Here is a 71,400-nt window from a genome sequence, read left to right on the forward strand (position 1 = left end):
ATGACTGAATGTAGTTTAAAGCACTTTGGGGTCCATAGGGACTAAGTAACGCGCTATACAAATACAGGCCATTTACTATTATAAATATATATGATGTAAAAATGATTAATTTTTCTGCTACAAAAACTCATATAAGTAGACATAAAATATACAATAATGTACAAACATTATGTACTTCAACTAAGAGTCAACAAAACTTATTGTTAGTGAGCTGCTGAAACTGGTTGACTGTGTGTAAAGACTGCTGTAATTAACAGTTACTGCAATACTTCAGCTGAATTAAAGTAATATTCTGCACTTCAGATCTTGATTGTTTAGTTTAAAGTTAACTGTTGTGGTGCAGTGAGGCAAAACTACAAAGAGTAAAAAAATAATGTGTAATTCTGCATGACATGCTATAAAAACACTGTGTATATTATTTGCTCCCTTTCATATTATATAAATAATCAGTGACACTGACATTAGATGCATAATTTAATGTGCACAATACAATAGTACTATGTTTTGTACACATTCATGTTGTTATCTTTGTTTGTTTTAAAACATACTTGAAGAAGTTAGTGGAATAAGATTCAGATAAGAGTAGCGTGCAGATTTTTGTAGCGCAATCACTCAGTTCCTCCTAATTACTTTCAGAAATATGATACCAAACAGATGGTTGCATCAAAGATGGGATCCGAAACTTGTCAGACCTGCTTTTTGTGCCATTCTCTTCAAAGATAACAGCAGGGTCAGGTGTTCTCACACAAATGCCAAATGATCTGGTCACTGGTCTGTGAACACACTGATGGACTTCATGCCATCCTCATAGAGTGCTTTTCTTATAGTTTTGTCAGAGACATGAACATCAAACATGCTCACTGGTGGTACTTCTGTAAGCAGTGCTCCTCAGATTCATATCCCTGTAGTAACAATTAGGAGTTCCTATTTCTTTTCAACAGTGTGCTATAATTTACAATTCATTTATGATGGTTATTGGGAAGTCTTACTAAAGTGATATTAAGAAACCTTACAATATGATTTTTTGTGGTTTATTGAGTGCTTTCACTCACAAAAATAACCAGTTGGCCCCTATTCCTATAAAGTGATCTAGAAAAAGACTTTAGTGAAAATGAAAGCTGAAAGAAAGTGAAAGGACAACAGAGTATAGAGAGCATTTCAAACACACCACCTCATCATGTTGTCATTCTTCATCAGTACAGCACAACGGTTCTTCCTCTATAAACAAAAAGGGGAAGATGAGTAAAGTATGATGGTTGCAAAGATTAAAAATTGTGTGTGTGTGTGTGTGTTTGAGTTCCTTATTTATTTCCCTGACATGTTGTTGTTTAAACCTGATAGATTGTTTTAATTCTAACAGTGATGACAGAAGCACCAGAACAAGAGAGCGAGCTTGTGTCAGCTCTGTTCATCTTATCTCTCCTGTTCCTTATTTACATTACAAGCTGGACAGCTGGTGAATTCATCTTTGATAAAATCTCTTTATATAATAATAACAATAGGATTATTTGCACATACATGTAAACACTGCCAGTAATTAGGAGCTCATTAACTTTGGAATTTTTCCTTATTTACGATGGGTTATATGAGCTTCTGTTGTTCTCTCAAGTTTTAGTTTACAACGTCTAATTACCAGAAATCAAATGTGCTGGCTGCTTCACTCCCTTTGATGAACAACATGGGTTCTTTTTCTCACTAAAGCAAAGATGCTGGCAGGTCAAAGCTTGGAGTGTCCCTTACACAGGAACAAATATCACTGTATAGAGAAGAGCTATCTATCTATCACTTAATCTTAGTTCAATGAATTTAGAACTGATCAAGTATTTTTGCTGTATTTCCCTTTCTTTTCTGTTTGTTATTGAGATGTTCTTTGCAGATGTGCCTGTATTATTGACTGCTTTGAATATTTCATTGAAAACCTAAAGACCTGAAAGCGAGGTCAGAAACATACTCTGATTACAAACATTGTTATACAATGAAACATTCAACTGGTGTCACACCAGGGAGAGTTTCCTTTATATCAAATGGTTGGGGTGGCAGAATATCCGAAAAACACTTGATTGATCAAAGTGGGATTTTTGGACTGCCTCAGCCCAGGTGATGTAAACGGCAGCGAGACAGAGCGAGTGATCGAGTGAGAGAGAGAGAGAGCGAACGAGTTTTGAGATGTTCGAGATTTGTGACGTTTAGCGTACATTTGGTGTGTTAGTTAGTGTGTTGTGTAGTCGTTTTGTTTTGTGTATCAGTGAGGTTCAAGGTTCAAGGTGCAAGGTTCTTTATTTGGGGTGGGGTGGGGGGGGTATATAGGAAGAACATTATATATATAATATATACATTAGGTGAATGTACAGTAGTAGCATGTATGCAGCGAGCAGGCCAGACCTCAACCTGACTGAAATGCTGTGTATAAAGGAATGCTTGCAAATGTCAATGAATTGAAGGTATTGCTGCTAATCTGGAATTCTTGGCTGAACAACCGTGAGGATCACCAGCCCGAGGAAAACACAAAATACACATGACTCCGTAACAAAGACAATTCATTCTTGAATGAAGACGTTGATCAGACACATTTAAAATGCAGCCAATTGTGTTTATTATTAAATTGTTGAGGAAATAGAAGGGTGGGAGGGTGGGTGTAAAGTAGAGGGTAAAAGAAAGGGATAGAAAGGAGGAAAGAGATAGAGGAGAGAAAACCCCAACAATCCCCTCTGAGCAAGCACTAGGCGACAGTGGATAGGAAAAACTCCCTTGAAAGGAAGAAACCTATGACAGAACCAGGCTCTAGAGGGGGCAGTCAACTGTCGGGACTGGTTGGGGGGTGAGGGTGAAAAGAGAGGGAGAGGGAGATGGGACAGGTGTTAGGAGTTCAAGGGAGCTAGGGGAGGGAGAGGTGTCAAGGTGTCAGGAGAGAGGGAGAGGGCAGGAGAGGGGAGGTCAAAATTACGATGGAACAGAGGTGGAGGAAGACGAGGTGACATCAGCAGTGGAAAAAGTAGAAAGAGTAGAAAAAGCAGGAGTGTCCTTCCTCCAGAAGAAGCGGAAGCGTTTCTTCTTCTTTTCCAGGAGCTTTTCCACGAGAACCTTTTTCTCTAGGATCAGCGTTCTCAGCTGATCGATTGTTTCGCTATTCTCCTTCTCAAGTCTCCTGCATGTTTTCTCCACTTCTTCTAATTCGGCTTGTTTGTCTTCAAGCCTTCCTTTCAACTCTTTAGATGTTTCCTCCTGCATTACCTTTGCCTCCTGCATCTCTGTATAACACTCTTGTAATTTGTTGTGAGTGTCTTCTAACTGCTGACTTTTCCTCTCGGTTTCTTGAAGTTTGCACTGCAGGTCTTCATTTGTTTTCTCGAGCTGCTGCTTTAGCAGCTGCACCTCAGTGTTTTTGCACTTCAAGGTGTTGGAAAGTTCCTCGAGTTTGGTGTTTTTTGTCAGCATGTCATTGAGCTGACTCTGCATCGCTGAGCACTGTTTTTGCAGTTTCTCCTTCTCTCCTTCCATCTCAGTTGCTTTGTAGTTCATTTTCTTGTAAAGTCCTTGCAGCTTTTGGTTTTCTCTCTCAAAGCCCAGGAGTAAACGTTTGTCTTCTTTCTGCTTTATGTCCTGTTGTTCTTTCTCTTGAAGCAGCTCTTGATATTTCTGCTTGTGCACTGCAGTTTTATCAAGTTTTACTTCCAGGACTCTGCATTTTTCCTCCATGCTTTGGAGTTTGCACCGCATGTCTCTCTGGTTTATTTCCAGTTGTTCTTTTTCTTGAAGAATCTGGTCATTTCTTTGCAGTGCTTTATCAAGCTTTGTTTTCAGCTCGCTTTCAAGCTTGCTTTCTTTCTGTTTGATCGGTTGTTGCTTTTTCTCTTGAAGCAATGCTTTGTATTTTATCCCCAAGTTTTGGAGTTCTATTTCCTGCCGTTTCTTCTCTTGGAGGATTTCGGTATTTTTTAGCAGAGCTTCATCAAGCTTTAATTGCAGCTCCCGATCCTTTTTGTCCTTGTCTTTCTCATCTTTCTTCTGCTGGAGGATTTCTTTGAGTTTTTCTATTGCTTTATCAAGCTTTGCTTTGAGCTCAAAGTTCCTTCCACGCATGTCTAGGAGTTCCATTTCTTTCTCCTTCTGAATATCTTCCTTTTCAAGAAGCTGGCTGAGCAATTTATCTACTTCAGCAGTCTTTCTCTCATTTTCTTCTCTGAGGAAGATAATCTCCTTTTGTTGCTTAAAAGAACTCTCTGCCTGGGCCGGGTGTTGCTTGTTCATGAGATTTTCCTCATGCATTTTTTCCAAGCACATCTTCTGAACTCGAATGTTGTCTTCTTGAGCCAGAAGAGAAGAGCTGGGCTGTACTTTTTCTTGTCTTGTGTGTTTTTTCAGAGACATGCTGGAAAGTGTAAAAAGTCGCTCTGAAAAGGATCCTATTGTTTTGAAAGGTTTCTCTCTCGAATGTTTCAATGCTGCGAACGTAAATGCTGCGAACAACGAACTAAAAGTTGTTGCGTCTCACCCCTACTTATAGGTTTTAGGATCAAAGGATCAAAGGACCAAAGTGGTGGTAAGATTCTAAATGGGTGTGATGTCACGATTCTGGGAGCCAAACTGGTTGTCACATGACATCCCCCCCAGCTCCCACATGACTTATGATGTGTTGCTAACATTTTGGTTGTTGTGATGATTCAAATTTGCTCACTAAACTTCATCAAAATGAACATGTGTTGACATAAGCATATATTTGGATCTCATATCTTCTCGTTAAATGTAGCTAATGTCCAATAAACTGAACTCTGGGACTTACCTAACACTAATATTTCACATATTACTTTAACTCACTAATTTAATTAAAGGGTTTTGTATTAAATTATAACGGGATAAAAAACCACAATGCACATGTGCAAATAACAGTAGCCAGCTGCTGCCACAAGAGGGTGATGAATTAAAGGTTCACAGAGAGATCTCTTTACTTTGGGACATTTAAACAATGTGTATTATTACATTTGATTAAACAAGCACTGCTTTTCCTCCAGGTTTCTAAAACTCTTTCAAAGTTTCTCTTTTCAGTCATTTTCAGTCCAGTCCTTGTACCAAAAAGTTATCTCATGAAACTGGATGAATGGAGGACAAAAGAAGATGTTTCAGACCTAAACCCCCACTATCTACACCAGCTGAATAGCATCTGAAAACCACATCTTTAACAGACAGACAAAGTCCAGCAAAGTCTCCACACAGGACCTGAGAGATGCATCTGAACCTTCAGTTCACTCCAAGATCACACATGTGCAGGAGAACTGAGTGCTGCTGTCAGATTTAAAAGTGCTTTAAACATGATGATACTGTCTTTGTTAAACAGCAGAATAGGTTTATAAAGTATCATTAACTAAAAGTGGTGAAATAAATATCTCTAAATCTACTAAATGTAGACTTTTAAATTTTGGACAGTTTAGTATTACAGCTGCTGATTAAACAATAGAGACAGATGTGTAGTAAAACTTTTATTTAGTGTTTCAAGTCAAAAACAAACAGAGCAGAGATACAGAGAAAGTCTTTTGATGAAAAAAGAAGATACTGAACGTTGAGTTTCCCCTAATCATGTGTGTGCAGCTGTGTGAATGAGGCTGTGTCGAGTGTTCAGACTGAGTAGAAATGCACTGTGCTTCTCCATTTACATCCTTTAGATCCAATCTTGACTCTTTTGCCCACTAAAATAATAAACCAGTACTTTTTTCTGTATGTAATATAATCTAAAGCAGGGGTCTCAAACTCAAATGAGCCACGGGCCACTTCTGGCACCATCATCTCATTGAAGGGCCACTTTAGTGTCCAAGTAGTACAAAAAAACAAACACAAAAACACCCATTAATATTTCCTAAAATGTGGTGTTTTGTTTGTTCCATTTAATTCAAAATATTGTGTAACAAGACAAAATTGCAAACATGAACGCAATTTTTTTTCCCACTCTTAACTATCTGAATTCTGTACATTAAGTGAATTAAATAAGAATAGACAATCTGACTATTTTACAGAATAGAAAATATAAACATATTTAAAATTAAAGGAATTTGAAATGTACATTGTGCCGGTGGGTTTAGAGTGTCTGGAAGAGAGTCCTGTCTCAAGTCACTTATGGATGATGTTGCCAGGATGGGACGGGTCCTTCAGTATCTGCGCTGCTCTAGTCCGGCATCTCCTGGTGTAGGTGTCCTGAAGCGGGGGAGAGCAATCCTGCAGCAGCGTGAGGATGCAGTGTGAACACTGTCTCCAGGTGGAAAACAGAAGGAGTGATACACCTCCTGCTGTCAGGCCTGCAGGGTTTCTCCCTGTGATGTTCTTCTCTGTCTTGTGGTAGACAGTTTTTGTTCTTTTCTTTTTTTGGCAGAAAAAATTTGTGGGGCGTCTTATTGTGACACATGATTGTTCTCTCACTTTAATTAAGCAGTATTTTTAAATGGCTTTACAAAAAAACCAACGCCGGTGCATTGGCTGCATTTTTAGATGAATAGTTGCATATAATTTTATTATTTACAAAATGTTTACATAATTTTTTTTTTTTACAAATTTACAATTTATATTTGCATTTCAAGTTATGAAAAATAATTTACTAAACATGTCTGTGGTTTTTACAGTAAAAAGAAAACATAAATATTACTAGGATTTAGTTAGACTTAAGTTTGCCCAATGTTGTGTAGCTTTCTGGATTTTATACTTATTGGGTACATATTTATTTATTATACAGTACATAAAATAAAAATTAAATTTTTTTAATGTAACTGAAATATTTAATTGTGGGCTATAGAAAATAATTAAGTTATAGACCATATTTATATGAAACATGTGTATACTTACTGCATATTAACCCTTTTAACCATATGTAACACCTGCATATGTGTTTTTAAAAAGACTACCAGATTCTGCCTCCCCATTTGATTTCCATGCCACCCTAGGAAAATTTCTCTAGATCCGCCCCTGGACCTGTCCTGGACCAGCAAAAACCAAATCAGTGACAAAAAGAGCTCAGCAGCGACTGCATTTCAAGAGGCGACTGAAGAAGGTGCACATCCCCAAACCCATCTTTAACACCTTCTACAGAGGTACCATACAGAGCATCCTAACCCGCTATTTACACCTCACGCCGCACTGGGAAAGCCACAAGCATCATAGCTGACCCGCATCACCTTTTCCACCAACTGCTTACCACCCCTCAATCCAGAAGACGACTCTGCGTCATCAGGAGCAGGTCGGCAAGATTGTGCAATGGGATTTTCCCCCAAACCAGTCCGGCTCCTGAACACCATGCTGCGCTCCTCCACACTGAACTCTCTTCTCCACACACTTCTTGGACTACATAACACTCTCCTTTCACAACCAATTCTTGCACTACCCTGTATTGTACTGATCGACTCTGTCTATTGTATTTATTCTGTGTACTATTGTATTTATTTATTCTCATTGATTTCAATTCTTACTCTCTCTGTATTCAAGTACAATACTGTTGTACTTACTCTTAGATGATCTTATTTCTGAATAGTTGTAAGTATGTATGTATATTTGAATTTTCCCATTTTATTTTTACAGTTTGCACCTTTGATCCAGGACGATGATATTTCGTCGCACTGTATACTTGAGTGCATGTTGTTGGGTTGACAATAAAACTCTGCTTACCTTGAATTAAACTTGTGCATTAGCCAATGAGGCAACGAGCCTCTACAGGCCTCAGACAGCATGTTAAATGTTAACGTTCATGACAGTTTAATTAGAAAAAGACCAAACAAGTATGACTTGTTTGGAAGGGCCAGACCTCAACCTGACTGAAATGCTGTGTATAAAGGAATGCTTGCAAATGTCAATGAATTGAAGGTATTGCTGCTAATCTGGAATTCTTGGCTGAACAACCGTGAGGATCACCAGCCCGAGGAAAACACAAAATACACATGACTCCGTAACAAAGACAATTCATTCTTGAATGAAGACATTGATCAGACACATTTAAAATGCAGCCAATTGTGTTTATTATTAAATTGTTGAGGAAATAGAAGGGTGGGAGGGTGGGTGTAAAGTAGAGGGTAAAAGAAAGGGATAGAAAGGAGGAAAGAGATAGAGGAGAGAAAACCCCAACAATCCCCTCTGAGCAAGCACTAGGCGACAGTGGATAGGAAAAACTCCCTTTAAAGGAAGAAACCTATGACAGAACCAGGCTCTAGAGGGGGCAGTCAACTGTCGGGACTGGTTGGGGGGTGAGGGTGAAAAGAGAGGGAGAGGGGGGAGGGAGATGGGACAGGTGTTAGGAGTTCAAGGGAGCTAGGGGAGGGAGCGGTGTCAAGGTGTCAGGAGAGAGGGAGAGGGCAGGAGAGGAGAGGTCAAAATTACGATGGAACAGAGGTGGAGGAAGACGAGGTGACATCAGCAGTGGAAAAAGTAGAAAGAGTAGAAAAAGCAGGAGTGTCCTTCCTCCAGAAGAAGCGGAAGCGTTTCTTCTTCTTTTCCAGGAGCTTTTCCACGAGAACCTTTTTCTCTAGGATCAGCGTTCTCAGCTGATCGATTGTTTCGCTATTCTCCTTCTCAAGTCTCCTGCATGTTTTCTCCACTTCTTCTAATTCGGCTTGTTTGTCTACAAGCCTTCCTTTCAACTCTTTAGATGTTTCCTCCTGCATTACCTTTGCCTCCTGCATCTCTGTATAACACTCTTGTAATTTGTTGTGAGTGTCTTCTAACTGCTGACTTTTCCTCTCGGTTTCTTGAAGTTTGCACTGCAGGTCTTCATTTGTTTTCTCGAGCTGCTGCTTTAGCAGCTGCACCTCAGTGTTTTTGCACTTCAAGGTGTTGGAAAGTTCCTCGAGTTCGGTGTTTTTTGTCAGCATGTCATTGAGCTGACTCTGCATTGCTGAGCACTGTTTTTGCAGTTTCTCCTTCTCTCCTTCCATCTCAGTTGCTTTGTAGTTCATTTTCTTGTAAAGTTCTTGCAGCTTTTGGTTTTCTCTCTCAAAGCCCAGGAGTAAACGTTTGTCTTCTTTCTGCTTTATGTCCTGTTGTTCTTTCTCTTGAAGCAGCTCTTGACATTTCTGCTTGTGCACTGCAGTTTTATCAAGTTTTACTTCCAGGACTCTGCATTTTTTCTCCATGCTTTGGAGTTGGCACCACATGTCTCTCTGGTTTATTTCCAGTTGTTCTTTTTCTTGAAGAATCTGGTCATTTCTTTGCAGTGCTTTATCAAGCTTTGTTTTCAGCTCGCTTTCAAGCTTGCTTTCTTTCTGTTTGATCGGTTGTTGCTTTTTCTCTTGAAGCAATGCTTTGTATTTTATCCCCAAGTTTTGGAGTTCTATTTCCTGCCGTTTCTTCTCTTGGAGGATTTCGGTATTTTTTAGCAGAGCTTCATCAAGCTTTAATTGCAGCTCCCGATCCTTTTTGTCCTTGTCGTTCTCATTTTTCTTCTGCTGGAGGATTTCTTTGAGTTTTTCTATTGCTTTATCAAGTTTTGCTTTGAGCTCAAAGTTCCTTCCACGCATGTCTAGGAGTTCCATTTCTTTCTCCTTCTGAATATCTTCCTTTTCAAGAAGCTGGCTGAGCAATTTATCTACTTCAGCAGTCTTTCTCTCATTTTCTTCTCTGAGGAAGATAATCTCCTTTTGTTGCTTAAAAGAACTCTCTGCCTGGGCCGGGTGTTGCTTGTTCATGAGATTTTCCTCATGCATTTCTTCCAAGCACATCTTCTGAACTCGAATGTTGTCTTCTTGAGCCAGAAGAGAAGAGCTGGGCTGTACTTTTTCTTGTCTTGTGTGTTTTTTCAGAGACATGCTGGAAAGTGTAAAAAGTCACTCTGAAAAGGATCCTATTGTTTTGAAAGGTTTCTCTCTCGAACGTTTCAATGCTGCGAACGTAAATGCTGCGAACAACGAACTAAAAGTTGTTGCGTCTCACCCCTACTTATAGGTTTTAGGATCAAAGGATCAAAGGACCAAAGTGGTGGTAAGATTCTAAATGGGTGTGATGTCACGATTCTGGAAGCCAAACTGGTTGTCACATGACATCCCCCCCCAGCTCCCACATGACTTATGATGTGTTGCTAACATTTTGGTTGTTGTGATGATTCAAATTTGCTCACTAAACTTCATCAAAATGAACATGTGTTGACATAAGCATATATTTGGATCTCATATCTTCTCGTTAAATGTAGCTAATGTCCAATAAACTGAACTCTGGGACTTACCTAACACTAATATTTCACATATTACTTTAACTCACTAATTTAATTAAAGGGTTTTGTATTAAATTATAACGGGATAAAAAACCACAATGCACATGTGCAAATAACAGTAGCCAGCTGCTGCCACAAGAGGGTGATGAATTAAAGGTTCACAGAGAGATCTCTTTACTTTGGGACATTTAAACAATGTGTATTATTACATTTGATTAAACAAGCACTGCTTTTCCTCCAGGCTTCTAAAACTCTTTCAAAGTTTCTCTTTTCAGTCATTTTCAGTCCAGTCCTTGTACCAAAACGTTATCTCATGAAACTGGATGAATGGAGGACAAAAGAAGATGTTTCAGACCTAAACCCCCACTATCTACACCAGCTGAATAGCATCTGAAAACCACATCTTTAACAGACAGACAAAGTCCAGCAAAGTCTCCACACAGGACCTGAGAGATGCATCTGAACCTTCAGTTCACTCCAAGATCACACATGTGCAGGAGAACTGAGTGCTGCTGTCAGAGTTAAAAGTGCTTTAAACATGATGATACTGTCTTTGTTAAACAGCAGAATAGGTTTATAAAGTATCATTAACTAAAAGTGGTGAAATAAATATCTCTAAATCTACTAAATGTAGACTTTTAAATTTTGGACAGTTTAGTATTACAGCTGCTGATTAAACAATAGAGACAGATGTGTAGTAAAACTTTTATTTAGTGTTTCAAGTCAAAAACAAACAGAGCAGAGATACAGAGAAAGTCTTTTGATGAAAAAAGAAGATACTGAACGTTGAGTTTCCCCTAATCATGTGTGTGCAGCTGTGTGAATGAGGCTGTGTCGAGTGTTCAGACTGAGTAGAAATGCACTGTGCTTCTCCATTTACATCCTTTAGATCCAATCTTGACTCTTTTGCCCACTAAAATAATAAACCAGTACTTTTTTCTGTATGTAATATAATCTAAAGCAGGGGTCTCAAACTCAAACGAGCCACGGGCCACTTCTGGCACCATCATCTCATTGAAGGGCCACTTTAGTGTCCAAGTAGTACAAAAAAACAAACACAAAAACACCCATTAATATTTCCTAAAATGTAGTGTTTTGTTTGTTCCATTTAATTCAAAATATTGTGTAACAAGACAAAATTGCAAACATGAACGCAATTTTTTCCCCCACTCTTAACTATCTGAAGCCTTTCAGTTTCATTTGTCATATGCAAGTTAGCACAGGGTCAACATTGCAATGAAATGTATTTGACAAGCAGAAGGCAGTCACTCAGCAGTGTAGTACAGTAGTTTCATTGAACTACCAAATAAACAGCTCTTTCTGGCCAGACACGTGGCAGCACTTTTGCTACAATGTTGTTTGTATTTAACAAAATAAAAATGCAGGTATAAGCGTACACATTAGTTTTCAACTCCAAGTGAAAATTGTTTTCTTTCTCTCACTGAACGAACACAGCCAATCCCTCAACATGTTTGCACTATCTTGTTACCTCGGCCAGGTCCGCGGCTCCAAACCGTGGTAAGGAGACCTCCGGCTAATACTTTGGGTTCCGTGTCGGGCTCGTAGCCGAGAACTAGCTTTACTGTCTGGGTCAACTTTGCTAGCGAGAGACAGAAAGAGGCGTTGAAAGGCTGCTCCAGCTTTAACTTTATTGTTTCGGAGGAAAACACGAACACTGTGTACAGTCAAGTCTTAATAGCTTACTTACAACTGGGCACTCTTTTTGGCTGCAGTGGTTACTTTTCTATTTACATGCTTCCATCTCCCGTTTCTGCTTGGTAGCACCTCGCACTTTTCGACTTTTTCTCGCTCCCTCACGCTCACATACACACAGTGGGAGGGGCGGTCCCACACGTTCTCCCTGCAGCATGGACTACACCGCCCATGAGGCTACAGTCTGAAAGGGCCATGCCTGTAACACTCTGCCGTCATTTTCCGTTTAATAATTAAAAAAAAAAACGTCTTCACATCAATATGCGGGCCGCAAGTAGAGGTGACGTGGGCCGCAAATGGCCCGCGGGCCGCAAATGGCCCATGGGCCGCGAGTTTGAGAGCCCTGATCTAAAGCATCCACAGTAACATTTTCCACCATACGACTGCACTCTGAGGTCAGCACGGTGGTGCAGTGGTTGGTACTGCTGCCTCACAGCAAGAAGGTCGTGCATGTGAATCTGCTGGCTGCTGTTTGCATGTTGTGTTCTCTGAGGGTGCTCCGGCTCCCTCTCACAGTCCAACAACTCGCTTTTTTAGGTTAATTGTTGATTCTTTTGGGAATTACAATCATCTATTGGGAATGTGATCATGAGTGGTGAACTGTAGTGTGTACCCTGAGTTTTACATTGTGACAGCTGGGATAGTCTTCAAGCCATCTCCAGCAACCCTTAAGTGCTTAAGAGGAAGGAAGAAGGAAAGGAAGGAAGGATAACTACAGTTTATGATCTCAGCTGTGATTATTAGAGGTTTGTGCTTTCTAGACATTCCCTGTAATAGAAAGAGCAGAGGGGTGTGATACTTCATCATGGCCAGAGGGAGGCACTGTGGAACCATCAAACAAAAGACCCCAGTGCTGATAAGGCAACATGCTGTCCATTACCACCAGGTATGAGGACACAAGGTAGGTGGCAAACTCAATGATCCATCCTCAGGCGCCCCAAATGAGGGTAAATGTGTTACTTTCCTTCAAGACCTGTCATATTATTTTGTATCCACAAAACTATTAGAACAGAAATATTTTAACTTAAAAAGATAAATCCAAATAGATTAAATCATATTTTACTTTTTTATCACTTTCATCAATGCCAGCCATATTTTCTGTAGAATAGAAGTAGTACTTGTATAATGGTTGTGCCTGTTGCCTGAGATCCCATGATTGTAAGGTGACTGAGAAATATTTCTAATTTAAGAAAACTATTAATTCAACAGTTCCTAAAGTCAAGAAGAGGAAAGACAATCCTGAGCTAAATAAACAAGTGAAAAAGAAGAAATAATTTCAATGGTGGTAACTGAATTGCCCCTCGGGTCGGGGATAAATAAAGTCTTCTGAATCTGAATCTGAATAAAAACTCTGTCAACAGATGAGAACCAAAAAAAAAAAAAAAAAAAAAAGAGATCAGTATTTTAATACAATATTAAAGAAAGTAATAATCCCCTTAAAATGTGACCAATACACTAAATCTGTATGAAATCTTACATAATAGATGTTAGAATTAATTATGAAACAAATACTGGAGAAGGTCTAATGGGCATAGACACAAATCTTCTTTTACAATAATGGCATTAAATGTCATTAGATATGTTACCTTTTATAACACACTGTTATGGAAAAATAAGATAAAAATTGCAATTAAATAAAAATGAAAAACATATTACATTTAAAGTGTAGTTTATATTTTAGTTCTCAGACCTTTAAAGTGCAAAATAACAAAAACAAAAGAAAATAGGCCTCACTTCTTACTTTGTATTGTGGTGAAAAGATTTAACATTCAAGAAAAAACCATGAAGGGACACGTCCTACAGTCATAGTTTTACAGATTTATTTACACAGAAAGAATCAATCTACAGTTTACTTTGTATTTTGCTTTAGAAAACATGATGAGAAACAAAATAAGAAATCATGTTTCTTAAATATGTGTAATGTATATTTTTTGCAAATTTACAATACCATTCGCTAGAAAAAAAAACCCCTGCATGGTTTAAATCTCAAAATCGTAATATTTGCTAATTCCACTTGTGGTTCTTAACATTAAGTACAAAGATTTGCTCAATTACTATGTGACATACATGTTTGTACAGTTTGAATCTGTCATAGGCCCGAGGACATTTCCACAAAACAAAATGCATGTCCAACGTATTTATTCTGTTTACAATCAGAAAGGGAAGTACTTACTTTTAACATTAACCTGTCCCTCACAGGCACTCCCCCATCTCATGGAAGCACTATCACAGTATGGTTCTTTATCGGGATATAAGGTCAATATAAATAAAACGCAGGTATTAACTTTAAACTATGAACCACCAGTCGAAATTAAGAATCGTTATAAATGGAAATGGGATGCAGATAGCATTAGGTATTTAGGGGTGGTAATACATCGTGACTTCACCAAAATGTTCAATGCCAACTATGCCCCTCTAAATGAATCTATAAAATCAGATATACAAAGATGGAACACTATTCCATTTCTGGACCTACACTCCAGGATTGAATCAATCAGATTAAATATTCTTCCACGACTGCTGTATTTGTTTCAGTCTCTACCGATTGCCATACCACAAAAACAGTTTGCGGCATGGGATAGAACACTGTCAAAATATATCTGGAATGGGAAAAAAGCTAGAGTTAAATATAAAATGCTCCAATTAAAGAAAGAAAAGGGAGGTCGTGGGCTTCCCTGTCTACGAGAATATTATTGTGCAGCTCAGTTAAGACCACTGATTTGTCTCTGTTGTCCAGGCTACACCGCCGGATGGAAAGATGTTGAAGGAACAATAGTAAAAGAAATACCAGTTTCAGCTTTAATATCGGACATAAAATTGCAGAATAAAATACATATGGCAGATAAACCTATACTACAAATAATGATATCTTCTTGGAAAGAAGTAATAAACATTGGTGGTTTGGAAAATGCCTCTAAGGTTTTAAGATGGTGTGCATATGATTCAGATTTTACCCCAAATCAATATGATAATAGATTCAAAAACTGGATTTCAAAAGGTATAACTAATTATTATTCATTTGTCTATAAGGGTGCATTTCAAAGCTTTGAATTTTTAAGGAGTAAATATGACTTGGGATCAGATGATTTTTTTAGATATCTACAGATCAGAAATTATTTTAATCAAAACTTAAAAGTGAACCTAAACGAATTACAATTTGTAGAAACATTCTTATTATTAACCAAATCTGAAGTGCAAAGTAAAATTATTTCTAAATTATATAACAGCATCCGGCGGTGTAAAAACGACAGCACTCTGTATATTAAAGCGAAGTGGGAAAAGGAGGGTAATTACAGAGAAGTGTTGGGATCACGCATGCAAGATACAGTGGGCTACCACTGGGTCTAATGTTTGGCGTGAATTTTGCTGGAAAAGCATTATGAGATTTTTCATTACCCCTGCTCAACAAAGATATCGAGGAATTGGTGATAAATGTTGGAGATGTGGGGGAGACGGAGCTAACCATTTTCACATCTTTTGGGACTGTAAAGTTATTCGCCAGTATTTGTCTCTAATCCATGATCATTTACAAAATGTTTTTTCATTTGTTTTTCCTTCAACTTTTGAGACCATATTTTTGTGCAATGCACCAACGGATAAACTGAATTTCAATGACAGAAGACTCCTGTATATCCTTCTGGCCGCAAGTAAAAAGCCTCTTACGAGAAGATGGCTTAAGCCTGAACCACCAACGATAGAAGACTGGATACATTCTGTACAAGAGATCTATACGATGGAAAAAGTGTCATTTTCTCTTAAACTTCAGAGGGATACCTTCTACGGAATATGGTCTAAATGGACAGACTATGTTAAGCATATGAGGTGTGATTTTGTATATGATGTTACAACCCTGAGTACTACGTAAACCTTCCTGCCCTGCTGCCTCCTAACCCTAGTTTTGGTTTTTTTTTTGTTTTGTTTGTTTTGTTTTGTTTTTTTTAGTTTTTTAGTTTTTTTTTCTCTTCTTTTTTTTGTTTTCTTTATTTTTCAATTATAAGTTAAAATGTGACAGCAAAGAAAGTGTAAAAAGGTAAACTACTGTTATGTTCAACAGCTGTCCCAATAAAAGAGATAATAATAAAAAAAAGAAAGGGAAGTATTTAAAACTATAATTGTGAAAAAAAAGAAGAAACAAATAGATTTTTTTTAACTTTTGTATTTGTTGAAGACGTCAACAAAATGTCTCTATATCTGTTCCTCATACCCCGCCATATAATGTAGAATTAAACCTGAAGATTAACTGAATAAAAATATAATGTTGTACTACTGTAGTAGTAGTTTCTACTACTGTAGAAAAAGAATTGAGTACAAATAAAGTGTAGCAATAAGCAACCACAAAAAAAACAGAAAAACAAAAGCAGCGTAATTGTGTATAAATACAGTACACACCCTCACAAAAATAAAAAAAATTAAAATAATAGAGTAAAGAGACTCAAACAATTGTAATTCTAATCTATTTCTCTCATACTTTTAAAAATCAATAGTTTCTTTTTCAAAACATCAGGCACTTATTTCACACAAGTATAAATCATACATCGTGTCTAAAATCCATTTAGCTGGTTCAGTCTAAGGGTCTTGGTAGTGGCTCCATTAAGGAGCAGACCTAGCTTGAAGTTACTGCAATGTTAGTGCTGGTAAAATGGAGTGTTGTGTAAGGAAGGACAACTATGTGCAAACATGTGGATCACCACAGCAGATCAGTGTCTTCTGTCGTGATCCCTTAAGAACTAACAGAGCAGCAGGAGGCACACCGACATGACATCTCTGCTACTACTAGCAGTTATTATTTTATTTTTTATGGCTGGTGACAACTTTCACTTGACTGGGTTGAGACTCTTGAACGGGGACACCCAGGGACTCCTCCGTGCTTTTAGATGGCACCATCAAAACTGTGCTACTATCCTCGCTGTCTTCTCTTTGAAACATTTCCTTTAATGGTATCTTTAAATTCCAGCCCTGGTTTTTTGCAAATGTGTAAATACTCCCAAAGAGATCAGGAAACAATGCCAGAACATCAATTTGGGCTGCTTCCTTGGCACTGTGAACAAGGAAGGTTTTATTACTGTATGGTACATAAGAGAGAGAGAGAGAGAGAGAGAGAGAGAGATAGAGAGATAGAGAGATAGATAGATAGATAGGTAGATAGATAGATAGATAGTTTAACTCACTAATGCACATGGAGATTGCGTATAAAGCGCAGTAATGCCAGCATGTTTTCAGGGTACGGCTTTCTGCCATCCATATCCCGAACCAGCTCTTGTGGAAACTGCAACAAACACATTAGTCATGAAGTGGATTTTAGGAACATAGACATTTGATCTGTGATCTTGCAGTCACCTTATTTTTCCACTGTTTAAAGGATTCGTCCACAGCACATTTTTCAAGAAAATCAATCAGCTCCTGGTCAGCCTCTCTATATTTTGCAACCTCACCCCTGTTACCGATCTTTCTCAGGTATTCAGTTTTCCTGGAAATTTCAAATTATGCTTTATATATGAAAAAAGTACAAATGAAACATAAACAAAAGAAGAATTAATGAACATTTATAAATATAATAACAAAAGTGTAGGAAAAGGATTTAGCAGAAAATGTTAGCATGCATGCTTAACTAGGTTCGTCCTGGATGATCAACTGTGGCTCAGGTTTTTCCAACATTAACATCTCTATCGCCATTTTACAGTGAAACCAGGAATCATACATCTTGTTCCAGTAATCAGGAAAAATGATTTATCAGTCATCAATCAGCATGACTTCCTTACTTTTCAGAAGTCCAGAAGAAGGGATGGTTTAAGCATTCTTCTACTTTGGGTCTGTCCTTTGGCTCTTTGTTGATCATCCACTCGATGAGATCTTTTGCCACCACATCTTGAACATGATCCAAACTGTACTTCCCATCATAAATGTTAGACTCACATTTACAGGATATGTCACCAAATGGATGGTGGCCTCTGGACAGGATATAATAGGTCAGCATGCCTGCAACCTTAATAACAACACATATTATCAGTTTAGGTATGTTTACCAAGTCATCTTTCAGTTAATCAAGTTTGTGTTCAGACTTTACCTGGATGTCTGTGCTTGACTTGTATGATATGACAGATTCTTCTGCTAAAGTCTCTCGGGCCATCCAGCATTTGGTTCCTGCACTGCGTGTACGTAAAGTTGTTTGGCCTTTGAGTAAGCGTCTGCTTATGCCAAAATCAGCTAATCTTGCCCTCCCAGTAACATCTGCAGGAAGAATCATGTGAAATAAAATCATATCTGGTAAATATGAATTAAAATGTTTGTTTTCTTGAATTTCAAACACGTCTTACCAATCAGAACGTTCTGGGGTTTGAGATCTCGGTGAAGAATTTTTGGATTTTGAGAGTGAAGTACCTTTAGGCTTTCTAGAAATTCTTCGACGAGTTTCCTTAAAACCTTATCTTTCTTATTGTTGTTACAGTCATCAATAATATATTCTTCCAAAGTGCATTCACAAAGTTGCAGACAGAGATACCCAAAGTTCTCGTCCTCCTGAAAATCAACATATCGTACGATATAAGGATGATCGAGTTCAGGAAGTCGTAGGATTCCTTCTTCGTTCTTCAGCACGTCGTAGTTGCTCTTAGACATTCTCTTAATGGCAACTTCTGTGCCGTCCTCTCTCAGCCCCAAGAAGACTTCAGTACCATCACTTCCATTCGCTATTCTGAATTCTTCATCACTCACATAAATAATGCTTCTGATTCTGGATATTTTACTGTCATCTGAGTCAACAAGCGTCTCCAGTTTGTCCTTCCACCTCTCGCTGATTGAAAGCCATTTTAGTTTTTCTGATTTTTCATTGGTCTTGTAGTCAAAAGGCTTTAGATTTGAAGTTGATTCTACAACAGAAACTTTGGTTATTGGATCAGTTGCTGCTGTTGAAACTTCATCATTTGGGTTTTCTTGCTTTTTCTTCTTCTTTTTCTTCTTCCTGCCTGATGTTGAGGCTGTGTTTCCCTCACATTCTGAGTTTGGTTTGTTCAGATATTCTTTCAGACTTCTCAGCACCTCTTTCAGCTTGTCATTCATTTCCATTTCTACAGATGTCAGTATGTCCTCAGGTACTGAGGTTATCCCCACTGATTTTAAAATATTTGCTTTCTGTTCAACTGACAGAAGGTTTGCGAATATAGCGTACGTGTAGATCCTGATCTTAGTGGAGTGCTGCTCATTTACAAAAGGGGCAACTGTTCTGCATAAGTTCTCTAAAAAGTTGACGTGCCAGTCCTTTGTGCCTTTTGTTTTCTGTGTTATCACATACAGTGTTTGTAGCACTGATGCACAGATGTCAGGTCTCTCTTTTAAGCAAAGCAGTTTCAGTAGTTGTTGAACTATAGCTACTGCATGCTCATTTGTTATTTCATCCATTGTGCAGAAGACTGGATTTAAACTTTCAACTGCCCTCCCTACATGTGTCTTAGGGATGTTTGTATCTTTGTAAGATATGCAACAAAAAAGTTCCTGCTAAATGTGGAAACTACAAACATGTTTCACTATTCCATCAATCGTCAGTGTCACTGGAGCACTCCCTATGACAGGAAAAGTGAACAGTGGATGGAAATTACTGATGGAGTTATATGTCAGAAAACAGGACTTTAAGCATCTGGTTAAACAGCTCAAACCAAGCTCCACCATCCCACATATAAAATGCTTTTATTTGTATTATTTGACAGTACTGTGCAACTGCTAATATGTTACAAAGTGATCTTAGGATTTTAACAATAATTAACATCCTAGGTAGTGATTTAGACTTTTTTTAAAAACACTCTTTCTTTTGGATTAAATTTGTACATGACATGTCCCTGGACGGAGTTCCCTCCTTTTCCTTAATCCTGTAGCAACATCCTAATGAATATTCCACAAAAGAAGAAATGGACCTGAAAATGGAGGATTAATTGCCAACCGTATCAAAGTGCTTTAAGGTAAGAAATACATCCACCTGTAGCCCAGCTCTCTCTAGCTTGCAAACCAGATCCTCACGCTCATGGGCGGGGAAGTGACGCACCCCGACCTCTTCATCCCCCAGCCTCTGTCGAGTAATGGTCATCCTCAGGAGCTGCAGAAAAGAGAAGTTCAACTTTTTGCTTCTCTTAAATAGTTGCTTCATTGTAAGAGTTAATCCATGTACGTTTGTGCGAGTACCCCCGGTTACTTCACCTTGTTATCCCCCTGGGCCTCTGCAAGCCTCTGAGTGAGCTCCTTCACCTCCTCGGCAAGCTGTTTTGTTCGTTCCCTTGAGTCCCTCAGCAGCTGAGCCAGGTTCACCTGCGGAGCAGGAGGAGGAGAAGAGTGAATACACAACAGCTTGTGCCAGGCCAGACAAGGTTCAAATACCCCAGGAAATCACATTTAATCAGCATCAAACATTTTCCTTCTTCAACTCAAGAAAAAAAATGCCTATCTTAACATCCACAAAATTTCAGAGATAAAAACAAAGCCAGTCCACAATCCTGTTCTAATGAAAGAGACAATTATTTAGTGCCATCTAGTGTACACATTAGTATTTTCATTTTTCATTTAATGGGTGTTTTGTTACTATTTCATTGTATTTTATAGTGCTATTCAACCAGCAACTGTTCAGTGTCACCGTGTCCCTGAAAGCACAATAAGACAGAGTCATGCAGGGCCCTATGTTACAAAGCAAGTTCAGCAGAACATCTTTCTGTTATCTGGATTCACTTAACCTAACACTGGCAGTCAGGATAAGCAGTCACACAAAGCTGGCTATCAAGGCGCTAAGTTAATCCAAGGTTTCCCCTGCGCGTTCACATGAAAGGGTTGGCATTGGCAACATTCAGAAATAGCAAATATGGATAGGTTTTCTGGAATCAGAGTAGGTCATCTTGCATAGGAAAATAAAACTATACTGTACGAAAAATATGAAGAGGTTAAAAAAACATAATACAGACTAAAACCAACACAAGTGCCTCAGATAACACAGCAGCATGACAGGAAAAGCACCGTACAGCAGTTTAGTGTTGAATGAATGTGTGAGCACTTTCAGAGCTTTGGGCAGTAAGACAGGAAAAGGCTTACAATATGAATAAAGTTTAGGCTATTTGAAGATGCAAACTCTCTATATTAACAAACTTGTCAATATCACGACTCTATCATTAAGTTTAGAGGGCAGTTTCACTTTTTATTTTCTCAGCTACAGATCTAGTGGTGGTGGTGGAAGTGAAGCTAACAGAAAACAAATCATGGAACAAAGTTGCATCTAAGAATCCAGATTTATCACTGATGTTGATCAAGGAAAGACAAAGACTCCAGATGCCATTAAAAAACGTTAGAAGCTCCTAGTCTGTCCTTCTGTCCCGTGCACAGAGGTCCCATGGATAGTGCCACTATTTTCCAGAAAACTGAGCGGTCAGCAGGTGAGGATCTCATGCCTGCTGATCTCTAATCTGGGAAACATCCTGCTCCATAGCAGGTTAGGTTCACAGCATATGTTACGATGGCGATGTACACTGATAAGGAGTGAGCCACCTTTGCAGTACAGAAAAGTCAGGTTTAACCAGGAAGTTACCTGGAAAAGACAAAATCCTGCTTCATAGTGCAGGCCTCAGGACTTGTAGAAGACACACCCACCCTAGAACAACAATAGTCTGGGATTCTCACCTACTTAAGTACATTCAATAAGGAGAGAGAGAGGATTAACCTACAACCTGATATTTATCCTGCAGCACAAAAGAAATTGCCTCTGTATGCCAGCACGAAGAATTTCAAATAAACAACCAAGCTGTGAATTTAACATAAGTTTTGGATTAACTGTTTATGATTTTTTTTAATACACATTACCTCATTTAACTGTACCTATTAGCATATGTATTAATAAAATTAAAACTTACTTGATTGCGTTTTTCAGGTGGCAAAGAGGGGTCACCATCCTGAAACATGAAAAAAAGACTTCTATCATCAGCTGCAATAATACAGCAAATACTATAAACTGTAGCAGCGTGCAAAAGGAAAACTGAATATCTACGTTTAGCTGCTGCCAAAAATTTTAAATATTTTCTTTTTTTGGGGTGGGCTTGAATAGAGAAACTCTATCAGAATTACACAAAAAAATGGATATTCCTTCAAGAAATCTAGAAAATACATAAAGACAAAATCAGATCAGGATCTGCAACGTTAAGCAAAGTAATGATCCTGTTAACCTGACAAAATATACCACGAGCTTGAAAATGAATTTCAACATCTTGGAGCGGACTGTCGATTAATTTTGCTCATGGCTGTAAAATACTTCATGCTAAAGGGTGGTCACAAAAAAGTACCACCTTGAAGGCTGAACCACTCACAATGAGTTCCCTGTACTTCTTCTTGAGTCCCTGGTGGCGTTCTCTCAGCTGGTTGGCCATCAGCTTGTACTGGTCTCTTTCCTGCTGACAGGTGTCCAGCTCTTTGGACAGGATGAGGAGGGCTTCCTTCTTACTCTCCAACTTCCGCTTACACACCAAGAACTTAAGCAAACAATGCACGAGAGCCATGGTGCTATGAGATATATTACTGTTGACTGAATTGGCAGTCATGTTTATTTCAGGGACCACAGCTGGACATGTAACATCTGTATCAAGCTTGTTCTTGGTTTTATCATGTATCTTTATGTTTATCTTATTCTGTGACGGGAACGGTTACATTAAGTGTGCAAACAAAACCAACCCTAACCTGTTTCCCACAGGTGGAAAAACACACTGGAGTGAAGTGTTTGACGTACAGATAAGGCCCACAATAATGAACAGTGGAGACCGACAGCAGTCAGACCAGCTTATAACCAAATAGCAGCTCCTATCATGCAGCACGGTGTGCTGTAGTAGTTTTGTTAAGTTCAGTGCTTGCCATGTCTTTCAGTTACAGTAAAATAAATCAAAACAAACAAACATAAAAAATGTGTTTTTTTCCATTACTGTGTTAAATGCTAATTATTTTCTTATTTCTATGGTCTGTCAAATGTTATAAAGGTGTAGGTTATTCGATATTTGCGGCATACAGTGCTAATTAAATTAGCCTACAAGCTTAAATTACTGCGTTAGCGCCAAAATACATACACGCTTACCTTCATATATACAAATAGCTTACTCGGTAATACTCTTAACAGGTTAAACGCGAGCCCACAGGTGGGTCTACCCTATCTGTACACAGTAGCATCATCATATAGGGGTGGGTTGGTGTATTTGCACCAACACAGTCGTATGCTATCAGCTTAACGGAATAGCTAGCAGAAGCCATCAATGAAGAGCCCACCGGTGTCAAAAAACGTTGAGCTCGTGCGTCTATTAATGAACGTCCAGGTGTATGAAAGCTAAGAGACCGAGGCTCGTTTCCATGTGGACACCGGGAAATATCTATAAAAGCGGTCAGTGTCTGCAGCTGTTTACGGTCTCTCCCCCTCACTTACCTCGCTGACTAGCCCCTGCCAGTCACTATCACTCCTCTTGGAAGACTGCATTATTCGTAATATTTTTGCAAAAATGTCACGACACACCAGCCCCCTCTCCTCATCCGTCTGTTTATCCTGCAACATCACTTTCTTAGCCTCTGCTGTCAAGTTACGCAGAAAGACAAAACATGGAAACGACTTCCGGTAAGTCTGTGAAAATAATATTATATTAGAAGAAATTCAGTTTTGGACAATTTTATACAATGAAGTTTTAAACGATTGTATAAGAACGATTCGAGTTATATATGTATATATATATATATATATATATATATGTATATATATATATATATATATATATATATATATATATATATATATATAAAAAACACCCATCTCGCCCCTGCAGGCGGTTTATCCTTCAAGCTCGGGTCCTCTACCAGAGGCCTGGGAGCTTGAGGGTCCTGCGCAGTATCTTAGCTGTTCCTAGGACTGCGCTCTTCTGGACAGAGATCTCCGATGTTGTTCCCGGGATCTGCTGGAGCCACTCGCCTAGCTTGGGAGTCACCGCACCTAGTGCTCCGATTACCACGGGGACCACCGTCACCTTCACCCTCCACATCCTCTCGAGCTCTTCTCTGAGCCCTTGGTATTTCTCCAGCTTCTCGTGTTCCTTCTTCCTGATATTGCTGTCATTGGGAACCGCTACATCGATCACTACGGCCGTCTTCTTCTGTTTGTCTACCACCACTATGTCCGGTTGGTTAGCCACCACCATTTTGTCCGTCTGTATCTGGAAGTCCCACAGGATCTTAGCTCGGTCATTCTCCACCACCCTTGGGGGCATCTCCCATTTTGACCTCGGGACTTCCAGGTTATACTCGGCACAGATGTTCCTGTACACTATGCCGGCCACTTGGTTATGGCGTTCCATGTATGCCTTGCCTGCTAGCATCTTGCACCCTGCTGTTATGTGCTGGATTGTCTCTGGGGCATCTTTACACAGCCTGCACCTGGGGTCTTGCCTGGTGTGATAGACCCCAGCCTCTATGGATCTTGTACTCAGAGCTTGTTCTTGTGCTGCCATGATTAGTGCCTCTGTGCTGTCTTTCAGTCCAGCTTTGTCCAGCCACTGGTAGGATTTCTGGATGTCAGCCACCTCCTCTATCTGCCGGTGGTACATACCGTGCAGGGCCCTGTCCTTCCATGATGGTTCTCGTCTCCCTCCTCTTTCTTGGGTTTCTGCTGCCTGAGGTATTCACTGAGCACTCGGTCAGTAGGGGCCATCTTCCCAATGTCTTCTTGGATGTTCGTTGTCTCATCCTGGACTGTGGTGCTGACACTCACCAGTCCCCGGCCCCCTTCCTTCCGCTTAGCGTACAGCCTCAGGGTGCTGGACTTGGGGTGAAACCCTCCATGCATGGTAAGGAGCTTTCTTGTCTTTATGTCAGTGGCTTCTATCTCCTCCTTTGGCCAGCCTATTACCCCAGCAGGGTACCTGATCACGGGCAGGGCGTAGGTGTTGATGGCCCGGATCTTGTTCTTACCGTTCAGCTGACTCCTCAGGACTTGCCTGACCCTCTGCAGGTACTTGGTGGTTGCAGCCTTTCTAGCGGCCTCTTCATGGTTCCCATTCGCCTGCGGGATCCCCAGGTACTTGTAACTGTCCTCTATGTCTGCAATGTTGCCTTCTGGTAGTTCAATCCCCTCAGTTCTGACTACCTTTCCTCTCTTCGTTACCATTCGACTACACTTCTCCAGTCCGAACGACATTCCAATGTCATTGCTGTATAGCCTGGTAGTGTGGATCAGTGAATCAATGTCTCGTTCACTCTTGGCATACAGCTTGATGTCATCCATGTACAGGAGGTGGCTGACAACTGCTCCGTTCCGTAGTCGGTATCCGTAGCCAGTCTTGTTAATGATCTCACTGAGGGGGTTCAGGCCTATGGAGAACAGCAGTGGGGACAGAGCATCTCCTTGGTAGATCCCGCACTTGATGGTGACTTGTGCTATGGGCTTGGAGTTGGCCTCTAGTGTTGTACGCCACATCCCCATTGAGTTCCTGATGAAGGCTCTTAGGGTCCTGTTGATCTTGTACAATTCTAAGCATTCCAGGATCCAGCTGTGGGGCATTGAGTCATAGGCCTTCTTGTAATCAATCCAGGCAGTGCACAGGTTGGTCAGTCTGGTCTTGCAGTCTCGGCTGACTGTTCTGTCTACCAGTAGCTGGTGTTTTGCACCTCTGGTATTCTTGCCAGTCCCTTTCTGTGCCCCACTCATGTATTGACCCATGTGCCTGTTCATCTTAGCCGATATGATGCCTGACAGGAGCTTCCATGTAGTACTGAGGCAGGTTATTGGTCGGTAGTTGGATGGGACCGGTCCCTTCTTGGGGTCCTTGGGGATCAGGACCGTTCGACCTTCGGTTAGCCATTCCGGGTGTCTCTCGTTAACTAGCAGCTGGTTCATTTGTGCTGCCAGACGCTCGTGGAGTGCAGTCAGCTTCTTCAGCCAGTAGACGTGAACCATGTCGGGCCCTGGTGCTGTCCAACTCTTCATACTGGAGACCCTTTCTTGGATATCTGCCACTGTGATGGTTACTGGTCCCTGTTCAGGGAGGTCGCTATGGTCTGCCCTCAGATCCACTAGCCACTGAGCATTGCCGTTATGGGTTGCGTCCTTCTCCCATATGCTCTTCCAGTATTGCTCCGTCTCCAGCCTTGGTGGTGCTGTTCTCTTATTGTTCCCTTGCCACTGAGAGTACACCTTTGCTGGTTCTGTGGAGAACAGCTGGTTTATTCTCCTGCCTTCTATCTCTCTGGTGTACCTCCTCAAGCGGCTGGCCAAGGCTGTGAGTCTTTGCTTGGCAGTTTCCAAGGCCTCAGGTATGGACAGTTTGCTGTATTTCTTATGCACCTTCTTTGCCACACCTTTCTGCAACTCCGTTAGTTGGCTAACCTCCCTCCGTGCTGCTTTGATCTTGCTCTCTAGCCTCCTTCTCCATGGAGGGTACTGCCCCTTGTGGCTGTTCAACTTGTAGCCAAGCATCTCACTGATCACTGCTGCCGTATTGTAGATCAGTTTGTTAGTGTCTGTAATCGTGGTTGTAGGTATCGTCCGTAGTGCTGCATTAACATCATCTAGCAGACCTTCTGAGGATACTTCACGTAACCTTGGTAACCGGCTACGGGGGATCCAGGTTTCAAGCTTGGCCATGATCCTATTTCCTATTTCTATGTCTAACCACTACGCTATCCAGCTGCATATATATATATATATATATATATATATATATATATATATATATATATATATATATATATATATATATACATATACATATACATATACATATATATAAGAGATTTGAGATAAATAGTGGAGAATCAGTGAAGCTGACAATAACAAAGCGGAAATGGGTTCCTTCATAATAAAAGCAGAAAGTGTTTCACTAAAAAAATTCAGTTTCAGCACTTTTTGGAGAGAAATGAGCAAAACGCTTAAATAATACAAATTATATGGGGGAAATGCACTGTTTTCTTTATGTCTATAGACCCTGTAAAGTTTGTAAACAGTGATGGCCTGGGCACTATAAGGTCTATAGGGGGGTCCTTTTGTCCCTCTTTGGGGGGGGGGGGATACTCCCACTAGGTTTAAATCTGGGCTCCCCACCATTTGACCTTAGAACTGAAGAAGCTTGTCGGATGACAGGTGAAACGTCTTCAAGCAACTTAAAGAAGTCCAGATGCTTTGCTTTGCAAGCTCCTTTGACTATAAGGTCTATAGTGATCATTTCCAGGGGAGGACACATAATGTGTATAATTTCTTACAAATTAACCAACTTTTAACCAACTTTATACCAATCAGATACCCCTCGCAAACACCAGATATCAGCTTATAAAGGCAGGAGCTTGTTGAGAGGCAACCTGTTATGGAAAATCTTGCTGGGAACCCTCAAGCCAGGCGTTTTCACTGTAAAAAGCCTGAAACAAACAAACAAACAAACAAACAAACAAACAAGGGCCACTGCTCATTCAGTGTTAATAACATAGTAAAGCATGTGCTGTTTCTCCTCCTTTTTGATGCTAATGTAAATGGAATGTATTGGCACTATATATCCACCATTACAGATTAGTATTCAGTTATACTTAAAACAATTGACTGCAGGTCATGAACTCGTGAAAAATATTTTTGAGATCATGCACAAGAGTGCTGAGGGGTTATTTTGCCCCCGTACAACTGGACATCTTTTTAAAGCCAGTCAAGTTTCTCACCCTTGGCCTTGAGAAAGAACCCAGGTTCAAGACATTTCAGTTTTGGTTTCAAGTTTCAGATCTGCAAGATACTATGTTTTTAACTGAATGAAATTAAATGAAATTCAGCATTTCCACATTCTGAAGCCTGATTTCAACTATGCTGGCGAACGGAAGAAGCACATCTTTCAACTTTTTTTTTAAAAAAAAGGGAATTTATTTAGTTACTAAACATTAAATTTGCAGTTTTTTACAATATGAACATGAGATAAAATCTTTAATAAAACATACAAATTCTAATATATTTGGTAAATTCTCATGACATTCACTGTAATTCAAAATACATGAATAGAAAAGTTGGCATAGTACATAACACTAGTATACAGTTGACATGTTATATATAAATTTTCAAAAATGAATATGCATACTTAAGCTATGTATTTGCTTCACTAAACCAAAATAAAATGCATTAAAAAAGGAAAAAGTAGGTTTATCATTTTCCTGTCTGGACTAACACTGTCTATAAAAACAGAAGTGGAAGAATTTATTCTTAAGTATTGCCAGTGTATTTTTATTTTTATTGGGCGCCAGTTTAGCTCAGCACGTTGTGCAGGCGCCCACATGTCATATGGCCGAGAAGGGCCAGCCCGGGTTTTAGTCTGACCCGCGGTCCTTTGCCTCATGTCTTCCCCCTTCTCTCTCTGCCCCTGCTTTCCTGTCGTTTTTCCACTGATCTATCTAATAAAGCTGAAAGTAACAAAGAATTTTTATCACTAACATTTGCAAATACAGCCACCATAATAGCACATTTTAAATTAACTACTAACTATAAAACTATACAAATAACATTACTGACATCTAGTACTAGTAGGTCCCTTAAAATACCATCTCTCCTTCTATCAGGATTTGGAAAGTGGTCACAATGAACAACAGGTGCAAAACTTTGGCTTATTGTGCAGAACACATTTTGATTTTGATTTTGCTAGTTTGGTTTCTGTGGTGTGCTTATATATACACGCTTGAACAAAATATCCTTCAAAGCTTTCATTACCATCTGTACTTCTAATAATAGTATTTGCTTATATACATTTTCTCTGAATGGTTGTCATACTGTACAGGCCTTAATGACAGCCTTCGTCCTTACTGAATTCAACTTTGTTTAAAGTCACTATTGAGACTCCTGAACTGGGAAACTCAGAGGGTCGTCCGTACTTGTAGACATCATTGTAAAGGCGGTACAAATGTCCTTTGTTTCTTCTTTTTGAAACATTTCCTTCTTTCCTGCTAAATTCCAGCCTTTATCCTTGGTAAACTTGTAAACACACCCAAAGAGATCAGGAAATAACATCATTCCATCAATGTGAGGAAAATTCTCGAGCCTGTGAACAAGGAAAGTTTTATTAATGAATAGTAACAAGAGAAGTAAGCTTCCAAATCTGTCATAGTATCAGAAATATTTGTGATTTGTTCATATAGTTACAAGAAATTAACATATATACACATATAAATATGTGTGTTCATGAATTACATCACTTTTCATTTAGTTTAACTTACTCATGCTCATTGAAATTGCGTATAAAGCGCAGTAATCCCAGCGTGTTTTCAGGGTACGGCTTTCTGCCATCCATCTTCTGAACCAGCTCTTGGGGAAACTGTAACAACAAAACATGGTGGTCATGAACTGGACTTTAGGAATACATAAGTTTGACCTCTCATCTGTAAGTCACCTTATTTTTCCACAGTTTGAAGGATCCATTAGCACATGCTTCTAGTGAACCAATCAGCTTTTCATCGGCATTTCGACAGTTTGCCACCTCCTCCCTGTTGCCGGTCTTCCTCAAATATTCAAACTGCCTGGAAATAAAGTTGAAATTATGCTTTATAAGTACAACAATAACATAAAACTAAGAGGAAAATCTTGAATAATAACAGGAGCAGCAAAAAAGAGTCTTGCTTAAAAATACGAGAATAGAAATGTATGAAACAAATTTAGTATTTGCTGCCAATGTTAACGTGCCTGTCTGAGTACAAGACAGTTTGACCTCATTTTCCCAACATATGGATTAAGCCAAGTAACAGACTGAAAACTTTCCCCCATGTGTGGGAAAATGATTGAAAATCCTTCAAGGTTTAGGCTCTCATGAGCAAATCTATTCTTGCTTTACTAAAGTGAAACTAGAAATCGCAGATTCTGTTACAGCATGACTTCCTTACTATTTATGAGTCCAGAAGAAGGGATGGTTTAAGCATTCTTCTACTTTGGGTCTGTCCTTTGGCTCTTTGTTGATCATCCACTCGATGAGATCCTTTGCCACCACATCTTGAACATGATCCAAAATGTACTTCCCATGGTAAATGTTGTTCTCGCATTCATAGGATTTGCCAAATGGATGCTTCCCTCCAGAGAGGATATAATAGATCAGCATGCCTGCCACCTTAACAGTAACACATCAGTTTAGGTATTTTTACCAAGGCATCTTTCAGTTAATCAAGTTTACATGGACCTGTATTACCTGGATGTCAGTGCTTGACTTGTATGATATGACGGATTCTTCTGCTTCTTCTGCTAAAGTCTCTCGGGCCATCCAGCATCTGGTTCCTGCACTGCATGTACGTAGAGTTGTTTGGCCTTTGAGTAAGCGTCTGCTTATGCCAAAATCAGCTAATCTCGCCCTCCCAGTAACATCTGCAGGAGGAATAACATACAAAACTCATGAAACTAAATCATTTATTTATATTTACCAGACATATGTTTTATTTTGTTTTTCCCTGAATGTCAAACATGTCTTACCAATCAAAACGTTCTGGGGTTTGAGATCTCGGTGGAGAATTTTAGGATTTCCGCAGTGAAGCACCTTTAGACTTTCAAGAATTTGTTTGACAAGTTTCTTTAACATCAGTGGGTCATGGTCATGATTCTTGATATATTCTTCCAAGGTGTATTCACAAAGTTGCAGACAAAGATATCCAAAGTTCTTGTCCTCTGCAGCATCAACATATCGTACGATATAAGGATGATCGAGTTCAGGAAGTCGTAGGATTCCTTCTTCGTTCTTCAGCACGTCGTAGTTGCTTTTAGACATTCTCTTAATGGCAACTTCTGTGCCGTCCTCTCTCAGCCCCAAGAAGACTTCAGTACCATCACTTCCCTTCGCTATTCTGAATTCTGCATCATTCACATAAATAATGCTTCTGATTCTGGATATTTTACTTTCATCTGTGCCAACAAGTTTCTCCAGTTTTCTCCTCCACCTGTTGCTGATTGAAAGCCATTTTTGTTTTTCTGATTTTCCATTGGTGCTGTAGTCAAAAGGCTTTAGATTTGAAGTTGATTCTACAACAGAAACCTTTGTTGTTTGATCAGTTGCTGCAGTGGAAACTTCAGCATTTGGGTCTTCTTGCTTTTGGGTCTTTTCCTTCTTTTTCCTTTTCTTTTTCTTCTTCCTGACTAAAGTTGAGGCTGTGTTTCCCTCACATTCTGAGTTTGGTTTACTCAGATATTCTTTCAGACTTCTCAGCACCTCTTTCAGTTTTTCATTCAATTCCATTTCTACAGATGTCAGTATGTCCTCGGGCACTGAAGTTATGGCCACTGATTTAAAAATGTTAGCTGCCTTTTCAACTGACAGCAGGTTGGCGAATATACCGTATGTGTAGACCCTGATCTCAGTGGAGTGTTGCTCATTTACAAAAGGGAAAACTGTTTTGCATAAGTTCTGTAAAAAGTTGACGTGCCAGTCCTTTGTGCCTTTTGTTTTCTGTGTTATCACATACAGTGTTTGTAGCACTGATGCACAGATGCCAGGTCTCTCTTTTAAGCAAAGCAGTTTCAGTAGTCGTGGAACTATAGCTACTGCATGCTCATCTGTTATTTGATCCATTGTGCAGAAAACTGCACTCAAACTTTCAACTGCCCTCCCTACATGTGTCTTAGGGATGTTTGGAAAGCGGCTGGCTGCACCTACAATGTAAGTATTCACATTTCCAGTTTTCTTTAGCCATTTAATACATGCCTGGCAGTATTTATCTTTTCCTCTCCCAGTAACAGTAAAAAGGAGTTCAGTCATGGTCAGATGAGACCTAGGATGCTCTAACAACATGTGACTGTTGAACATTTTAAAAACTTCGTCAGGTATTTTTTCAAAAACAGCAATTTCCATATCAAAAAATGTCTAATTTGGGAACACACTCTATCTCCATTTGATGCAAGGTGATTAATCATCTGAGATATTTTTTTACTGTTAATAAGCCACTGAGGATCATTTATGGGTGGCAGTGTCACCAAAGCGCCAGCAGAGATGAGTCTTTTCATGATATCCTCCCTGTCTTCAAAGGCTGCAACTTGCAGTGGTGTGGGTATCTCTTGTTGCACTGGAGCACTCCTTCCATCTGGGCTAGCTTTTGCCTCGAGCAACAGAGCCACAAAATAAAGTGGTGCTTTGGAATATGAGACATAATGCAAAGGTGTCCACTGGAGTTGAGAAGGTATATTTGGGTCTGCACCCTGACGCACAAGGTAAGAACAGATATCTGTGTTGTGATTTACAACAGCGGAGATCAGTGGGGTTATATAATCACACCATTTGCTACATGGGTAAACTCCATTAACATTATTGTCCTTCAGTAATTTCTTGAGCTTTCTGAGGTCATTGTTATTTATGCACTGGATTATAGGATGTGTTTCTGTTGGTGGGGATACTGCCAGATGTAGCTGAGAGATGATATTCATGGTTTTGCTTCACATTGCCTGCGAACGAGAAAGCACTGTCATTAACCAAGTAATATTAAACCAGCTTGACCTAAAATACCTAAAAAATCCTAAAATCCTTAAAACTGGAGTTTAAAGGATGTTTATTTTGATTTTTTAATAGTTGTTTATAAATGTCTACAGAATCCTAAGATTCTATTTAGACAACAAATGGAGTATTTGTGCATGCAAAAATAATACTTTGAAAGCATTTAACTGTGTTTTAAAGCGTTTTGCATGTATAACAGGACCTTTTCTTCTCTCCATTCCTTTGTGACTTTGGATTTTTGTGTTATGACATACAGTATCTGGAGAGAAGATGCACAACATCTTGTTACAGTGCAAAACAGTTGCATTTAAAACAAACTGCATCTAAACTATGAAATGCCACACTCTTTACACGTGTCTAAAATATGTATGGGTAGTTCAGTCAATAAGTAAGTTCTCTTTCAGTTATCTATAGGCTACATGACAAATTTTAAGAAAACTGTTGGATTGTAAGAAATTTTACTTTTGGTGTCTGCTGTTTAAGATATGATCTCTCAATACAGAATGAGACCAGAGAAATTTACTGTTGGGATTCAGAGATGTTATTCTTCCTTCACATTTCCTGTTGAATGTTTTTTTTTTAATGTAAAGACAAATATGTGTATGATTATACACTAGGCATATGCACACTTGCCAAAACATCCGGCTTAATATGACTGAATAGGAATCTTAACTTTAAATCTGGATGCGCAACGGGAAATACAGGCTGAGAACACTGAAGGCGGTAAAACTTCGGAGCAACACGTACGCGTTGAAGAATTCAGACTTATCCGAGACTTAAGTAAACTTGAAATCCTTTGACGTTGAGTTAAAACAGTAGGTCTACAATGTGTGCTGTTTTTACGCTAACATAAGGATTATTTTGCAATACCGTTATAAAAAACTGTAAGAGAAATAACTTACCGCGCCAAAGGTGAGCAATTCTGCATCTGAGCGATATCTTCCTGCTTCTCGAAGCGGTTCTTCCTCTTTTACGGGTCTTCCGGTTTCAGCAGTGAAATGAAGTCTGTAGTTACTATGAAGTTTTTGGAGAGATTGCTACTCTTGAATGTTTTTGGGCTGGGGGAGCTATCAGGTCTCTAGGTTTAATAAAAACATACAAAAAATAACTTTGGATAAAAAACAGATATATTATCAAAGGAAATGACGGTAACAGCTTTCAGATTTAGATAGATGTGGTTTAGATGTGGTTTATAAAAAAAACCCCAACAATATGGCTGTAAAAGAAAAAAAAATCAGTCTCAGTGTTTCATGTTGAACGATGTCCTTATTTGTAAAATGCATCAGGACTGCAGAAGGAGCTGTAATGGAGGATGCACAGGTGTGTCCTTGTATTAGGTTGGCTGTAGCTTGGATTGTTATGGTTACCATGCAGAGCTCTTTGTTCATTTTCTTCTTTTTCTCCTGCTGTTAGGTTCTGAGGAGATCAGCATGCCATGGTGTCTGACCTTACACAATGCTGTTAGGGACTACTGTTAGTGTATCAGCAGTCGTTGCAATTCTCTCACAGTGAAGGAGAAACTGCAACCTTCTTGCCTGAGTCTCTGAGTTTGGCAGTTGAATCAGACTCCCCTTAATCTGAATTTGGGATTAGGTTAGGATGACTAATTGGGGTAGTCGGCTTCTACTCACTAATTCAACCAAAACAGAGAAAAGTAGAATATCTTAAAAAACAAATCAAGACAAAATAAAATCAGGATTTACAATATTACCAAAACATTACTCGTGATACTGTTTACATGACACAAATAGACTTGAAATTTCAAAATGAAATGTAGTAGGCAAAGAGTCTGTGTTTTTTTCTTTTATAAATTATAAACATAATACATAATATTATTATGTTATAATATATAATAATCATATCTCTGAAATAGCCAAAAAAGTGTGATACCTTAAGGAACTGGGGAAAATTCAAAGTACTTCACAAAACATTCATTAAACTAAACAGATCACCAGAGGAAGCTTAAGTACTGACCATTAAAAACACGGTGGCTCTCGAAAAATATCAATGAGCTAAATGATCTGGACTATAAACAACGTAACAAACAACCACACACTCATGATGCACACTCAAAGGATAAACTCAGCTACATCTGGAATAAACAGTTGCATCAGTTAGACAGTTGCAGAATATGATCAACTAGAACGGAAAACATTTAACTATATGGATCACAATACACAGGACTTGGAATATGAAAGATCCATTTATTAACACAATGTACTGTATGAACCTGCTCCCCAGAATTACTAGACCTACCAGGGTCACATCACATTGTGGAATTCTCATAGACAACATTTTTACAAATGACACAGAATTGTGAAGTACACACTTATTTAATAAATTAAATAAGTGTATAACTCCTTTTCAATATGTAAATGAATCAGAACAGGATAGAAATTTTAAAGACAAAACGGACTCCTTAATATCAGCAAACAAACAAACACTATAATACAATTAATCATGGTTAAAATTGTTTTTAAAAAGTGCTGTTATTAATATTTATTAAAAATAAAGTTCCTACTACTACAAACTCCCTGAAAATAATATATCTCATCCTACCAGCATTTGGAAAATGATTACTATAAACACATGCAAAACTTTTCAAACAACTATTCAAACAGAACAAAGTCCCTTAATGCAGCGGTCCCCAACCTTTTTTGCGCCACGGACCAGTTTATGTCCGACAATATTTTCACGGACCGGCCTTTAAGGTTTCGCGGATAAATACAGCAAAATAAAACTAGTACCGGTACCAAAAAAACAGAAGATTTATTCATAACACACTGAAAAGACCCAGGAAAACCGAGTTAACGATAAAAAACGATAACAAAATAACGCTGAAAACGGATAAAAACCCTGAAAACTAAACATTTCACACCTGAGCCTCAACTCTCGCGGTCCGGTACCAAACGACTCACGGACCGGTACCGGTCCGAGGCCCGGGGGTTGGGGACCGCTGCCTTAATGCTTTCAATAACATGTCTACTGCTACGAATTGCTTGTGTCTTTTGTTTCCCGTCGGACTGCTTGTTAGACTCTATCAGTAATGGAAAGAGCAGAGGGGTGTGGTATTTCATCACAGCCAGAGGGAGGCACTGTGGAACCATCAAACTACAGACCCCTGTGCTGATAAGGCAAGAGTTGGAGAATGGCTGCAGTCACAGCATTGTAAGATGTTGAAGGAATAGAAATACTTAACTAAAAACGATAAATCCAAATAGATTAAATCACAGTACTCTTTTTTTTTGTCACTTTTATGAATGCTAGCTATATTTTCAGGAGAATCGAAGTAGTACTTGTGTAACGGAAGTGCCTGAGATGACTGAGAACCCATGTTTAAGAGGTGACTGAGAAATGTTACTAATTTAAGAAAACTATGAAGGAGTTGATATTCAACAGGTCATAAAGTCAAGAGGTGGAATGACTATCCTGAGCTGAATCAACAGGTGGAAAAGAAGAAATAATTTCAATGGAGGTAACATAAAAACACTGACACTAGATCTGAGAGAAATAGAGAGAAAATGTGGAAAAAAGATTAGTATATAAAATACAATGTTAAACAAAGCAATTATCCCCTTAAAATGAGATAAATACCATGCATAATCTCTAAAAGTTGATTCTGTTCATCTGGACGTAGCGTTTTGTGGGAGAAAGGTTTCGTCACTCATCCAAGTGACTTCTTCAGTCTCAGCTGACTGCAGGTTTCCCCAACCTTATAAACAGTACATTAGCATAATGACTGAAACCAGCCCACTGAGGAACAATGGGCTGGGAGGTCAGTTCCTTAATCTTAATTATGCAAATTCTCATGACCATTGATCAACAACCACTGACCAAAACCCACTGATCAAAGACCACTGATCAATGGCCACGAGTACCATTCACAGAGAATCTGTACACATCTTGAACATGATCCAAACTGTACATATTAAATGTTGGACTCCCATTCAAATGATTTTGACAATGAAGCACCTTTAGACTTTCAAGAATCTGTTTGACAAGTTTCTTTAACACCAGTGTGTCATGGTCATTATTATTGATATATTCTTCCAGAGTGTATTCATAAAGTTGCAGACAAAGATATCTCGTCCCTGAAAATCAACATATTGTACGATATAAGGACGATGGAGTTTAGGGAGTTGTGGGATTTCTTCTTCTTTCTTCAGCACTTCGTAGTTGTTTTAGACATTGGCCGTTTCTCAGTTCTTAAGTACACGAGTCCGTACTCATATTCTCGCTTCTTTGCGACTTCGTAGTTCACATGGCATTCCGGAGAAATGCGAGAAGATAGCGCGATTTGTGTACAATTGGAACACCAGTGTACTTGATGATGTCAGAGGTCAGCCTAACATGACCGGGCTGGCTCAGCCTGCTCAAATATCAATAAACAATACAATAAAATTATATATAAACATTACTGTGTGTGTTTTTCTTGAAAAATAATGCATGAAAAATATTTCATAAATTACTTTATCTGTACTATAGCAAGATGTGCGCCTATATAAAGGCCACTGGCGGGAAACAATCGCGGGAATAGTTTGTGGTATCTGTGGTTCATCTGCTGAGTAGAAAGATAAGAAAAGAAAAGGAAATAAAAGGAAAATGGATCAGGTGGTTGTCGCTGGCATTCTTTACCTTTAGGCTGAAGAAGAAGCAGCACAACTAAGAAGACGGAGCTGGGAGAGAAGAGCCAGGAGGAAGAAGAGGGAGAGGAGACATGCCTTGACGGCGTGCCTTCTTGACTCGGTACATTTTTTAAATTTATGGCCTGATGAACATACCATAATAGACCCATTTCTGTAATATACTTACATATCTACATTATTGCTAATATATATTGTAATATATCTATATCACTAAAGCACTTCTGGATGGATGCAAACTGCATTTCGTTGCCCTGTACCTGTGCATGTGCAATGACAATAAAGTTGAATTCTATTCTATTCTATGTTTCTATGTACCCCACAATCTAGAGAAAAGGTCACATTTGCTGCATATAATGTCATACGGTGGTAGATCAATACTATATAAAGCCTGTACGGTTTAACAAAAGCACCACTGTGCATTACTGAAACACAAGCTTTACTCTCTAAAGACAAACATATTTCCAAGTAACTTAATAAAAAAAAACAGGACATTTGTATGTCATGCAAATGGTCAGAAATACACACTTAAGAAAGCATCAAAGTTCATATTGTCTTTTAATCACAAATTTAAGTAAACGCGTCATGAAATATACTAAAAAATAACAATTAATAATTCAGTGACTGTTCAATAAATGTATAAAAAAACCCAAATTCATATATGTTTGAATACTTTAAGTGTGTCTTTTTTAAACAGAAAAAAAAGCCCAGCAAAAATATACACACAAATAAATAACCGTGTCCCCATCATTTCGATGTTCTTTGCTGGAGCTGACCTCAAACCAGCCTTCAGACTTTCAAGAACCAGCATCAACATCCTTGTGTAAATGCTCCCCCAGCAAAAGCAACACAGTTGGAACGATGAAACTGAGGTGCTTGTAACCATTTACTGGCTGGCATGTGGAGCCTCATATAGAGTGACGGCAGACATCTTTGCCATGCCAGTAGCAACAGTGTGCAGGATTGTCCAGTGCCATTGAGGAAATGATGAGCATTCTGCACCGAGTGATTCATTTCCCTAAGACAGAAGAGATGGAGGAGGTTGGGGCAGGCTTTGCACGCCTCGCTGGCATTCCGATTCACAGCTGGTGCAATTGATGGATGCCACATCTGGATTCTTCCACCTGGGAAATCAATTCTTAGTTTAATAGTATTAATAATTGTTATTTCTGGTTTTGGTTATCTTTCATTGTTGCCTAGTGATCTTAGCTCTTCCTTCCTTTATATTTCTTAGCCTGTGTTCAGTCTCTGTCTCCATGTTTTCTCTGTGCCTGTCCTGGTCCCACCTCTCCTGTCTAGTCACCCTGGTCTCCATGTCCTTTTTTACTTGGATAGTCTTGTGTGCTATGTCAGTGTGTCTAGTTTTCCGTCCCTTGTCTCGTTCTGCCTAATTAATCCCAACTGTGTTTCCCTCCTGTCTCCCATTCACTGATTACACCAGTGTGTATTTAAGCCCCGTGTTTTCCTTGCTATGTGTCGTGTTGTACACTCACTGTGCTGTGTGTTTCCCGCTATGTTTTTGGTAGCATTCTAGTTCTCTGTTCCCAGTTTTGTTTTCTTGTTTCCCCAGTTACTCTAGTTAGTGCTACGTGCTTTGAGTTTTCTAGTTTTAGTTTCCTTTTATTCATGTTCAAGTTCTCCAGCCAATATAGCTGCGATTTAAGTTGACATGACAAATAGTCAATATAATGCCAACTCCACTTACAGACCACAAAGCGGTATCACTTCAGCTTTCTTTAAGTCCTAATGCTGCCCAAGCACATAGGAGCTGCTATTTGCAACTTAATAATTCCCTTCTAAAACATGAGAGAGTGATTGAAGATATTTTGTTATTAAGTAAACATTTTTGGAATAAAGACTGTCATATTTACTGTCAAAACTAGGAGCTTTTCAGATTTGAAGCCGGTAAATATCTAAGAGTATGACACATCAACTGCAAAACAAAGGAAAACTAAATGTAATTACAAGGATAACTGCTCTCACTCAGATCTCACCGGAAAACCTATCTAGGTCAAGGTGAAGGTGGCACACAACACTCTTTTTTCTTTTTTTTAAACTAGAGAAATCTCATTCTAACTTCAGCTCTGTTTGAAGACTTATATCATAACTGATGTCCCCCTAAAGGTTTATATTTATTGCTCCAAATTTTATAAATATTTATACAAGTCAGATTATGATGAGAGTTCTGCTCCGAACTTTTCGGGGCAACTCTCTGATAATATCAATAAAGGAAGATCAGACAAGCTGCTGCGATGGGTCGATATCTGTTGGTGAAGTTCTACCTGCTATTCGATGTCTTAAACTTAATAAATCCCCAAGAACAGATGGCTTAACCCGGTGGTTCCCAAAATTTTTTGCTAGGCTCCCCTTTGTTTTACATGAAAATCTTCACATGCCCCCCTCCCTTCCCAGCACAAACATATCCTCCAACCACACACAGACTCCATTGCAGTTTATTTCACACCTCAAACCGTTTGTAAACAATTACACAAATAAAGGTAAACTGCAATAAATTACAGCTAGCAATAAAATAAACTACACTTCTTTTACTTTACATCCACACCTACACAGGTATTTTTGAAAATGCAGCTTTTTCTATACGTTTGGGCATTACGTTCATACGTAAACTGTTTTGAATCTCTGACAACTGAGATTTTTAAAAACTCCTGCCAGGGTGGATGTTTTGGTCCGTTTATTGCCAAGCTGCAACAACACACACAAGGCGCCACCACCAGAGGGTGCTGCATGAACCATTGAATTAGTCACTACCATCACATCCGCCCTTCTGAGTACATTATAAACAATAATGTGATAACTATGAATTCACTTTTATGTCAATACCGAAACCATTACAGCTTAACTAATTGCTGGATATTTCAAGACTGTTACGTCTAAATCAAATCTGTGACGAAGCATTCATTGGCTTTATTTATAACTATTATTTATTTAACTGTGTGAACTTATTCTAACTATGAAGGTGGGGTAGACAACTGTTTGAGGGGATTATTCTGCCCCTGGCTGGTCACTCAGATGCTCGAGAGTACCCTTAAGGTAACTCGGTGGGTTTCTGTTTTTTTTTTTCAGTGGTTTGGTTACTTGGTGGTATAGGAGACTGCTGAGCCTGGTTTGGAGCAGGGTTGATGTTCTCTGGCAGGACAGGGTTTTGGTGTTCAGTCGGTTCAGTCTTGGTTCCTTGAAGTGTGATGAGATGGCTCCTGTTTCGACATAGAAGCCCCTTGGGGGTCTCAACAAGGTAAGACCTTATCTGCTCTGCCTGATATAGTCACATTTTTTTCATGTCTGTGATCCAAACTTGATCTCCTAGGTGTAGTCCAGCAAGGTCTTGTGTTGAACCATTTCCACTGTTTCTCTCTCTCCTTCTTTTCTCTCTCTCTCTCAGTGTATTGATGTTTATCCAGCCTGGGTTGAGGCAGGATGGAAGTATTGGGACTGTGGTACGAAGTTTCCACCCCAATAGAAGCTCTGCAGGGCTATGTCCATTGGCAAGTAGTGTGGTGCAATATGCCATGAGAGCGAGATATGGGTCTCCTTCTTTCTGTAGAGGGCTCTTTACTGTTGCCATTATCTGATCTGAACGTTGGTATGCCGTGGCATGCGAATATGGACTTCAAGTGTGCAATCGCTGCAGCTGATGTGGTAGAGGACTGCTTAGCTATTTCTATGTATCTTGAGAAATAGTCCACTACAACCAAATACTGGCTGTTACTCCAGTCAAAGAGATCAGTACCAACTAACTCCCACAGCTGTGTAGGAAACTCGGATGGCATGAGTAGTTTCTCTGGGTTGCTGTCTCACCTTTGTATATGTCTCACATTTTGCTACCAGCTGTTGTAGTTGAGAGCTCAGTCCTGGCCACCATACAGACTGCTTGGCTCGTTCCCTGGACTTTGCAATCGCCTGGTGACCTGTGTGCAATCGTGTCAAAACATCTTTTTGTAATATCTTTGGAATAACTATACGCATACCTTTTAGGAGAAGTTCATTTTCAATAGTCAGGTCCCCTGCATGCTGGTGGTATGGGAAACATGGACCTAGTATGCTGTGTTTGTTTGCAGTAGAGTTTGATTTGTCTTAATGTTTCATCTTTGTCTTGCTGCTCTCTTATTTATTGTAGTCTCTCCTCTGTTGCAGGAAGGCCTGAAATCACCTGATGTGCATACAGGTTTTGCTATGTGTTTGCCTGAGACATGTGAGATAGTGAAAGAGTACCTCATTAATCTCATTCTCAGTCTTTGCACAGTTCATCTAAGTTCGTGGAGCCTAAAAGGCTTGTGATCTGTCTCAACATGAAACTCAGTGTTTGGTTGTTTACTCAGTTCTGACATAAATGCTGTCAAACGCTGTTTGTTGAGAGTCACTCCAACACCACATGTTTTTGGTACTGAGTAGTTCTCTCAGTGGCTGTGTTTTCCCTGCTAGGTGGGGAAGGTACTTGCCTAGATAATTAACCATTCCCCAGAATCACTCCACTTATATCGGTTGGTGCCTCCATGTTGCTGAATGCTTTCACTTTTTCTGGGTCTGCTTTGACTCCTGTTCTGTCAATGATCTGTCTGAGGAACTTGATTGAGGTTTTTGCAAACTCACATTTCTCCCTTTTCAATGTCACACCTGCTTTTGTGAGCTGCTCCAGGACTGCGACTAGTCTCTTGTTGTGCTGGGCCTGTGTGTCAGCATAAACCAAAATGTCATTCATTTGGCAGACAACTCCATCCAGTCCCTCCAAAAGCTGAGACATTCGTTTTTGAAAATGCTCAGGAGCTGAGGATTAAGCCAAAACAGACTCTATTGAAACAATACCTTCCAAATGCCATGATGAAGGTTGTGAGAAGAGCTGACTGCTTGGACAAAGGCATTTGCCAAAATCCTGAGTTAGCATCAAGTTTTGAGAACAACTTTGCACCCTCTGTGCTCTACTGATGGCAACAAGTGTCTTTCTCTTCTCACAGAATGTTCAGTTTGGTCAAGTCAACGCACACACGCAATTCTTCTCTGTTTTGGTTTGGGTACTGGAACCATTCCTGTGTTCCAGTACCAGTTGCAGTGTGCTTATATATATTTTTTATTTTTAGCCTTATTAAAAGGCTCGCCTTTTGTTAACATCAAGTTTTGTTCCACGTTCTTTTGTGTCTGCATTTAGGTCTACTATTCACAATTCATACAGTCTGCTTCTGCATACTGTGACAATGATTATGAATCACTCAGACTAATGTAATATTTTAAGTTTCTTTCTTTATTGTATTAACTCTGGCCAAGAGAGCCAGTGAGACAAAATCCAAAATACTGTCGTAAGTTATTAACATTTTAAATGATGAAGACACTTGAAAATGGCAACACAAAATTAGCTGCCTTTCCAGAAAAACACAAAAACGTCTCAGAAGTACTTAAGGTTTTTTGAGTGTAAAATACCCTGTTTACTCTTTCCCCTGTTGAAGTTTACTTCTTCTTGACCTCACCGATCAGTTTGATATCCCACCTGGAGAAGAAGGGTCAGATAAGGCTGGAGTATTTTTTATAAAAGCTTTATTACCAATGCACATTGGGAGATCCCCTTACATACAGCCACAGCAAGCATCAAGTGGATCTGAGGATCTTTCCTCATACAACCCCCAACCAACTTTATACTGATACCCCTTGCAAACACCAGATATTTACTCTTATGTTATCTTATCAAGGCAGGAGCTTGTTAAGAGGCAAACAATTATGGAAATGTTGTTGTGAAACCTCAAGCCACGCTTTTACACTGTAAAAAGTAGAGGATATGCAAATAAACAAGGGCCACTGCACATTCAGTGTTAATAACACAGTAAAGCATGTGCCGTTTTCCTCCTTTTTGCTTCTAATGTAAATGGAATGTATTGGCACTATATAGTCACCATTACAGATTAATAGGATATATTATTCAGTTATACTTAAAACTATTGACTGCAGGTCATGACGTCATGAAAATATTTATGAGGTCATGCATAAGAGTGCTGACCGGTTATTCTGCCCCTGTACAGCTGGACATCGTTTTAAAGCCAGTCAAGTTACTCACCCCTGGCCTTGAGAAAGAATGCCGGTACAAGACACTTCAGTTGTGGTTTCACTTTTCAGATCTGCGAGCTACTATGTTTTTAATTGAATGAAATTAAATGAAATTCAGCATTTACAGCAAAGTGAAGCCTGATTTCGACTATCCTGACTGACTGAAGGTGTCAGGGCTTGCGAGGCAGGCTGTGAGGAGGTAAAGTGAGGACTCAAGTGCAGGCCGAGGTTGGTCTGAGGAGTTAGTTTATTTAAGGTGGAGACAGCGAGGACACGAAGTAAGAAATAACTAAACTGGAAAAACCTAAATACATGAAACTGAAACCAAAACTCACGGAGTAACACGCAAATGTACACAGGAAGGCCCACGGAGGAAACACACGGAGACTTGGGGTAGACGTCACAGACAAAACAGCAACAGGCAGCAGAACACACAGGGCTTAAATATTCACAGGAGTAATCACGGGATGGGATCAGGGCTGATGAGACACAGACGTAAAGCTGAGAACACTCACATGAGACAGAGACCTTCAGAATAAAACAGGAAATACAACAGGTATGCACAGATGTGAGCTTAACACAACACATGGCAACAGGGAGGGAACACAAAGACGTGGGACCAGGGCAGGCACAGAGACACAGAACAAAAGAAACTTGAACTACAAAACAGAAACAAAACCTGAGAACAAGAAATTATTGACAAGAATAAACCTAAAACATAAGATAATAATCAAAACCACTGAGTCCACAGACTTAGGACCATGACAGAAGGAGCACATCTTTCAACTTGTTTTTTCAAAGAAATTTATTTAGCTACTAAACATTAAATTTGCAGTGTTTTACAATATGAAAATGAGAAAAAAAAAAACTTTAATAAAACATACAAATTCTAATATATTTGGTAAATTTGTAATGATATTCACTTTAATTCAAAATACATGTACAGAAAAGTTGGCATAGTACATAGTACTAGTATACAGTTGACATGATACATATAAGTTTTCAAAAATCAAAATGCATACTTAAGCATGTATTTTTGAACAACAAAACTAAAATGTATTGAAAAAGTAGGTTAATCATTTTCCTATTTGGAATAAAACTGAAAAAATGTCTGTCTGTATGTAATTTAAAAAAAACTGAATTGGGAGAACTTATCCTTAAGTACTGCCAGTGTTACCATTTCTTTTGGCTCAAAAAGATTTTTATCACAAACATTTGCAAATACAGCCACCATAATAGCACATTTTAAATTAACTACTAAATATAAAGCCATACAAATAATATTACTGACGTCTAGTACTAGTAGGTCCCTTAAAACAACATCTCTCCTTCTATCAGGATTTGGAAAGTGGTCACAATGAACAACAGGTGCAAAACTTTGACTTATTGTGCAGGACACATTTTGATTTTGCTAGTTTGGTTTCTGTGGTGTTCTTATATATACATATGTTTGAACAAATTAAAGCATCCCTCAAAGCTTTCATTAACATCTGTACTTCTAATAATAGTATTTGCTTATATACATTTTCTCTGAATGGTTGTCATACTGTACAGGCCTTAATGACAGCCTTCGTCCTAACTGAATTCAACTTTGTTTAAAGTCACTATTGAGACTCCTGAACTGGGAAACTCAGAGGGTCGTCCGTACTTGTAGACATCATTGTAAAGGCGGTACAAATGTCCTTTGTTTCTTCTTTTTCAAACATTTCCTTTTTTCCTTCTAAATTCCAGCCTTTATCCTTGGTAAACTTGTAAACACACCCAAAGAGATCAGAAAATAACACCAATACCTCAATGTGAGGAGCTTCCTCACGACTGTGAACAAGGAAAGTTTTATTAATGAGTAGTAACAGAGAAGTAAGCTTCCAAATCTGTCATAGTATCAGAAATATTTGTGATATGTGCATATAGTTACAAGAAATTCATATATATATACACACATATGAATATGTGTTCATGAATTAATAATTTTTCATTTAGTTTAACTTACTAATGCTCATGGAGATTGCGTATAAAGCGCAGTAATCCCAGCGTGTTTTCAGGGTACGGCTTTCTGCCATCCATCTTCCGAACCAGCTCTTGGGGAAACTGCAACAACAAAACATGGTGGTCATGAACTGGACTTTAGGAATACATAAGTTTGACCTCTCATCTGTAAGTCACCTTATTTTTCCACAGTTTGAAGGATCCATTAGCACATGCTTCTAGTGAACCAATCAGCTTTTCATCGGCCTTTCGACAGTTTGCCACCTCCTCCCTGTTGCCGGTCTCCCTCAAATATTCAAACTGCCTGGAAATAAAGTTGAAATTATGCTTTATAAGTACAACAATAACAAAAAACTAAGAGGAAAATCTTGAATAATAACAGGAGCAGCACAAAATAGTCTTGCTTAAAAAGACTGAAGTGTGGGAAAATAATTTAGTAATTGCTGTCAATGTTAACGTGCCTGTCTGAGTACAAGACAGTTTGACCTCATTTTCCCAACATATGGATTAAGCCAAGTAACAAACTGAAAATCTTTCCCCCCCACAGTTTAGGCTCTCATTATTATACAGCATGTGTATTCTTACTTTACTGACGTGAAACCAGAAATCACAGATTCTGTTACAGCATGACTTCCTTACTGTTTCAGAGTCCAGAAGAAGGGATGGTCCAAGCATTCTTCTACTTTGGGTCTGTCCTTTGGCTCTTTGTTGATCATCCACTCGATGAGATCCTTTGCCACCTCATCTTGAATGTGATCCAAACTGTACTTCCCATGGTAAATGTTAGACTCACATTCAAAGGATTTTAAGTCCAAGTCACCAAATGGATGGTTCCCTCCAGAAAGGATATAATAGATCAGCATCCCTGCCACCTTAACATTAACACATCAGTTTAGGTATTTTTTACCAAGTCATCTTTCATTTAATCAAGTTTATGTAGCAGACTTTACCTGTATGTCAGTGCTTGACTTGTATGATGCAGATTTTGCTGCTAAAGTCTCTCGGGCCATCCAGCATTCGGTTCCTGCACTGCGTGTACGTAAAGTTGTTTGGCCTTTGAGTAAGCGTCTGCTTATGCCAAAATCAGCTAATCTTGCCCTCCCAGTAACATCTGCAGGAGGAATGATATTCAAAACTCATTAAACTAAATAATTTATTTATATTTACCTGACATATGTTTTGTTTAGTTTTTCTCTGAATGTCAAACATGTCTCACCAATCAAAACGTTCTGGGGTTTGAGATCTCGGTGAAGAATTTTAGGATTTCCACAGTGAAGCACCTTTAGACTTTCAAGAATTTGTTTGACAAGTTTCTTTAACATCAGTGGGCCATGATCATGATTCTTGATATATTCTTCCAAGGTGTATTCACAAAGTTGCAGACAAAGATATCCAAAGTTCTCGTCCTCTGCAGCATCAACATATCGTACGATATAAGGATGATCGAGTTCTGGGAGTCGTAGGATTCCTTCTTCGTTCTTCAGCACTTCATAGTTGCTTTTAGTCATTCTCTTAATGGCAACTTCTGTGCCGTCCTCTCTCAGCCCCAAGAAGACTTCAGTACCATCACTTCCCTTCGCTATTCTGAATTCTGCATCATTCACATAAATAATGCTTCTGATTCTGGATATTTTACTGTCATCTGTGCCAACAAGTTTCTCCAGTTTCTCCTTCCACCTGTTGCTGATTGAAAGCCATTTTTGTTTTTCTGATTTTTCAGTGATGCTGTATTCAAAAGGCTTTAGATTTGAAGTTGATTCTACAACAGAAACTTTTGTTGTTGGTTCAGTTGCTGCAGCGGAAATGTCATCATTTGGATCTTCTTGCTTTTGGGTCTTTTCCTTCTTTTTCTTCTTCTTTTTCTTCTTCCTGACTAAAGTTGAGACTGCATTTCCCTCACATTCTGAGCTTGACCTGCTGAAATAATTTTTCAGACTTCTCAGCACCTCTTTCAGTTTTTCATTTATTTCCATTTCTACAGATGTCAGTATGTCCTCGGGCACTGAAGTTATGCCCACTGATTTTAAAATATTTGCTGTCTGTTCAACTGACACCAGGTTTGCGAATATAGCGTACGTGTAAATCCTGATCTTAGTGGAGTGTTGTTCATTTACAAAAGGGGCAACTGTTTTACACAAGTTCTCTAAAAAGTTGACGTGCCAGTCCTTTGTGCCTTTTGTTTTCTGTGTTATCACATACAGTGTTTGTAGCACTGCTTCATAGATGTCAGGTCTCTCTTTTAAGCAAAGCAGTTTCAGTAGTTGTGGAACTACAGCTACTGCATGCTCATTTGATATGTCTTCCATTGTGCAGAAAACTGCACTCAAACTTTCAACTGCCCTCCCTACATGTGTCTTGGGGATGTTTGGAAAGCGGCTGGCTGCACCTACAATATAAGTATTCACATTTCCAGTTTTCTTTAGCCATTTAATGCAAGCCTGGCAGTATTTATCCTTCCCTCTCCCAGTAACAGTAAAAAGGATTTCAATCATGGTCAGATGAAACCTAGGATCCTCTAACAACATGTGACTGTTGAACATTTTAAAAACTTCGTCAGATGTTTTTTCGAAAACAGCAATTTCCATATCCAAAAAATGTCTAATTTGGGAACACACTCTATCTCCATTTGATGCAAAGCGAATAATCATCTGAGATACTTTTTTACTGTGAATAAGCCACTGAGAATCATTTTTGGGCAGCAGTGTCACCAGAGCACCAGCAGAGATGAGTCTTTTCATGATATCCTCCCTGTCTTTAATGGCTGCAACTTGCATTGGTGTGAATATCTGTTTTTGCATTGGAGTAGGACTCCATCCATCTGGGCTAGCTTTTGCCTCAAGCAATAGATCCACGAAATAAAGAGGTGCTTCAGACAGTGAGACATAATGCAAAGGTGCCCATAGGAGTTGAGAAGGTATATTTGGGTCTGCACCCTGACTCAAAAGGTAAGAACAGATATCTGTGTTGTGATTTACAACAGCAGAGATCAGTGGGGTTATATAATCACCCCACTTGCTACAAGGGTAAACTCCATTAACATTATTGTCCTTCAGTAATTTACTGAGCTCTCTGAGGTCATTGTTAGTTATGCACTGGATTATAGGATGTGTCTCTGTTGGTGGGGAGACTGTCAGTTGTACTTGAGTGATAATATCCATGTTTTTGCTTCAGATTACCTGTGAAAGAGAAAGCACTGACATTAAAATCGTTAAAACTGTAGTTTAAAGGATGTTCATTTTGTTTTTTAATAGCTGTTTATAAATGTCTATCGAAGCCTAAGATTCTATTTAGACTACAAATGGAGGTTTTGTGCATGCAGCCTTTAACTGTGTTTTAAAGCGTTTTGCATGTATAACAGGACCTTTTCTTCTCTCCATTCCTTTGTGACTTTGGATTTTTGTGTTATGACATACAGTATCTGGAGAGAAGATGCACAACATCTTGTTACAGTGCAAAACAGTTGCATTTAAAACAAACTGCATCTAAACTATGAAATGCCACACTCTTTACACGTGTCTAAAATATGTATGGGTAGTTCAGTCAATAAGTAAGTTCTCTTTCAGTTATCTATAGGCTACATGACAAATTTTAAGAAAACTGTTGGATTGTAAGAAATTTTACTTTTGGTGTCTGCTGTTTAAGATATGATCTCTCAATACAGAATGAGACCAGAGAAATTTACTGTTGGGATTCAGAGATGTTATTCTTCCTTCACATTTCCTGTTGAATGTTTTTTTTTAATGTAAAGACAAATATGTGTATGATTATACACTAGGCATATGCACACTTGCCAAAACATCCGGCTTAATATGACTGAATAGGAATCTTAACTTTAAATCTGGATGCGCAACGGGAAATACAGGCTGAGAACACTGAAGGCGGTAAAACTTCGGAGCAACACGTACGCGTTGAAGAATTCAGACTTATCCGAGACTTAAGTAAACTTGAAATCCTTTGACGTTGAGTTAAAACAGTAGGTCTACAATGTGTGCTGTTTTTACGCTAACATAAGGATTATTTTGCAATACCGTTATAAAAAACTGTAAGAGAAATAACTTACCGCGCCAAAGGTGAGCAATTCTGCATCTGAGCGATATCTTCCTGCTTCTCGAAGCGGTTCTTCCTCTTTTACGGGTCTTCCGGTTTCAGCAGTGAAATGAAGTCTGTAGTTACTATGAAGTTTTTGGAGAGATTGCTACTCTTGAATGTTTTTGGGCTGGGGGAGCTATCAGGTCTCTAGGTTTAATAAAAACATACAAAAAATAACTTTGGATAAAAAACAGATATATTATCAAAGGAAATGACGGTAACAGCTTTCAGATTTAGATAGATGTGGTTTAGATGTGGTTTATAAAAAAAACCCCAACAATATGGCTGTAAAAGAAAAAAAAATCAGTCTCAGTGTTTCATGTTGAACGATGTCCTTATTTGTAAAATGCATCAGGACTGCAGAAGGAGCTGTAATGGAGGATGCACAGGTGTGTCCTTGTATTAGGTTGGCTGTAGCTTGGATTGTTATGGTTACCATGCAGAGCTCTTTGTTCATTTTCTTCTTTTTCTCCTGCTGTTAGGTTCTGAGGAGATCAGCATGCCATGGTGTCTGACCTTACACAATGCTGTTAGGGACTACTGTTAGTGTATCAGCAGTCGTTGCAATTCTCTCACAGTGAAGGAGAAACTGCAACCTTCTTGCCTGAGTCTCTGAGTTTGGCAGTTGAATCAGACTCCCCTTAATCTGAATTTGGGATTAGGTTAGGATGACTAATTGGGGTAGTCGGCTTCTACTCACTAATTCAACCAAAACAGAGAAAAGTAGAATATCTTAAAAAACAAATCAAGACAAAATAAAATCAGGATTTACAATATTACCAAAACATTACTCGTGATACTGTTTACATGACACAAATAGACTTGAAATTTCAAAATGAAATGTAGTAGGCAAAGAGTCTGTGTTTTTTTCTTTTATAAATTATAAACATAATACATAATATTATTATGTTATAATATATAATAATCATATCTCTGAAATAGCCAAAAAAGTGTGATACCTTAAGGAACTGGGGAAAATTCAAAGTACTTCACAAAACATTCATTAAACTAAACAGATCACCAGAGGAAGCTTAAGTACTGACCATTAAAAACACGGTGGCTCTCGAAAAATATCAATGAGCTAAATGATCTGGACTATAAACAACGTAACAAACAACCACACACTCATGATGCACACTCAAAGGATAAACTCAGCTACATCTGGAATAAACAGTTGCATCAGTTAGACAGTTGCAGAATATGATCAACTAGAACGGAAAACATTTAACTATATGGATCACAATACACAGGACTTGGAATATGAAAGATCCATTTATTAACACAATGTACTGTATGAACCTGCTCCCCAGAATTACTAGACCTACCAGGGTCACATCACATTGTGGAATTCTCATAGACAACATTTTTACAAATGACACAGAATTGTGAAGTACACACTTATTTAATAAATTAAATAAGTGTATAACTCCTTTTCAATATGTAAATGAATCAGAACAGGACAGAAATTTTAAAGACAAAACGGACTCCTTAATATCAGCAAACAAACAAACACTATAATACAATTAATCATGGTTAAAATTGTTTTTAAAAAGTGCTGTTATTAATATTTATTAAAAATAAAGTTCCTACTACTACAAACTCCCTGAAAATAATATATCTCATCCTACCAGCATTTGGAAAATGATTACTATAAACACATGCAAAACTTTTCAAACAACTATTCAAACAGAACAAAGTCCCTTAATCAACAGGTGGAAAAAAAGAAATAATTTCAATGGAGGTAACATAAAAACACTGACACTAGATCTGAGAGAAATAGAGAGAAAATGTGGAAAAAAGATTAGTATATAAAATACAATGTTAAACAAAGCAATTATCCCCTTAAAATGAGATAAATACCATGCATAATCTCTAAAAGTTGATTCTGTTCATCTGGACGTAGCGTTTTGTGGGAGAAAGGTTTCGTCACTCATCCAAGTGACTTCTTCAGTCTCAGCTGACTGCAGGTTTCCCCAACCTTATAAACAGTACATTAGCATAATGACTGAAACCAGCCCACTGAGGAACAATGGGCTGGGAGGTCAGTTCCTTAATCTTAATTATGCAAATTCTCATGACCATTGATCAACAACCACTGACCAAAACCCACTGATCAAAGACCACTGATCAATGGCCACGAGTACCATTCACAGAGAATCTGTACACATCTTGAACATGATCCAAACTGTACATATTAAATGCTGGACTCCCATTCAAATGATTTTGACAATGAAGCACCTTTAGACTTTCAAGAATCTGTTTGACAAGTTTCTTTAACACCAGTGTGTCATGGTCATTATTATTGATATATTCTTCCAGAGTGTATTCATAAAGTTGCAGACAAAGATATCTCGTCCCCCTGAAAATCAACATATTGTACGATATAAGGACGATGGAGTTCAGGGAGTCGTGGGATTTCTTCTTCTTTCTTCAGCACTTCGTAGTTGCTTTAGACATTGGCCGTTTCTCAGTTCTTAAGTACACGAGTCCGTACTCATATTCTCGCTTCTTTGCGACTTCGTAGTTCACATGGCATTCCGGAGAAATGCGAGTAGGTAGCACGATTTGTGTACAATTGGAACACCAGTGTACTTGATGATGTCAGAGGTCAGCCTAACATGACCGGGCTGGCTCAGCCTGCTCAAATATCAATAAACAATACAATAAAATTATATATAAACATTACTGTGTGTGTTTTTCTTGAAAAATAATGCATGAAAAATATTTCATAAATTACTTTATCTGTATAGATATTTTATATTACATAGCTAGCAGATGCCATCAATGAAGAGCCCACCGGTGTCAAAACAACGTTGAGGTCATGCATCTGTTAATGAACGTCCAGGTGTATGAAAGCTAAGAGACCGAGGCTCGTTTCCATATGGACACCGGGAAACATCTATAAAACCGGTCCGTTTCTGCAGCTGTTTACGGTCTCTCCCCCTCACTTACCTCGCTGACTAGCCCCTGCCAGTCACTCTCACTTTTAGCACTTTTTGGAGAAAAATGAGCAAAACGCTTAAATAATATAAATTATATGGGGAAAATGCACTATTTACTTTATCTCTATAGACCCTGTACAGTGGTGACAAAGGCAATATAAGGGTCTGTAGTGGTCATTTCCAGGGGAGGATATGTGATGTGCATAATTTGTAAGCAACTGAGCGTTATAAAAGTAATTTCCAGAAGCTGTTGCTACTCCAAGTAGCCTAGGCAGTTTATATAGTAAATTTAGTACAGACTAATTAAGATGTTTAGCCCTGCCCCCCCTTTAACCAACTTCATACTGATCAGCTACCCCTTGCAAATGTGATATATCAGCTCTCATGCTATCTTATAAAGCCAGGCGCTTGTTGAGAGGCAAACTGTTATGGAAATCTTGCTGTGAACTCTCAAGCCAGGCGTTTTCACTGTAAAAAGTGGAAAACAACAAACAAACAAGGGCCACTGCAAATTCAGTGTTAATAACATAGTAAAGTATACACTGTTTTTCTCTGATTCTCTGTCTTTAAATGTAATGCATTGACATAATATCGTCACCATTACAGGGCGTGGCCCATGGCTCAAAAACTGCAACAGTTTCATACAGGTGTTTTCAGAGAGATAGTATACATTACCTTGTAAGCGCCCCTCTTCTTTTTTATTTTTCTCTTTCTGTTGTCTTAGGAGGACTTCCACCTTTGCACTCACTGCAGCCTCAACAGTGACATGTGTCTTTTCTGTCTGAGCTAAATGTGTCAGCAACAGATATGGTTTACACTAATAGTGAACTAACGAATAGTTAGTGAACAAAAGTGTAGTTCAGTGACCTGTTATACAATAAGTCCTTTTAGTGTCAATGATGCATGAAACTAATAGCTAAAAATAACATCAAATACTTGCAAAACACTTCATGCGATCACAAAACGCAAACATCAGTTAATCATCCTTCCTTTTATAGTGTAAAAACCCTGGCATGGGTCAGTTACTGACACTTTAGAGTTAAGTAAAGCACTAAGTGAACTAAGACTAAACACTTCACACCAGTGGATTCAAAAAAAGTGTTTTGTGAGTAAATAAATACTGCATGAATATAAAGAGTTATATTCATATATATTTTGTACAGAGTCTTCCAGCCCATGCATGTAACGTTGCTGAACTGCAGAGCTCCTTCAGTGACAGACTGCTGCATCCTAAATGCCTGAAGGACTGTGTCCACAGGTCCGTCCTCCCTGCAGCTGTCAGAATTAAAATCAAAAGTAATCCTTACAAACATAGTGGTTTACATCAGTGCTGTAATTTGCACTAATCAACCAAACAACTACAACTGTTATAACTTGCACACTATTCTTCTCAATGTATATATATATATATATATATATATATATATACTATACATCTATACTATACATAGACATTCGACCTTTCAATGAACTTAAACTGTGTGTATGAGGTATGCAGAAAAGCAAAAGTAAGCGTCTTGCTAAACTATAAAAACAGGAACTTGCAAGGTGGGAAGTCTTACACCTCTAAGAAACAGAACAATCTAGTTCCTAAAGCTATAATGGAAATTATAACGTCGAGGCTGCTTCCTCTCATCTCATGGTACACAAGTGCACACAGAATCTAATCAGACCTAATAAGAATGTGATTTTTATCAGCATACAAATGATTAAATATTTCTAAGCATAAATGATTATATGTTCCTAAGCACAAATGACAATTTAAAAAAATTCAATTCTAAATGTAACCACAGTGAATGGATTTATCTGGATTTGTTTTTTTGCTCCATAAACTGTATTTGTCTTAGTTTACGTTGTTCAGCAAATTCGACTTGACTCCTCCCCTCCTCCTGTTCTGCCCAGCAACATTTATATGATTTGTTTAACAATGAGGAAGTTGTCCTGTATCACCGTCAACTTTGATACTAAAGACGAGAGACACAAGGCAGAACACCGCGAAGTACAGACTGAACATGTTCCTTAAAATTATATTTATTTTGTCTACAGCAGTCTGCGTCGAGGCTGAAGGTAGGTATCATTATTTCCCCATTACTGGTTCATCTATAACTTTCATCGTGTAAGATTTATTTATGATTTATTTGTTTGTAATTTAGAGTATTTTAACACTGTGTTTTTAACTGTGTTGTCACTTGATCCTAGGAAGTCATACACTTTGTCACATCTATGGATGTTTTGACTCTAGTGATACTCAAATCTGTACAGCATTTGATGGTGATGAAATATACTATGCAGACTTTAAAAAAGATCTTCTGATTTGGGAGAGCAAAATTCCCACAAGTTTTCGTTCACCTGACGCTTACAAATATGCAGTATTATATCGAAGCATGTGCAAAAATGACATCTACAGATGGAAGCCAGACAAGTCTGTAATAAAGAAAAAAGGTCAGTGAAACTCAAACTGTTATGTTTCCTGTTCAGTTTTCACTGTTTATGCTGCAAGTTTTTTTAGATCTTTTTTTTTTAAAACCAGAAAGTTGAATTTAAGCAAATCATGTGTTCGTTTAATTTAGAGCCACCAGAATTCATCATCTACCCCAGAGATGAAGTGATAACAGGGGAAGATAATACCCTCATCTGCTTCATCAACCGCTTTTTTCCTCCTTTGATCAACATTAAGTGGACCAAGAATGATGTAGAAGTAACAATGGAAGACCCTTTCATCAAAACTTTGTCCAATCCTGATGGGACTGCTTATGTTTTGTCCTACCTCAACTTTGTGCCAGAGAAAGGAGACATCTACAGTTGCACTGTGGAACATGAAGCAATGGATGAGCCTCAGACCAAGTTTTGGGGTGAGAACAAAGAAGCTTCAGATATTTTAGCACATATAATACGATTTAATGTTTAGAATTCATCATTTCTTTCTGCTGTTCTCTGCAGAGGTTGAAACAGATGAGATCAGCAATGGTCCAGCTGTCTTCTGTGGATTTGGCCTGAGTCTTGGATTGCTTGGAGTTTTCATAGGAACCTGCTTTTTTTTTAAAGCAGTGCACTCTGGTCCCACTGCTTGAGATGTATACTACATATTGTATAGAGCTGCATAATCCTTCGTTTGTTTCCAGCAGGCATAACTTTCATCTGTGGTTACTGACAAACCTGAACTGTCTCGTATTTGCATCACCTGTGTAATGGCATTGACGGCTCATATGCTGTTAAAAATAAAACCATCGTTCTTTGGCTGATATGTCAGTGTTTCTTTAATAAAACTTTCGCTTTCATACTGTGCAATAAAGCTGAACTGTGATATCAGCACTTTTCCCACAGACATTTTCAGACGTGACGTGCTGCTGCACATTTTTGGTTCGTAGCATTAGTGCAGAGCTTGAAGTCTGCATTACTGGTATTCTAGCATTGAAATATGCCTTATTAATAATCCATCACTCTAAAATCATATTAGGTGCATTATGTCAAGTGGAATGAAACTTGAAAAAAACTATGCTGTTTTTCTTTCAACTGAAATAAAGTAAAAACCAGACTAGAAAAAAAAGAATGTATCCATAAATGTATTAAACACATTGTTGCTGAGACGTCTACCTGATTGTAAGTCATTACACTTCATAAGTATTATTACTTACTCCACTATTATTAACAAGGATGTGAAAACTAAGTTTAAAAAAATATGTAAATAAATCGATACAAGTGAATACATTCTGGAAAATTACTAGAAATGAAAAATAGTTTGTAAGAAGTTTGTAGTTAGTTGCAGAGATTATTTGGGTGCCTTATTTTCGCAACAGAATATGAGGTTTTGTGATACAGTTCACTTTACTGAAAAGAAAACTTCAGTAATGTTTTTCACAAGAGCTGTAAGAAAAGTGAAAGCATATCTTAACAATGTTTTCTGTAGGCTGAATTCTGTAATCTATTTTAACCTCTAAACATTCATTTGCTGCTAGAGTCAGGTTAATATCGATCTCTTTATATGATTTTTTCATCTATTTAGCATCTATTTAGAAAATCTAACAGAACAACAATGAGGTAAAATTTTAGCCAAAGGTCCAGAACAGCAGAAGAATGAAAGCCAGAAAACATTAGGCTGTAACATGAAGTAAAACTTGGTGAGGAGATTAACCAACTTGTCAAATCTTTATGATTTATGCAGATTTGATCTACAGTTTAAAACATTCTTCTTTATAGTCTCAACACAAAATGCTCCCACGTCTCTCTACTGTTTCTGATTGTCAAACAACAGTTTGATTGTCCACATAAGTCACTTCATCTAGTATTAGTGCACAAACAAGTGCTAGCTGAACAAAGGAGCAAAGTTGTAATTATTATCAGTTATTGTCATAAATGTAATGGATAGAGGGAGTTTCCACTAAATGTTTTGCTGTTATATCAGCCTATCTGCTTTCATTTCCTTGTTTTGGTGAACATATAAATGCTGCAGATTAAGTCTTCTTCCTGAATCATCGTACAACACACGCGAAACATGTACACTCATAAGTTTATCCTGTGTGTGGCTTTCTCTCTTTTAAGTCCAGGTGAGCTGCAAAAATCTTCTCTTTGAACAAATCAGTGAAATATTAAAGTAATTATTATTTTTAACATCAGAACATTTCTTTCTTTTTATTTCAGTTCTCACAGATGAAGACTTTTACCAAGTAAGAGCATGCTGTACATTCAAAGGGTCACACTTTGAAGAAACCGAGTACATATTAACTAGTATTTTTAATAAGAACTTGATGATGGAGTACAACAGCACAAGAGGCAACTGGACGGGATTCACAGCGTATTCAATTGAAGCAGCAAAATGGTGGAACAGTGATCCCTTTGATGCACTAACAAGAAAGATTGAAAGGAAACTGTTGTGTACGGACATGTTAGATGCCATCCAATCCGTAGGTAAGAGATTTGTTTCTTAATAATTTTTTAAATCAAATGTTAAATAGGGTTTTGATGCTGTGAACTTTTTACATCAAATATTTTTATGATCATTTTTGATGACATAATATTATTATATTTGTTTTACTGTAAATAACAATAGTGCTTTATGAGTTTTGCTCAGTTGCATGACATTACAGTTGATTTCCAAGTAAATGGTAAATGGCCTGCATTTGTATAGCGCTTTACTCAGTCCCTAAGGACCCCAAAGCGCTTTACACTACATTCAGTCATTCACCCATTCACACACTGGCAATGGCAAGCTACATTGTAGCCACAGCTGCCCTGGGGCGCACTGACAGAGGCGAGGCTGCCAGACACTGACGCCACCGGGCCCTCTGACCACCACCAGTAGGCAAACATGCACTCAGAAAAATTATGGTTCTTAAATGGTTCGTCAGATGTCTTCATTGTTCTTTAAAGAACCATCATACGTCAAAGAACCTTTTTATTTTGTGGATGGTTCTTCAGCTATTACAAATGGTTCTTTAAAGAACAAAAGGTTCTTCATCCTTAGCAATCTAAGTTTGATGGTGTAAATGGCATAAATATTTATTCACTATAACAAGGCTGTGAATTATACTGTGTGTTTTCTTTGTGTGCATGTGTGTGCGAAGGGGGAGGGCGGGTTACCTGGCAATTACCCTTTAAGAGAAGATGGTAGGAAACTGAATATTCAAATAAAAGTTAGAAATTTGGGGGTGGGGGGGGAAAGCCTAAAGACCCTAACCCCCCCCCCCCCCCCCCCCCCCCCCCCCCCCCACACACACACACACCCCTAACCCTGCAAACCCATTATGAATATGGTGAGTTAACAAACAGAAGACACAATACACACATTCAAATACTGTACTTTAGTTTTAAATGTTAATAAAGTATTACTATTTTCTACTCCAAGGCATTACTTTTGAGATTATTATATATTTTTTGAAAATATAGCATAATGATAATACTAGTTATTGTAAACTTTACAAACCACCCAGCAGTATGTAAGTCAAATTATAAAATACAAGTTGTTACCTGATTCGTATTTGAGGTGAGAGACAAACGACTGCAAAGTCCCAGTAAGGTGCGTCAAAACAAGGATTTTATTGAAACACATATGGGGGGAAGTCGAGCACGATCACTCAAACAGCATCGATCTTCCCCGAACAATAGTTGGGGTGGATCATTTATACATATGATGACCAACAATATACGTCACCCCAGATGAAAAACAACATGCATGTTCCAGTAATTCTATCTCAGGAGATATTCTAAAAAAGAACAGTTCCTTCCTATGTTCCTCCACCGCCTGCCAGATGCATCCTGTTATTACACTCTTCTGGACTTATCAGAACTAAACTGTCACGTATGCAAGTACACAACATTTGCAGTCAGTTTACTCAGGCAGACTATGTGTCTGTGTTGTTAACCTTAGTGCATGACCTCCCTCTACGTCATCTGTTACCAGGCAAACATCAATAGCACAGGGCACACGGCCTTTATTTCATCTCTTAAACAATCATGTATAATATGTGTTAAATTGTATATATAGGCAACTCTTTCAACTTGAACTTTGCTCCATAGATCAGTCGAACTCGCGCCGGCTGTAGCTTCAAACCATTAATTCATTTCAACTCTTTAATAAGCACAAAAAGGCAATATATGTGTATATAAGATTATAATGTAGTTATACTAACACCTGAAATACAGACTTTAATATAACATCAACAGTTTCAATAAATGTGTCAATGAAATGATAATAATGATAAATCATAAGTGATGCAACAGTAATAATAATATTTCATCCCGACAAAGTAAATAACAATTGCAGAACAGAATGTCAGTGTAATGAACACACACTTCGTTTTGACAAAGCGCACTGCTTAGGTAAATTATCTGAGTAGTTGTTCATCACTGAGCAATTTGTTAATATGTGTTTCGAGCCAAATAAATACAGGGAGAGAGAGAGTGACGTCAGAACACGTCATACTATAACCTCCCGGGAGCGGACGGAGGGGGTCAGTCGTTGGGATGTGCATGCGCAGACAGAGTGCGCGAGCGGCGGGCCTTGACCTTTTGGGAAAAAAAACTCTTTCTCACGGACGGTGACAGCGAAACGGATAACAGTCTTCAGTACCTGCTGGACTTTGAAGCTCTGGATTCTGGGACTGTTGGAAAAGGTAAAACATTTTCATTAAAACCTTATTACTGTTTTGTTTTTGTTACTCGTCATTGTAGTGGACACGGTCGCCCCTGCTAAGATGGTACGGTGTTACCCTAATAACAAACCGTGGGTAACACAGGAAGTCAAAGCTGTCCTCAACATGAAGAAGACGGCTTTCAGGAGCAAAGTGAAGGAGGAGATGAAAGCAGCACAGCGGGAGGTGAAACGCTGCCTGAGGGAAGCAAAGGACACCTACAGGAGGAAGGTGGAGCAGAAGTTGGAGAGGAACAATATGAGGGAGGTCTGGAATGGTGTGAAAACCATCACAGGCCACAACACCAAGAAAAGCACAGTGGGGGGGACTGTGGAGAAGGCAAACGAACTCAACAACTTCTTCAACAGGTTTGACCAGCCCACAACCCCCCCACCCCCATCCTCACCCTCACCTTTACTACAGAGCCCTCTCCCTACTCTCCTACCTCCCTCGCTTCCCCCCCTCCCTGACACTATGACATCCCCCCCCTCCTCCTTCTCCAACCCCTCTCTAAACAGCACGACAGCCTCTCTCCCCCCCTTCCAATCATCTCCCAGTGTCACAGTGGATCAGGTCAGGAGACAACTGAGGAAGCTTCGCCCCAGAAAGGCAGCAGGCCCAGACAAGGTGTGTCCTAGGATGCTAAAGGCGTGTGCTGCTGAACTTGGGGAGCCGCTACAACAAGTCTTCAACCTCAGCCTGCGACTGGGGAGAGTGCCCGCCCTATGGAAGACATCCTGCATCGTCCCGGTCCCCAAAAAGAACCGGCCCAATGAGCTGAATGACTTCCGACCGGTGGCACTGACGTCACATCTTATGAAGACTCTAGAGCGGCTCTTCCTTAACCTCCTCCGACCACAGGTACAACATGCCCAGGACCCACTACAGTTCGCATACAAGGCAGATGTCGGTGTGGAGGATGCCATCCTGTACCTCCTACACAGAGCCCACTCACACCTGGACAAGGGAAAAGGCACGGTCAGGATCCTGTTTCTTGACTTTTCCAGTGCCTTTAATACAATCCGGCCCTGTCTGCTCCAGGAGAAACTAAACAGGATGGAGGTGGACCCCTGCCTGGTCGCTTGGATCTCCAACTACCTCACCGACAGGCCACAGTACGTCAGGCTGAAGGACATCACGTCTGACACTGTGGTCAGCAGCACAGGAGCACCACAGGGAACTGTGCTGTCCCCACTTCTCTTCACCCTGTACACCTCTGACTTCTGCTACAACTCTGAATTATGCCACATTCAGAAGTTTGCAGACGACACGGCCATCATGGGGTGTATCTGGGATGACCAGGAAGAGGAGTACAGGAGCCTGGTGAGGAACTTTGTCACATGGAGTCACACAAACCACCTGCAACTCAACACTTCAAAGACCAAGGAACTGGTTGTGGATTTCGGGAGGTCCAGACCAGGTCCACTGCCAGTTCAGATAGAGGGGGAGGAGGTGGAGGTGGTCAACACATACAAGTACCTCGGGCTGTGGGTGGACAACAAACTGGACTGGTCATGCAACACGCAGCACCTGTATAAAAAAGGCCAAAGCTGACTGTACTTCCTCAGGAGGCTGAGGTCTTTCAACATCTGCAGGAAGCTCCTGAGGATGTTTTACCAGTCAGTGGTTGCTGGAGTACTTTTCTATGCTGTGGTGTGCTGGGGGAGCAGCACAGCAAAGAGGGACTCATCCAGACTGGAGAAACTAATCAGGAAGGCTAGCTCTGTGGTCGGCATGAAGCTGGACACTCTGGTGACAGTGGCAGAGAAGAGGACCTTAAAGAAACTGATGGACATTATGAACAATGCCGGGCATCCTCTGCACACGGTCGTAAACAATCAGAGGAGCCTATTCAGCGACAGGCTGCTTCTCCCAAAGTCAAAAACCAACAGACTTAAAAACTCCTTTGTCCCACACGCCATCAGACTGTTTAACTCCTCACTGGAGGGGAGAGGGAGGAGAAACAGGGGGACAAGGGAGGGCGGGAACAACTGAGTTGTAGGTGCTTTCCTACACTGTGCAATATTTGCAATATTTGCAATATTTGTTTCTTGTTTTGTCTTTTTTTCTTATATTTGACTATGCAATAACCACTGTGCAATATACTCACTCAAATGAGCAATCCTATTTATCCATATTGTATATTCTGTATCTATATATGTGTATATGTGTATATATGGTGTATTTATGCTTATATCCCTACTCTCATTCCCCTTAATGTATCTGTAACATGCAACTTCTTTCGGTGCTTTGCTACTGGAAACTGAATTTCCCGGAGGAACCCACCCGAGGGATTAATAAAGTTTCATCTAATCTAATCTAATCTATCTGTAGCTTGCTGTTAATGTTGTGCTAACAGTAGCGATTAGCTAGATACGTTAGCCGTTGACGTCAGCGCAATTTAGTATCCGGTATACAGAAACTGTTTTCCTAACAAAACCACTGTTATAATTAAGTGAAGCTGCTCCCAACTATTTTGAACCTTTGGCTTCTAAAATATGTGGTTCAATTGCGTGCTGCGTACATAACCTAATGTCAGCTAGACCGAAATTAAAATTTTATATATTGTTAAAGTCACTAAAATGGCGCCTGAAGCCTGCTGTGACGTGAGCTCTGTGTCTGCTCTAGAAATTCTGTAGATCTGAGCCGTACATTAAATACTCACATGAACCTGTACTTTGAATTCTGTATGAGCTGTATAAAATACAGCTATGCATAAGTGTTTTGAATGAATAATTAGATTAGATAACTCTAACTCTTAATTATATAGAAATGAATAGAAATGTGACATGAGAAGGTGTGTCTTTGACTGTTCCTGTATAACTTATTTTCGGACTAGTTGACAAGTTATGCTCCGGTCTTTTCTTTGTATATTTCATTTATCCACCATCATACATACAAGCTAAGAAGAGGTCGTTATACTAACAAGAGGTATCAACGCTGGGCTAAAGTTCAGCACATGGTTAAAGTTTGTAATCCAGCCAGGGTGTAAATATCACTCAGCAGCCAGAGCTGAAGCAGGTAGCATCAACACATAAATCTACTCTACCCGGCTTAAATCACAAGAGCACCTCTGACCAAAAAGCTGTAGATTTTTCTTGTTTGCACAAATTAATCCAGATTCACATTAATTGTGTTCACAGCTCCAACAAAATGAGGAAGAGGAGGGGGAGAAACACAATTAGGTTGAATTACAATTGGATGGAAGGCGAGGACAAGGAGAAGGAAGCTTAGGATGAGGAGGAAGAGAAGCAGCAGGAGCATCTTTAGGGATCCCTATGATGTCATTGAGGTTTGTTTCATTAATATGGTCCTCTCACAAAGAAAGATGACTTGTTTTAGTTCACTTACTTCCTGTATTAAATAGTGATGTGGAAAATGTTGTGGAAAACCACAGAGCAGGCACGTATAGGGCATCTGCAGGTAAATGAACATCAAATCTCTAAGACAGACTGAAATCTGTATATTTATCACCCTTATGATAAAACCCATGTCAGCCATTGGTTTATGGACTTTGTATTTTGAAGCCTCAACATTTTCTTTATTGCTGTTGCTATGTTGGGACCATATTAGGATGAGGGATCAGAATCTGGAGTCATGCACACTATTGTTTCATTTAGTGTGTATCCATAAGATTCGTACAGAAGATCCAAGTTGTGCCTTGAAAACAGGAAAGTCGTCTGCATAGAGGAGAACTTTAATAGCAGGCTTGTACAAAGTGAGGCTTTGTGCTCACATTTGCTGCAAACACTCGTTTTACCCTGTTTTGATGCAGAATTCATTTGAAATCAGGCAAAAACTGGACTTATTTTTTATAATGTGTTCTTGTGAATTGATTGTGTATCGCATATGTTTGATTGATTTGACTTTCTGCAAGACAACAGTCGTCCACTGGCCAAAAAAGTTTTCCAAATACCTCCACGTGATCTAGCCTGGATTTAGAAAAGAATAGCAAAAAAAATCTGCACCTCCTGCTTCAGATGCAATTTGTGTTTCTGTGTTCAGAGGCAGCGGCGAGAGGGGAGACCTCGGCTCATCCAGCTGGAGAGCCTGACCAGGAGGAGTCGAACATTAACTCAGCTCTTCCAGGGCACCCTGCAGACTCGGCTGCTGGCATCGGCGAGGGATGACGTGAACGCCAAACTGGAGTCCATCACAGGTCAACTGCAGGTATGCGAGTCAGACCTTCTGAGGAGGGTTTCACTTTTCTCTCTTCTTTATAATTGACTCTTTTCTCTCTCTTTCAGCTCCTTGTCTCAGAGTGGGAGGGATTTGAAGCACAAAGGGAGGAACTTGTCGTTTGGTTGGCTGATATGGATGTCCACCTGAGTGAGGTTGACCAGCTAACAGGAAACACCAGTGAAAAACTGAAACAACTGCAGGTGTGGGCTTGTTTTGATATGAAATATATTTGATATGATACATACGTCAGAGACATTATCCTAAACTGGACTAACAAAGGACCATGAGTACAACATGAAACGTACATTACATAGCGTAAGGCTGAAGTTCATTGATCATTTTAATCATAAACTTGTTGTTGAAATGTTTTTACTGAACATGCAAACATCTGCTGATGAAAATGTGTTGATTTATTGGTCTGTCATGAAGCTATTGCTATTTCTAATGTGTTTTATCACTTTCTGATGTTTTATTAATTAAACAATACATGTATTCATTGTTGTGTTATCTGTAGATATAGTATTTATATATATATTTATAGTATAGCAAATATATTTAATTATTACTGTTTAAAACACTAATATGTGACATGTATTAGTAGTGATGTTGTGCTGAGGGTTAAAATGCCTTTTTGTCTTTTGGTAACTACAAAATGACAATAAACCATTAATATATGTCTATGCTGTGCTCGTATTTATTTTACCCTACTCAAATTCAATTTATGATACATTTTATTTTGAAAGATTTAAAATGGTTTTTTTAAAGAACCACTCAAAAAAGGTTCTTTAAAATGGTTTTTTTAAAGAACCATTTGAAGGACCTTTTTAAAAATGGTAAAGAACCATTTTTAAAAAGGCTCTTTGAAAAACCATTAAAGGTGCCCCAAAGAACCATTTCTTGATGGTTCTTTGGGGCACCTTTAAAGGTTCTTCAATGAACCACTGAAAGAAATGGTTCTTCAAAGAACCATTGTTTGAAAGGTTCTTTCTGGCACCAAAAAAGGTTCTTCTATGGCATCAGTCTAAAGAACCACTTTTGGTTCCAGTTGGCACCTTTATTTTTCTGAGTGTGGGGTTAGTATCTTGCCCAAGGATATTTGGCATGCAGCCAGGAGGCAGCCCTGGATCGAACCACCGACCATCTGATTAGTGGCTGACCTGCTCTGCCACCTGAGCTACAGCCACCCCAAGTATGCCATAATTGACAACATAGCTACGATACATTACATTATGTACATTTGAGGAATGCATCTGTGAACAGAGAAGGTGCAATAATGTATTTTTCTTAATCAGAAGCATGAAACTTATTTTTTCACAGATAATCTGACAACTATACCCACCGTCAAACTAAAATCCTTGAAAAGGCCTAATGGCGAGCACGCATCTACGCTTGTGTGCAGTGCCTACAACTTTTATCCAAAACAAATCAGAATGATGTGGATGAGGAACGGCAAGGAGGTGACCACAGATGTCAATTACTCTGACGTGATGCCTAATGGTGACTGGTGCTACCAGACTCATTCTTACCTGAAGTACATCCCAACTTCAGCAGAAAAAATTGCCTGCATGGTCGAACACCTTGGTCTCTCTGAGCCGATGTTTGTGGTCTGGGGTAAGTTTGCTGCTGTGATGCCAATTAAAGTCAGAGAGATAAAACTGAAGCTGCATAGTTACGAGTTTCACTTTTATCTCACTGTTTCAGACCCCTCCCTCCCAGTGGAACAACGAACTCAGAGAGCTGTTGGACTGTGTGGACTCGTGATTGGATTTGTTATTGCAATATCTGGAATCATCATCTACTACATCACTGTGTGTCAAAGTAAGGAGTTTGTTAGAAGTGTACATAATATAACATATTCTGATCTAAGACTGAAAGCCTCGGTGTGCCCAGCACTCAGTAACTTTCTTGACTTTGTCTCTTTTCTGTTTTCAAGAGAATCCTAAAAAAAAACTATTCCTATTCTTACTACAGCACATATCATTATTAAGTAGATCTGTTGCCTCATCATCATCATTTTTTTCTATGCTGCTATTGCTGTGTTCATAAATTGGGCCTTTTCTGTGGTTGCAACAACATTAAGTTTTTCTTGCATACACTGTAAAAACAAATCCTAATATAAAAGTATTTTACTGTGTATTTTACAGTTTTGTTCTGTTCTTCTAGAATATCATTACATTTACATAAATAGACTGTGATTTCCCATGTAAATCCCATGTAAAATTAGGGCAACAAACTGTATTGTCATTACTGAAAATAACCGTATTTTTATGAGAAAGTTATTTTCAATTTTTTTATGGTATTATTTTGGCACCCCAGCTGCTGGAATATTACTGTTTTTTCAGGATTTTTTTTTTTTTTTACAGTGTAGTAAATCTGACCAATAGAGTTGTTAAAATGATAAATATGTTCTTGTTTTTAACAGGACAAGTGTTCATTCCTGTGGAATCCCCTCCTGAAGCTGGAGCAACTTAACAGCCTGAGCAAACACTATTAATACGGGCACGCTCCATCCAAGGTGCCCCAAATATCACAGCTCTCTGAATAATGATGTCTGTTGTGGGTGTTTGGGGCTTTGCATCTTTTACCCTACAGGACACAGGATACAATTGTAATGTAGTTAATACTCTTATACAGTATAGTAATATATTTTATAGAAAAATGATTACACTGTATCTACTGGCATTAACCCTCATTAAGCAGTAAACCCTGTGAGTTAACCAGTGGTGAAAGTGGAAAAGTAGAAAAACCCTGGAACAATATGATGGTTCAAAAGCTACCCACAGTGTGCACACCCACATGGTACCTTCCTAGCAATTGAGTAAGAGACTGATTATTTCAAACTATATAGAACCAACTAACATTTTGTTTATTAATCTGAATACCCTGAAATTTTATGATTTATTTGAATATACAATTGCACAGATAATGTATAAAGCACAAAATAACTTGCTTTGCGTCAGCACTCAGAAGCTGTTTAAAGTCAGAGAGAGTCAATATGACTTAAGGGGAACATGTTTCTTTAAAAAAAAAAACAAGATAAGGACAAACATAAAGCAGAGATGTGTTTCTATTAGAGGAGTTAACTTGTGGAATAGTTATGACAGTGATTTAAAAAGGTGTAGTTCATTTTCCTTGTTTAAAAACATGTTTAAAAATAGAGTATTAGAAAAATATATAAATCAAGAATGAAAAGAGCAATAATAATAATACTGAAACTCTTGGTTGTTTTGCTTTGATGTAGTTACTTATCTAAGGTGGAACATTTTTTTGTTTTGTTTTTTGTTTGTTTTGTTGCTTTGCTTTGTTTTGTTTTTTTCTTTGCTTCGAGCCCTGTGTACAGGAGCCGCATGCTAAAAGATCTTTTGTTAAAAGGGTTGGCGTAATAAGCATATGCTTCAGACAATACCTTTTGATTAGCCTTGTCTTGTGCTTTCTTGCTTTGTGGTAATTTTTATTGTGTATTCACTGAGATATTTGAATGCTAATCAAAAAAAATCTCACCATCGAGGCATCAAACAAAGATCTACCACAGGACCGACCGGTGGGGATACTTGCTGCTATACCAACAAGGAAGGCTAATATATGAGAAGATGCAGTACCCAGAAGGTAATACAAAGAAGCAACATTCAGCATATGGAAGTTTAAACAGCTGGAAAAAGAGCTGAAGCCGACCTGATAATAAATCCACAACGTACACGGATCACTCTATAGACAGACAGAGAGATACTTTATTGATCCCACAACAGAAATTAATGTGTTACAGCAGGAGAATCAAAAGAATAAAGAATTAAAATTTTATATAAATACAACAATGATTGAAACAAAAAATCCCCAAAGAAAATAAAAATTAGGTTAAGTTAAAGGAAACGTAAAAGCACGACTGTGAGCAATTTCAGAACAAACAAGAAGCACTCAGAGTTCAAACCTCTGCCATGGCCTTCAATCTGTATCAGTATTTACTTTTAAGGGAATAGTGTCACCTAAGTGGTGAACAGTAAGAGGATAAACAAGTTTTAGTAAAAACAAAGGTAGCATTGTGTAAAACAGGAACTGATCTGTTTAAAAGATGTTCAGCAGCACTAAGAAATAAACCAGGTTGAAAACCCACAGGCGCTCATTTAAGCACACCTGTTCTTTGATGGAATGTTATCGCTTTCTGCCAATCACTCTGTGGCCAAGTACCTTATAAAGGCACTTAATTTCAGCCTTACACCATTTGGCAAATAGTGATGGGATTTCCAGCTCTTTTTGGAGAACCGGCTCTTTCGGTTCGGCTCACTAAAAAGAGCCGGCTCTTTCGGCTCCGAAGCGGCTCTTCAGATTGTTTTGTTGCTTTAATTAATTTATTATTAACAATAATATAAAATTATGCACAAAAGGAATTACTAATGTAAAAAAAGTGGTTTTATTTATATATGTTTATATATAAATATATGGGGTGGCCCCTAGAGACAAAGCATGCACAAACTCCAAAACACATTCCTAGCATTAACTGAACTTCCAAAACAGAGCTACCTAGATCACTTAAATTACACAATTGAAAGCATATGTGTGTTGTTTGTGTATTTATACACAGGCACTCATATATATTCAAATAATTTTAAAAAAATGTTCATTTACCTGTTACTACCACACACCAAATCCAGTCGTTGGTACTTGCTGGCTTGTGTAGCCACTAGGTAACAAAACATCAACACTGCGCCCTAGCATCCTGGAGCACTTCTGTTGTGTTTTGTACGTGCTTCGGGGTTTGTACATGCGATGGAGTTTTTACGTGTTATGGAGTTTTTACGTCTTTTGGAGTTCGTATTTGTACGTGCTTTGTCTCTAGGGGCCACTGTAAATATACTTTTATTTATTCACTCCACATAAACTGTAATAAATAAATCATATAATACATTTCAACTTTTAACTATTTAAATTTTCAGCTTTCCGTTAAACAAATTTAAAGTGAAACAACACAAAACACTTCAAACCACAACACAATTAAATATAAATTAAAATATGAAGACAAAAAGAAGATGCATATTCTCTGTCATATGGACCTGCATAAATAAACTTTCTGAATCCTTTATCATCAGCAACTGAAAATAGTTGTGGATGATTACTATACCTTTCTAATGTGACGTTGTTGTCCCTGGCTCTCTTTCTCTCTCTTTCCCTCCCGCTCTGTTCCTGTGCTACTGCCAGTGTAACTACCGCCCCTCCCCCCTCTTCCCAGCGCAAGCACAAGGCTCGCGTGCAGAGTGAAGCGGAAAAAAGTGTGCGAGAGAGAAAGAGAGAGAGAAAGAAAAAACCCCCCACGGCTTGCAATAAGGAACCGGCTCACTTCGTTCACGTCAAAGATCCGGCTCTAAGAGCCGTTTCGTTCGCGACTGACACATCACTATTGGCAAAGGCCTAGTGCTGTCACTTTACACAGCCTGATTGACACGCACACACATTCTGAATTCACCTCTTCAGAATGAGGAAACTACAGTTTTTTATAAACCACATGCAGATTTGAGCGTTACAGACATTCAGGCCCTTTCTCAATATGCGTACTTGTACGTACTTGCGTTCTCGTGTACTCGTGAACGTCATCAGTCAGAGACCAAGTACTGTTCCAATCCGAAGTACACATCAAGCCGAGAACACGAAAAAGTCCCGGATGTGTTCTCGCTCCACCTGTTTTATCGAGCATGCATCGGTGGTGACTTGTGTGTACTTGGTACAGCTAAATATCCCAGAATGCATTTCGTCCAAAACTCAAACGCGGCAATGGCGGACGAGCGGGGCTGAAAACTTTTAAATATTACTCTTTCTGGGTCACAAAATGAACTTTTAAGTTATTTTCAAGTAGGAATGTAGCTGTGTAAATGTCAAATATCTGCTCGATTTATCAAGATATCATATATTTCCAAACGTGCTCCGACGTTTTTGGAGACATCTGTGACCCGCCAGCTCCATAGCAGACAGCGAGGTCGAGGATCACTAGAGCCGGCGAGAAGAGCGGACTCCCGGCACATCGTTTTCAACCCCCCCGCGGTCTTTTCGCTACTCAGGTTAAACAAACCCCAAACCCCAGTAGCTGTCTATTGTACTAAAATAAAAATAAAGGCGTTCTAACATCTCACCTGCTTGTTTGTTATTAAGACATACATGTAAACTATTTTTATTAATAGAGATTTTGCTACTGAGGTTAAACATTATATATAAGTAACTTAGATCACTTCTAAATGTTAATGTTTGGTTTATTCAGTGTTTTATTTGTTCCTGAGTAAATCGGTTTGGCTGTGATTAAAGTGAAGCTTCATAACATATTACTCACAGTTAAATTAAGAGGGAACGGCAGTAAAAACTCCGGACCTGTGACATCATCAAGTACGCTGGCGTTCCAATTGTACAAATCGCGAGTCCGTACTCGCGTTCTCGGCAAGTCCGGTCTCGCCGAGAACGCGAGCACGTACTTGCGTATTTAGAATTAAGAAAGGGCCTCATACTTCATGTGGCCTTCATATTAGCTCAAGAACAGTGCATAGAGAACTTCAACAACAACACTCAAGACAGAGCTTATATCTTATCACTGCAGTCAGCCTCTCTGATACTTTTATTCATTTATTTTGTTTTTATGATTTTATTCTGCTGAAAACACATTTTTATAGATTATCTTTCTAGCTTTCTGGGGTTTATTTTGTGAGTACGCAGCCATTTGCATCTCTGGAAGTATGTATGTATGTTGGAATGAATGTCTGACTGCGTGGTGAAATATGTGTAATTATCTTTAATGTGTGGCTTTTATTTAAACTGTGAATAACTGTAACTCTGTGTTTTGAAGAGTGCTATACAAATAAAGCTATTATTATTTGTGATTGTTGATAGATCCATCTGTGTTTAGAGATATTATATCTATATCATATGTAGAGATTTCTTTGCTGGCAGTTAGATGCAAGGAGCGGACAGTCGGTGGGGGCCTCAAAGGTGGTCTTTTTCACATATATAAAGAATATAGTGTTCAAAGAAATTGAATGAAAACTTTTTAATCAGACTATACTGTCAAGTCGATGAAACTTCTGGGATATTGATCTGGTCAGTTAATTGGCCGAAGAGGTTGATGATCAATTTTAGCTGCTTTGGTTTTTGTTGGAGAGTGATCCAGATGAGTGTGGTGAATGAATCAGCTTGCTTGGCTGATGGTAGAGAATAGAGCTGAAGTATACTAGGAACTATGAGAAGCACAAGGAAATTACAGACTGGAATTGAATTACAAACTTTCCAGTTAGTAAGTGACCTGCTCTAGCACATGAGCTACAGGAACACCTTGTCATTGTCATGAATGTCATGGAGAGAGTGCATTTCAACTGAGAATTTTGTTGGTGTATCATACTCTTTGCTCACTTGACCAATTCTATCAACCATTATGAGTGATTAAAAAAGCAAGGGACCGGTGAGCTGTCCTGGGGAGGGAGCGTGGCAGAGAGCACCTGGTGGTTGGGCGTTAGTCCATGAAGCCAAGCCATGCGCAGCCCTAACAAGCTATATGAGCCTGCACTCACGTGGGCCCACTACCCATAGGAGGCACCAGGGGTTGGATTATTGTGTATTGATTGGTGGTCAAGAGCAGGGGCTTTGGTGGACTTATCCCTGCCTGTTGAGGCTGGCTGTTGGGACATGGAACCTGTGTTGAGGAAGGAGCCTGAGCTAGTGCTTGAGGTTGAGAGATAGATACAGTTTGGGCTCTGTCTCCAGGACAGAAGCTGGACTCCAGTCTGGAGTTTAACTTGGTGAGAGGACTGTAGTTTCCGCTTATGTGCTAAACGGCAGTTCAGAGTACCCAGTCTTCTTGGAATCATTTGGTGGGGTGCTTGAGGGTGCTCCATCTGATGACTCTGTTGTCTTACTGAGCTTCAAAACTTACATGTGCAATGACACAGAATGACGATCTGTTCCTGAGTCACTGACAAGAAAATCCTCTCAAATGATTTGTTGCTCTCATGGTCCTACACTTTCCTAACAATTAAAACAAGAAAAGGTTTTATCTCCCAGCAGGGAATTGAACCCTGG

General features: G+C 39.0%; 4 protein-coding genes and 1 pseudogene across 5 annotated transcripts; 1 reads left to right on the plus strand and 4 right to left on the minus strand.

Annotated features, from left to right (window-relative positions):
- Nucleotides 1-2,794: 2,794 nt before the first annotated feature.
- LOC146391394 (uncharacterized) lies at nucleotides 2,795-9,865 on the minus strand. Its single transcript, XM_084922795.1, has 2 exons — nucleotides 8,447-9,865; nucleotides 2,795-4,442 (listed from the first exon to the last, which is right to left on the minus strand). Exons 1-2 carry the CDS (start codon nucleotides 9,768-9,770, stop codon nucleotides 2,941-2,943), a joined length of 2,826 nt encoding a protein of 941 aa, XP_084778921.1. The 5' UTR covers nucleotides 9,771-9,865; the 3' UTR covers nucleotides 2,795-2,940.
- An 8,139-nt stretch (nucleotides 9,866-18,004) lies between these two features.
- LOC146391395 (coiled-coil domain-containing protein 149-like) lies at nucleotides 18,005-22,373 on the minus strand. Its single transcript, XM_084924347.1, has 5 exons — nucleotides 22,210-22,373; nucleotides 21,760-21,798; nucleotides 20,069-20,176; nucleotides 19,851-19,967; nucleotides 18,005-18,112 (listed from the first exon to the last, which is right to left on the minus strand). The coding sequence occupies exons 1-5, from the start codon at nucleotides 22,267-22,269 to the stop codon at nucleotides 18,089-18,091; spliced, it is 348 nt and encodes a 115-aa protein (XP_084780473.1). The 5' UTR covers nucleotides 22,270-22,373; the 3' UTR covers nucleotides 18,005-18,088.
- A 5,624-nt stretch (nucleotides 22,374-27,997) lies between these two features.
- On the minus strand, nucleotides 27,998-32,273 carry LOC146391396 (uncharacterized; annotated as a pseudogene). The gene is made up of 6 exons (XR_014799927.1): nucleotides 30,336-32,273; nucleotides 30,058-30,230; nucleotides 29,759-29,979; nucleotides 29,272-29,398; nucleotides 29,099-29,196; nucleotides 27,998-28,923 (listed from the first exon to the last, which is right to left on the minus strand). The product of XR_014799927.1 is annotated as an uncharacterized LOC146391396 (transcript).
- Nucleotides 32,274-44,107: 11,834 nt separating this feature from the next.
- Nucleotides 44,108-49,192, minus strand: LOC146391397 (uncharacterized). Its single transcript, XM_084924348.1, has 7 exons — nucleotides 49,078-49,192; nucleotides 46,234-48,193; nucleotides 45,968-46,128; nucleotides 45,657-45,889; nucleotides 45,195-45,321; nucleotides 45,022-45,119; nucleotides 44,108-44,846 (listed from the first exon to the last, which is right to left on the minus strand). The coding sequence occupies exons 2-7, from the start codon at nucleotides 48,173-48,175 to the stop codon at nucleotides 44,636-44,638; spliced, it is 2,772 nt and encodes a 923-aa protein (XP_084780474.1). The 5' UTR covers nucleotides 48,176-48,193; nucleotides 49,078-49,192; the 3' UTR covers nucleotides 44,108-44,635.
- A 4,838-nt stretch (nucleotides 49,193-54,030) lies between these two features.
- On the plus strand, nucleotides 54,031-55,292 carry LOC146391398 (H-2 class II histocompatibility antigen, A-Q alpha chain-like). The gene is made up of 4 exons (XM_084924345.1): nucleotides 54,031-54,115; nucleotides 54,248-54,490; nucleotides 54,619-54,900; nucleotides 54,989-55,292. The coding sequence occupies exons 1-4, from the start codon at nucleotides 54,061-54,063 to the stop codon at nucleotides 55,117-55,119; spliced, it is 711 nt and encodes a 236-aa protein (XP_084780471.1). The 5' UTR covers nucleotides 54,031-54,060; the 3' UTR covers nucleotides 55,120-55,292.
- Nucleotides 55,293-71,400: the final 16,108 nt, after the last annotated feature.

This window comes from Perissodus microlepis, chromosome 3 (genome assembly GCF_051167445.1).
Source record: "Perissodus microlepis isolate ML-2025 ecotype Zambia chromosome 3, ASM5116744v1, whole genome shotgun sequence".
Taxonomy (NCBI): Eukaryota; Metazoa; Chordata; class Actinopteri; order Cichliformes; family Cichlidae; genus Perissodus; species Perissodus microlepis.

What these genes read in the sequence shown, in the direction of transcription:
- LOC146391394 (XM_084922795.1), bottom strand. Translation starts at nt 9,770, where the DNA reads ATGTCTCTGAAAAAACACACAAGACAAGAAAAAGTACAGCCCAGCTCT. An exon ending in CCTGGAAAAGAAGAAGAAAC is followed by an intron (nt 4,443 to 8,446) that starts GCTTCCGCTTCT and finishes TTACGTTCGCAG; the next exon opens with CATTGAAACATTCGAGAGAG.
- LOC146391395 (XM_084924347.1), bottom strand. Translation starts at nt 22,269, where the DNA reads ATGGCCAACCAGCTGAGAGAACGCCACCAGGGACTCAAGAAGAAGTAC. An exon ending in AGGCCCAGGGGGATAACAAG is followed by an intron (nt 19,968 to 20,068) that starts GTGAAGTAACCG and finishes TCTTTTCTGCAG; the next exon opens with CTCCTGAGGATGACCATTAC. An exon ending in TAGAGAGAGCTGGGCTACAG is followed by an intron (nt 18,113 to 19,850) that starts GTGGATGTATTT and finishes TTCTTCCTGCAG; the next exon opens with ATGTTACTGGGAGGGCAAGA.
- LOC146391397 (XM_084924348.1), bottom strand. Translation starts at nt 48,175, where the DNA reads ATGGATATTATCACTCAAGTACAACTGACAGTCTCCCCACCAACAGAG. An exon ending in AGTCAAGCACTGACATACAG is followed by an intron (nt 45,890 to 45,967) that starts GTAAAGTCTGCT and finishes GTTAATGTTAAG; the next exon opens with GTGGCAGGGATGCTGATCTA. An exon ending in TCAAACTGTGGAAAAATAAG is followed by an intron (nt 45,120 to 45,194) that starts GTGACTTACAGA and finishes TTGTTGTTGCAG; the next exon opens with TTTCCCCAAGAGCTGGTTCG.
- LOC146391398 (XM_084924345.1), top strand. Translation starts at nt 54,061, where the DNA reads ATGTTCCTTAAAATTATATTTATTTTGTCTACAGCAGTCTGCGTCGAG. An exon ending in AGTCTGCGTCGAGGCTGAAG is followed by an intron (nt 54,116 to 54,247) that starts GTAGGTATCATT and finishes ACTTGATCCTAG; the next exon opens with GAAGTCATACACTTTGTCAC. An exon ending in GCCTCAGACCAAGTTTTGGG is followed by an intron (nt 54,901 to 54,988) that starts GTGAGAACAAAG and finishes TGTTCTCTGCAG; the next exon opens with AGGTTGAAACAGATGAGATC.